Raw genomic sequence first — 60948 nt, forward strand, 5'->3', positions numbered from 1 at the left:
GCTCTGTTCTAAGAGGTCACCAGTCAATGGGGTGTTTGGAATGAAAAGAATTTCCCCATAGGAAAAAAACTGAGAAACAGTGCTATGGTTCTCAGGCCCACCCACAAAGGCCTATTTAACCAACCATGGTGTTGGCATAACTGTCCTAAACCATGGAGTCCTCTAAGTCTTGAGAGGTCGATCCAGAAGGAATTAGGCCAGAGAGCAGAAACTCCTGGCAATTTAACAGTTCTGGGGAAATATGACGGAGGAAATTCCAGTGGCAGAGGAGGAAGAAAGAGATGGAACCGTACCTCAGTGGGCAACCAAGCAGAGGTGAAGGCTGCAGAGCTGAGGGCACCCCTGCCAAGGGAGTGCTCACAAAGTAGGGCCTATCACAGACTGGGCAGAACCCAGAGGGCGGGAATCAGAGCCAGCCCTCTAGGTCTTCCCTGAGCAGAACAACATTAGGGCCAGTCTCCCTTGTTGCTAAGTGCTTGCCCTCCAGCTGACTCTGTCTCTACTGCTGTTCCTATGAAGTTCCTGATTCTTCTCTGGTCCTTTGACCACCCACATTAGCCTGCTTACTATAGGGCCCCTGCTTGCTGTCTTTTCACATAGTGAGATTGATTCTCCTTGGTTTGTTTGCTTTTTGGTTGAAGGAGTCACTTGTTTAAACTGCCCCACCATCCATACATTTCCTGTCCTTACTTCCAGTAAGTGCACCATGAGTTCCTTTACAAAAATCGCCCTTTCCCATTGCACCCAGACTGGGGACTTTTGATCAAGGTGTCATGCGCTGTTCTAGCCAAACAAACTGCTAAAGCGATTACCTTCAATTCCTCTGGGTCTGGCTCACTCTTCAGACTTGCCCTCAATCTGCAAGTGCCCTCCTAGCCTTTCAGTAAATTGCTTTGTGCTTGAGTCTGCCAGTGATCTCTAATGTGTGCATAATATCAGAATGTTCTGTTCATTGCTTATTTTATACTTGCTAACATACTCCTTGTCTTGGCCCCAGTTCACTCCTGTACAGACTCTGGCAATTCTATACATACCCTGCTTGTCTGGTACCCCCAGATCACTGTTGCTTGTGACCCTGTTGCCTTTGCTCTTCCCCAAGAGGTTGGCCTGAACTATAAGCAAATATTCATAAGGTTGCCTTCTTAGTCTTTGTCATTTCTTCTCCTTCAAACAACACATCCCAGTCCTCTAGGTCCACATGTCTCACAATAACCTTTGTGACTGAATTAAAGGCATCTAGACTCCCAGGCCCCTTGCCCAGAATTCTGCTTCAGTAGGCCTGGGGTGTAGGGGAGGAATCAGCATCTCTACAAACTCCCAGGTGATGACAAGGCCCCTTGTCTGGGAAATGACACAGGCAGCGTGGCAACTCCTGTCATCCCACATACTTGTCAGCTTCACCATTCACGGGGGCCGGTAGCCTCGCACAATCCTTGGGCCATGAGATCAATCACAAGGTTTTTAGTACAAATTTCTTTCACTTTTCATGGACAGAGAGGGACCCAAATAGAGAACTGGGTACAGGAATAATGTTTCATTCCAATGAATCAATTGGCTAATTTAAATGTACTATTTGCTAAGTGGAATCTTGGTTAACACAAATTGAGCGGTGAGGCAGGAGGAAACCTGCATATTGATAAGGTTGCAGGTATGCTGGTCACCATTTGACAATCGAAAATAAAAACCCCTGTGCACGATAAGCTAGTAGCCATCCCAACCTGCCTGATTGAAGGGAACAGAAATAAAACTCAGAGACTCGGATTCGTAAGCACTCAGTATGTTAAAACTGCCCCAGAAAAAGCTTTGTGCATCTGACTGAGGAAGAGCTCTGCATCAAAGACAGGAGGAAGGACCATTGCAGAACACAAAAGAATTTTCTAGCCCTTGTTTCTGTCCTTCTGTGCAATGAAAAATAGCAGCAATGTTGCCAGCCAGACAAAGCAAATGATTTTTCAGACTTTTGAAAAGTATTATATTACATGCAGTTCTAAATAATATCTAGCATTAATCTAAAACTAACACCACAGCCAACTCCACAGTGTGTTTCCTGATTATGAAATGATACAACATTCTCAATGCCTGGGAACAGACCTTTGCATGGGAGGTGGCCAGGATTGCCAGGGAAGAAGCTTGTTTTTCTTTGTTTTAACGTTTTCTTCTTTAACCGGCCTATCACTCCCTTCTTAAAAAAAAAATGTAGTAGCTGCTCTAGTTTCTGCCTTTAGAAATCTGCTCTATTTATTAACTACTCCTCCGGTGAAGAAATTCCTCTGAAATTCCTTCAGGGCCTGGCTGCCTTTCAGCTTCTCTTTGCACATTCCTGCCTCTATGTATGTCACCATCTTAAATAGCTGAGCCTTTTGTGTTTTAATAAGGTCTCTCTGTAATCTCTCTCTCTCTCTTTTTTTAAGAACACAGACCTAGTTTTGCTAAATTTCTGAATACCTCAGATTGCAAAACCCCCATAATACTCTAATTATTTTCTGTTTTACCTCATCTGTGTCCTCACTGGTTGGCTAAGAACATAAAGACTAGAACTTACCTCATTACAATAACTTCTTACATTTCTTACATTGTAATCAAAATAATTCTTCCAGGCTGGTATTTGAATTGCACGCCACCACACACTTGCACTCCCAGCCCCTTAGAAGTACCATGTTAAATATTTAGATGTGCATTGTTCATAAAATCCAGTTTTCTGGGTTCCAAATTTCTGGTACTGAATCTTTTAAAAGGCATTTTCCTCCCTAAGTTCATGACATGTCCAAGCATTGCTACATGTCTACATAAAAGAAAACTAAACATCGCAAAACATGGTTCTGATTACTATCAGCCAGAATTCACCAAGAAAGGGCAGGGGGTGGGGGTTAGGGAGGAGGAAGAAAATTGCAAAAATCTTACTGGTCTTTCTTATGACAAGGGCTTCTTTGAAAAGAAGATTTCAGAAGCTCTTAGGAAGAAAACCCCACCCTTAGGGTATAAGCTGTCAGCAAATATCTCATCCTGATTTTACCCAGATGGAGGCTTTCAAGGTGTAGTCCTATGAGAAAATCACAGAACTCTCCACAAAATCATTAAAGTGAAGTACTTCATAAATGTCTGTCCCACCAACCTTCCCCGCTCCAATGTCACTCTTTCTTAAATCACCTCCAGACACTTATTGTTAACTGTAGGAAAACTCAGTAATGGAGCACCGAATTCACTGGCTCTTTGTGCTGATTCCTGAGCAAGATGAAAAGTCAAGGTGAAAAGTAACTCTGTCACTAACTGAAACACCTTCAGTTTCTACTCAAGTGGCCTTCTGATGTCTCCTAGGGAGGGAAGTTCAGTACACTTTCCACGTACTGGGCTCTATCTACATCAGCTATATATGTCACCATCCTAAACAGTAACTTACCCAGTGCGAACTTGAGGCTCCACATGGCCCTCCCCTAGCTCCTTCAGCATTCTCCCTCCCGGAATGAGATCTTCTTGTACTTGCACAGAAAACACCCACTGTCAGCGATTTTTAATTTATGGGTTTGCATAGTCATAAAGCCCTAGATGGTTTAGGCAGCTCTGCGATTTCCTTGCTGAATCGTGTTCTACTGTTTACATTCAGCACACATCGTACCTTTAAATTGTGTCACACAAATGAAAACTGACTGTTAGGGAGAGAATTATTTAGACATTTTATTGGAGGCAAAGTTATATTTGAGGATCTCCCTACTAAACTTGCAGTGGCAGCTACACTTTTTGTCACATAGCCTGATTCCCCACCCCCTTTGGAACACAGCCCTCTTTCCTTTGGGGGGCTCCTATGCTCCCAGTGAACCTAACAGCAAAGCCCCACCACCACCCCGGAAACCCCTGGGGAAGTACACAGGGGCTGCACAGATCACAGGGCTTTGTTGACCCCGAACTATGCGAATTACAACGTTTCCCTGAGAGTGACACTCATGTGCTGGATGAAAGAAGCCCCCTTGATTCTGGGGTTGGGTAAAATAGATGATGTGGACTGGGGGCTCCTGATGGTCCTCTTCTCCACTACATGGAGATGGCCGATTAGCAAAATGCGGTCCAGCAGAGGCAAGCATTGAGAGGTTAGTACCAAAATTACTGTTATCATCCCAGCTCAGCTGGAAACACTGGAGTGCAACTCAGCTATGAGGTAAGAGAGCAGACTAGATTTTAAAATTCTTTCCCAGAAAGAGCTTCTTATGGCACATGTGTTAAGAGACAGAGCTAGGAAGCATCAGACCCATCTTTGCATGGCCGAGCCCCCCCTGCCTCAGCACACATCATACACCTCTCACCCGACCTCATTTTCAGGTTTTCTAACAGCAGGGTCTTTGTTTCAAAGGAAATTCGAAATTCAGTTCCCTTCCAATTAGAAAAATAATAAGTATTCTTTTATTCTCCTCAGCATCCAATGTATTTCCAGGCTGTGTTTGGTTGGTTGTTGATTATTTTTCTATTTGTGGGTTTTGAATAACCAATGAATAGTCAATGAAAACTAATGAAAAACAAAACAAAGCAAAAAAAAAAAAAAAAAAAAAAACACTCCAGATTACCAGAAACACCTATTGCATATGGTACTTTTTTCTTTAAAAAAAAGTGGTTCAGCTTGAATTCTTTGAAAATTCTTTAAGCAAGAGAAGTTTTATGCTGAAATTTGCACCAAAAAAGGTACATACTTAAGAATGTTATTTTTATCAAGAATTTCAGTTAAAACATATTTTAAATAAATTCTAATTCAATATTTAAGTCCTCTCAATTCACCACTGTAATATTGTGGTAGGCAAAATTCTAACATGGTCTCCAAGATTTCCATCCCATGCTGTACTTACTCACTCTATAGGATTTCATTCCCTTTCTTGTGGGAAGGACCTGTAAGGGGATTGCAGTCTCGTAATTAGTTTAAATTGTGTGGCAAAGATGAAGGGATTTTGATTTTTTTTATTTTTCAACTACAATTTATATACAGTATTATGTTTCAGGAGTACACCATTGTGCTCAGACATTTATACAACTTACAAAGTGATCACTCCCACATAAGGTGAATGGATTTCAGTCAATTTTGAGTTACTCAAAAGGTTACTATCACATTGTAAGGTAGATAAATGTTGAATCACTGTGTTGTAACTTGAAACTAATATAATATTGTATGTCAGCTCTACTCTAATAAAAAAGTTACCTTGTGTAAGTTTGACCTATTCAGGTGAGCCCCTAAAAGAGACTCAAAGCAGCAACAGCTACTCTCCACTGGCCTTGAAGAGCTAAGTGACACGTTGGGAAAGGGGCACATGGCTAGGACCTAACAGAAGTGTCTGGAAGCTGAGAGTGATACCCAGTCCACAAACAGAAAAAAAGAGGCATATCAATCTTCAAAATAATAAAAATACTGAATTCTGGCAGAAAGAAAGAAGAAAGAAGAAAGAGAGGGAGGGAGGGAGGGGGGGAGGAGAGGGAGGGAGGGATGGAAGGGGAGGGATGGATGGAGGGAAAGAAACATTGCACTTGGAAAAGAATTCCAATCACAGTCCCAGACAACATTATTTCAGCCTCCAAAGACCCTCAGCAGAGGACCCATTAACCTGTACTGGATTCCTGACCACATTCCATACCTGGATTCCAGAAACCGTGAAATAATAAATGCAGGTTATTCTAAGCCACCCAGGTTATGTTAATTTATTATTTAGAAATTAAAAATTAATACAAACTCCATAGAACTCATATGCATTAAATACTGGAGGATACCTACCTAGCAGTCAGGAGATTCTAAGAGACTTTCCTGAAGTTGGTATGAGTGTTATCAGGTGGGCTGGGAGGGAGCCACTGTTCACAAGGAATACTATGCAGCAGAAAGAAAGAAGGAGCTCCCTCCCTTCGAGACAGCATGGATGGATCTGGAGAATATTATGCTAAGTGAAATAAGCCAGGCAATGAAAGACAAACACCATATGATCTCACCTATAAGTTAAACCTAATCAACAAAACAAACAAGCAAGCAAAATATAACCAGAGACATTGAAATTAAGAACAAACTGACAGTATCCAGAGGGGAGGTGAAAGGGAATAATGAGGGGAAGGGGGTAAGTGTTGTCAGGAACATGTATAAAGGACACATGGACAAAGACAACAGGGTGGGAGAATTGAAAGTGGAAGATAGGGGTGGGTAGGGCAGAGGAGAGTAATGGTGGGGAAAGGGGGCAACTGTAATTGAACAACAAAAAAACTTAATAAAAATATTTTTTAAAAGCCACTGTTCAGAAAGGAGAAATAAAAAATTTGTCAAAACTAGCTGTGATGCCCTGGCTGGCGTAGCTCAGTGGATTGGGCGCGGGCTGGGAACCAAAGTGTCCCAGGTTCGATTCCCAGTCAGGGTACATTCCTGGGTTGCAGGCCATAACCCCCAGCAACCGCACATTGATGTCTCTCTCTCTCTCTCTCTATCTCTATCTCCCTCCCTTCCCTCCCTAAAAATAAATAAAGTCTTAAAAAAAAAAAAAAAACTAGCTGTGAAAAGGAAACCTGAGAACACACAGCAGTGTTTGTCACCCATGGAAGACATAAGTGGCTAGGAACCTAGCAGAGGTATCAAAAATTCCTGCTGTGAGAACATGAGAGGGGAAAATGGGTATAAAACATAAAAGAGGACTGCAAGCTTATAAATAATATTTCCTTCAAATCTGATTATTAAAATAATGCAACTCACTGAAGAAAATTTAGAAACAAATAGCAAAAAAGGTATAAAAGAAAATACATATTTGTCACATAGTTGTAAGCATACATATTTGCATCCTGCTTTTTAAAAAGCTTAATCAACCAGTATTATCCAAGATTTATGTCATCTGCAAACTGGCCACTTTATCATTTTAAAGGCTGCAGACTAGTCCATCTCATAGTATGTACTATGACTGTGATTTACCACATTTTGCTGTGCATAATGCATACTTATTTGCCCAAAATTTTTGAAGGAGAAATAAAGATCTGCATTGTACATGAGTATAATGATGCATTCCATGGTATAATAATAGGCATAATAATCCTATGTATAATGCACACAAATGTGTGTGTGCATTATTCAAAGCAAAATACAGTATTCAACCATTTCCCTATTGTTGGAAGTTAAAGCTGTTTTTCATTCTAAATTTGGGAAAAACCTTCAAGCATCAAAATCTGTAGAAAATAGTATTTGTTCATAGACTTTATTGCCCTAGCATTCCCCCACTTTAAAAGTCTAGAATCAACCTAATAGAGGTTCCTGCTCTATACAATCCTATTTTACTCTTAGTTTCCTCTGTCCTTCGGTATTCTTTTTGTTCAAACATGCTATGGCTTGATCTAGATTACTTGTTCTCATTGCAATTTCCTCCCCTGGGAAATCTGTTCTTTCCTGGCCTCTCATACTCTGTCTCTTTTGTAAATATTAGGGTATGATATGAGATTTGTTCTAAGTAATGTTTACTTTCTTCTTTAGTAGAAGGCATATTCCATCTCTAAGAAACCTTTATTGTCATTGTCACTAATAGCTCATTCCCTGTGCACATGCAAAATAATCTCTACCAGTCTCTGGGCAATCTTCCCACCCTCCGATCCTCTGGCTTCCATCTGTCAGATTTTTCTTGCAGTCTCTTCAATTTACTTTGTGACCTCTCCAGCTTGCCTTTGTGCATGCTGTTATATGTTTACACTTAGTGCAGGGAAGCCACAGAACTAGTGGATAGTGGCTTGGTCAGGAAGGCAGGTTTCGAGGTCTGGTCCACCTTTGATGGGTGACTGGCACCCCAAATGGGAAAGAAGCCTCATGAGGGAGATGCTGTGCACCGTATCTCTGGGAGGTAATGTAACACGGGTTTTACAAGGTCTGTATGTCAGGGTCAGACCTAAGGTGAGGTGTCTAGGTCTGGGCAGTAATACTTTTAAATTTTCCCAGGTGATGCTAATGAACAGCCAGGACTGAGAACCATTACACCAGTTTTCTGTTGTGAGGAGGCAAGAAAAGGAAATTGACAAGGGATGAAGGCCTCTTATGCTGCTGTGAGGACCCACTTCCAACTAAACCTCCCCTCCTCAGCTCTCATATCAACCTTTGACTACACCCTTGTTGCTGGGGTTCCCCCAAGTAGGGTCCTCTTTCCTGGTGGGTCCTCTCTCCTAAGTGGAGCAATAGCCTAAGGACTCCAACTTAATGACACTTGTGTGCCACTCCTTGGTACACTCAGGTCAAACTATGGCAGTGCAGGCTCCCCTGTTGCATATTCTGTCTTGTCCTGTCATTTCTGTCCCATTCTTTTTTTGCTTGGGCAGAAGATGAGTAAATCAACATGTCCTCTGCCTAAGCAGACATTCAACTGGGATCTTCCTACAAGATCAAGATGTCTACATACAATATTTGAGTCCCATCAACATACTTAGCTTGGCAGAGGCCGGGTCACCTTTTGGTCATGGTGAGGAATAACCTCAGATGATGAACACTGAAATCCTGGGTACTCCTGCTCTCATTGCTCTCTCTTTCACAGTACTCTGCCTGTATGACCTGATTTGGGGTTGGTGATAAGGCTGTTTCATGGCCTTGGAGTAAGTCCTGAGACAGCTTTTGTACCACTTTTTAGAAGCTCTTTTTAGAGTCCAGCTGAACATCAGATTCATCTACAGCATAAAACAGACAACCAACCAAACAAAACCTATGTCCCCAAGTTCAAGCCCTAGAGATTTGGGGGGTGGGGGCAGGTCTGAGGGAAATATCAGATTTTTGTGAATTGTTTTCCTTTTTCAGCTTTTTGGGGGGTTATGAAATTTTTTTGAGATAATTCTACAATCTGCATGTAATTATAAGAAATAAGAAAGAGATCCTATATACCCTTTACCTGGTCCACCCCAGTGGTAACATCTTGCAAAACTAGGCACAATGCCACACCAGGGTATTGACAATGACAACAGTTCAAGATGCAGAACATTTTCATCAACACAAGTTGCACAAGTTAAAACCACTGATCTGTTTGTGTATGTAATGTCTGTCATTCCAACAACGTTTATAAATGGAATCATGCAGCATGTAACATTTGAAGTTTATCATTCAGCATAATTCTCTGGGGATTCATGTGGGTTGTTTCATATATCATATATCAAAAATGTGTTCCCATTTCCGCTCTCCGGGGATCCAAAGAGAATTCCTACAAACCAAGATGCGAGGGAGGACTTCTGGTGAGACTGCCAGCCCTGCCACCATGAGTGTCCAGTCCTAACTTAGTATATAGGCAGTTAGGCTTTTCGTTGCAAGCCCGGTGGTAGGGGATTGGCGCTCGGGGTCAGCTCGCCACTTGCAGCAGGCCACAAGCTTCCCCTTTCTAGTGAGCATTTTTGCACAAGACGCACGTAGACCTCATTCCACCAGATGGTGCAGGTTGGATCGAGTGCTCGGACGCTAGGCTGGAGCAGCGCGAAAGCCGCATGGAACCGTCCCAACAAGGACTCAGCGCAGACTTGGCTGTGGCAGCGGTGTGATGTAGCTGGCGTGGAAGGGGCGCACAGGGGGCACCGGAAGAGGCACGCAGGGCTCTCCTGGCAGGTGAGTGCGCTCAGCACACCGTTCGATGCTCAATTTCCAGGCCTCACCCCACAGGGCTTGCGTGGAGACCCGATGAAGGCCACCGTTAAGCAACATCTGTCAGATGCCAGCCCCAAAGCAGTCTTACAAGGGATCTCTGTGGCAGGATGGAATTGGCTGGATTTCTGTGTCCCCACCTGATTAGGACTTGCCATCCAGTGAGCTGGCCGTGCAGAACAACCATTACTGTCACACACAGCAGAATCCTGGCAGTCACTGTGACACCAAGAAGGAGCAGGCCTGTCGCCAGCTCTCTGTGGCCTCTGCCACCTGCCTGGTGTTCGTGACTGGGGAAGTCATTGGTGGGTACCTAGCACATAGCCTGGTGCTCAGGACAGATGCAGCCCATCCACTCTGCCAGCACGCTCATCAGCCTTTGAGTCTCCTCCCCTCTCTGGATGTGTCTCCCCACCACCGCCACCAACCATCAAGATGGTGAACTTCAGCTGGCAGTGAGCTGAGATCCTGAGAGCCCTGCTCTCTGTACTGTCCATCTGGGTTATGACTGGGGTATTAGTATACCTAGCAGTGAAGTGGCTGACCTTGGGGATTATGAGATGGAAGGGAGGACCATGCTGGCAATGGTCAGCTTCGCTGTGGCCATGGACATCAAAATGGGTTTGACCCTTCACCATTCTGGCCAGGGGCACAGCCATGGCCATGAGCATAGCCATGAAGCCAGCCAGCAGCAGGAGAACCTCAGTGTCTGAGTGGCCTTGTGATAGGAGGCTTGCTACAAGGCTTGGATGTCCTCATGGCGGTCTATATTTTATACTTCAAACCAGTGTACAAGTATGTAGACCCCATCTGTACCTTATTCTTCATCCTGGTCCTGGGGACAAGCAATCTTGACCATCCTCAGAGATATGATCTTGGTGCTGACGGAAGGGGTCCCAAAAGGCATGGGCGCCCGGCTGTTCAGGATCTGCTGCTTTCAGTGGAGTGGATGGAAGCCTTGTACAGGCCACTGCCATCACTCAGAACACAGACTCCCTGGCTGTGCTGAAGGCAGCCAGCACCTGGCTACAGGGAAGGTCTACTTCCACACCATGACCATCCAGACCTAGAACTACTCTAAGGACATGAAGGACTATCAGGCATGCCAGGGCCCCTTGAACTGACTGCCTGGCCAGGTGCCAGATAGGGCACAGGCAGGACCAGCAGATGGCTGAGTGTGCCCCAGGCCCAACCAGGACTCCATTTACCTTGGTTGTGTTACAAACCAGATTTCCTCTCCTGCCCTTAGCTCCATGTTCAGTGTGGAGGAGCCTTGCCCACTCCAGGAATGAGGCTCTGTCCCTGCCTCCCCCATGTGACTATAGCCAGCTCTAGGACTCAGCCGGGGACTCAGCCACTGCAAAGCTGGTATGACCTGACTCCTCCTGCTTTTGGGTCAGTTCCCAGAGGGGCTGAGTTTGGAACTAATCCTCAGTCAGTGCTATCTTACCACCAGCCTAAGGGAAAGGCAATGAGGCACAATGAGGGTCCTGGAGGGGAGCCTGGCCTCAACGTCTCTTGCCTACCTGCCTCTTTTTCTTTTCTCTGTATGTCTGGTCTTTGCCTTATGAATCTATAAAGAGTCCTGGGGACAGAGCCCCCTCCCCTCTGCCTCTAGCAACTATCTGATTTAAGGAGGTCATGGGGTTTGGGAAGATATAAGTAAGACAGGCTAGTAGGCCAGGACAGTGGAATAGGGAAACTGAGACAGATAAATGGCCAAGTCATTTACAGCCATCTAGTAAGTCAAAAAATCCTATCTTCCTTAACCAAGGATTCTTAAGAATAAATGGTTTACACTTTTCACCAATCAGAGAGTAAATAGCTTAAATCACCCTACTCCAGGAGATAGTAAAAATCCAATTAGTGCCATTTGTGCCAACCACACTTGAGGACAGATGAAGTCAAGGGAAACTATCTGATTTTGGTGCATGAGCATAAAGCTGATTGGTATCCTATTGAGATGTTCCCCTAAGAACTCCCCTAAACTTTCAGCTTCTAAAGCCTTAAAGATGCCCCTGGCTGCTGGGTGGCTCATCCCACCTAGGTGGTTGGAGCATCATCTAGTACACCAAATGGGGGTTCCACCCTTGGTAGGGGTGTGTATGGGAGGCAACCAATCAACATTTCTTTCTTACATAGATGTTTCCCTCTCTCTCTCTCTCATATATCTCTCTCAAATTGATAAACATGTTTAAAAAACGTTTTTAACCCTCAAGATAAAGGACCCAGTACACCTGTGCCTTTCTTTTCTCCTTCTCCCTCCTCCCAGGTATGTTACCTCTGTCTTTCTCTCCTAAGCTCCAAGGGCCCTTCTACTACCTCTGTAACTTTCTAAATAAACTTTCTCTTATAATTTGAAAAAAAATAAGGAATTTCTTCCTTTTTACTCTTGAGTAGCATTTCTTGTATGGGTGTACTACTGTTTGTTTAACCATTCATCTGCTAAAGAAATTCTATATTGTTTACAGTTTTGGCTATTATGAATAAAATGGTTATGAACATTTATGGACAGATGTTTATGTGAACCTAAGTTTTAATTTCTCTGGGATTAAAGCCCAAGAGTACAATTGCTCAGTTGTACGGTAGTTACATATTCAGTTTTATAAGAAAACACATTGCTTCATGGTCCAAGACAGTTCTTTGAATACCAGTGATCATTTCCTGAATTCCAGGTAACAGAGAGGAGGAAGGGCAGGAGAGAAAAGGAATCCTCTCCAGTTATATCACTTCTCTTTATGTAGTCTTCTCAGAAGTTACAGACAGCACTTCCTTTAATGTCTTATAGCAGTATCTAACAATACCAGGCTGCAAAAGAGTCTGAGAAATCATATCTCATCTGAGTACACTGCCACTCAAAATAAAACCAGAGGCTCATCTATTAGAAAAAACTAGATTATACTGCAACAACAATCTCAAAGTCCCAGAGGCTTAACACAAAAAAGGCTTATTTTCTTCTCACATTATATGACCATCCTGGAGGGTTAGGGCTCTTATCTGTGGTGTCTTCACTCTGAAACTCAGAACCACCATCAGAAACATTGCAGTCATCATAGCAAAGAGAGAAAAAGAACATGAAACTCACTCTGGTTCTTAAGGTTCACATTATTGGCCAAAGCAAGTCACATGGCCACATCTAACTACAAGGAGGGAGGAAAGTGTAATTCTACCATTTCTTAAAAGGAAAAATAAAGAAATATTTGGTAAATATGACAAATGACTTACCACAGTTAAGGGAAAATAGTTGTTGGGATAGGAAACAGCCTCTGCCACACTGTCAATCCTGGATGTGCTTACAACTGGCTTTTGCAAACTATTTATAAACAGCTTTTTCAATCTCTCTTACATATTGATGATCTTAGGGTTTTCATTGTCATTACCAAAATAAAGTAGCATATGCTATGCTACTTCATACTTACGTATATTAATAGAATTTAGTACATATATTAATGGAATTTGCTCTCTTTGGAATGTCCTTCCTCCATGTAACACCAATGTTCTCAATGGAATACTATGCAGCAGAAAGAAAGAAGGAGCTGCTACCCTTTGCAACAGCATGGATGGATCTAAAGAGCATCATACCAAGTGAAATAAGCCAGGCAGTGAAAGACAAATACCATATGATCTCACCTATAAGTGGAACCTAATCAACAAAACAAACAAGCAAGCAAAATATAACCAGAGACATTGAGATAAAGAACAAACTTACAGTAACCAGAGAGGAGGGAAGAGGGGATAAAGGAAAAAAAGGGGGAAGGGCTATCAAAGACCATGTATAAAGGACATATGGACAAAGCCAAATGGGGGTAACATTGAGGGTGGGAGGTGGGGATGGGTTGGGCGGTGGGGAGAGGTGGGTGGAAAATGTAGACAACTGTTCTTGAACAACAATAAAAAATAAATAAAATGAGAAAAGAAAAGATTAGGTCAGTCTTTCTGAAGCCCCACGGCCTGTTCCATTGCACCTTATCTGTGCTTACCTATTAGGATTAGGTACAGCTGTAACAGTTGCACAGTCTTGACCTAGTACGGCAGCTCTGTTCCACAAAGTCATTGGAGACCCAGGGTCCTTCTACTTTGCATTCTGTCATTCTTTGCATGTCACCTCATGTCAAATTGACTGCTTGACTATAAACCATCACGTCTTTACTCCAGCCAACAGGAAGCATGAGAGGTGAAAGAATCTCACAGACTTCCTTCCAAAGATCTTTCTCATAGTTGCAAATAATAGCTCTACTCACATCTCATTAACCAGAATTTAGATGCAGAGCTATACTCTGCTTCAAAGGAGTCTGGGAATCTGTAGTCTTTTTCTAGTCAGACATGTGTTGGTGGTGTCAAATTTGAGGTTCTATTATTAATAAAGAAGAGATAAAATTGAAAGAGATTGAGAGATGAACAGCAGTCTGTACTGCAAAGGTGAACACACTCGTCCATTTTTTTGTTTTCCTCTTTTAGTCTTTATTCAATCAAAACTTATCTTTTGAGTTACTACTGCCTAGCAGTAAGCAAGACAAGCATGGTTTCTACATTTATGGAGCTTTCAAACATTAAACAAATAGCTACCCAGATGAAAATATGATTACAAATTTTAAATAGTGCAATAAAGGAAAAGTTTGCTAAGAGAGAAACTAAAGGGGATAGGGGCTAATTCAGATGGATGGAGGGATCAGGAAAAAAAGTCAGAGGGTTTGGGGAAGAAGTATGGCTCAGGGGAGACTGGCATAAGAGTCAGCTGGCAATAGATTGGGACCATTCCAGGAAGAAGGGGAAATTTCTGCAAAGCCCTTGAGGCAAGAAGGAGTTTGATGTATTTGAAACAAGGAAGGAAGGTCAGTGTGGTTGGAACCTGGTGACGGGGAGGAAGAGAGGTGTGAGTCGCAGCTGGAAATGTGGACAGAGGCCAGATCCCAGGACTTTGCAGGTCATGTTAAGGACTTTGGGTTTTATTCCAAATACATTAGGAAGGCATTGGGGGATTTTTAGGAAGAAGAGTGACATTATTAGTAGATACTAAGCAAATAAGGAAGTTAGGGAACAGTGGTTTCTTATTTTTCATGGGTTACATTTTCTCTGACATTATGCTGCTATTTTTATCATTCTTTGTATAATCATTTTTCTTTGAACATTTTTCCCTCTCCTATCCAAATTCTGTAGTATTTGCATTCTTCTAAATTAGCCTTGTTAAAATTCATCATTGGTTTATTTTTATTCTTTTTTAGGTTCCTGTTTTTCATTTGCCTATGCTCTTAAAAAGGCAAAAAAATATTGATTCATTCAAGGAGGGAAAAAAAAGATTGTTTAGTGTATTGCAATTTAAGACCAACCCTCAGTCTTCCTTTGCCTACAACTATTGTCAGCCCTATTTTGTGAATTCACAGGGCTGGTATGAACAGTAAATTTCTAGACTCATCATTGGTCTACATAGGCCAAAGATGAGTTGTAAGGAAGAGCATGGTGGAATTCCCATGGCTACTTTTCTAGGCTTTGGCCCTGCTGTGGTTCCCACGTTCTGATTTGGATCTTGGCCCTTGACTTTTGGCAGTGACATATTCTGGCCCAATGATTTCTGTGACCTCATCAGACTTTTGTCCTCAGGCTTTCTCTATAAGCCTAAGCAATGGACCCTAAGGATCTGTGCTTCAAGCCTTGAGTCTTGGCTTTTTGGATATGTTTTTATATTTTAAATGTCTTTCTATGTAGCCATCACAGATCTAGGGAATAAAGGCAAATTTTGCTGAGAGAGAGATTAATGAGGATGGGGCTAATTCAGATGGAAGGAAGGACCAGGGACAACATTTGAGGGTTAGAGAGAGAAGTGTGGCTGGCTACACTTTCTTCAGGTAGGGGACAGTTACTGATCACCTACTGAGTCAGCACTGTGCTAGGCACTGCAATTCAAGGATATACTGTCTGAGAGACTCAGGGAAAGATTCACATAAACACGGCTTTTAAGCTGAGCCTCGAGGCATGAGGAGAGATAACCAGATGAGAACAATGTGGAGGGACACTCAAGTGAAGAGGCACGACATGACACAAGTGTGTAGATAAGAAAACATACTGAGCATACAGCCTACTGAGAGGAATTGTAACATGTGGAGGCCAATGTAGAGGGTGCAAGAAGTAGAGAATCAAGATGTGAGACTGGAGAGCCAAACAGCATCTTTATATGGAAAGCTTTGTATGCTGTGGGTGATGGAGAACAATTAAATATTTTTCTTTCACCATTCTGTATTTTTAAAATTTATTTTTTCAGCCCTAGCCAGTGTGGCTCAGTTGGTTGGCATGTATTCCCATAGAGCAAACAGCCGCAAGTTCGATCCCTGGTCAGGGCACATACCCAGGTTGTAGGCAATGATGAAAAAATAATTAAATTTATTTTTCAATTACACTTGACATACAATATTATATTATGTTTAGGTGTAAAACATAGTGATTAGATAGTTATACAACTTATGAAGTTACTTATTACCCCAATAAGTCCAATACCCACCTGATACTATGTATAGTTATTACAATATTATTGACTATGTTCCCTATGCTGTACCTTAAATCCCATGACTGCCTTTGTAGTTGGCAATTTGTACTTTCATGATCCCTTCACCTTGTTCACCCGTCCATCTGGCAATCATCAATTTGCCCTCTGTATCTAGAGTTTGTTTCTATTTTGTTTGTTCATTTATTTTGTTTTTAAGATTCCACATGTATGCACAATCATATGGTACTTGTTTTTCTCTGTCTGAATTACTTCACTTAGCATAATACCCCTCAGGTCCATTCATGTTATCACAAGTGGTAAGATAGATTTTAAGCAGGAGACTGAGATGAGAAAATCTTCATATGAACAAACTTCCTAAAAATAATTTGAAAGAGGGCATGAGCCTGGAAGCAAGAAGGCTAGTTTTTGAAGGAGTCTATGTGAAAGTTGATGAAAACTGAACCTGAGTAACAGTAACACAATTTGAGTCATTGAGGAAGACACAGCCAGGGAAGCAGAAGGAACACACCTTAGGGAATAATTAGATAAGGGATATGAGTGACAGTCAGGGGTCAAAGATGAATCCTCAGTTGGTGATTGGTGTTATTGAATGATGCTAATCACTAAGTTAAGCAATAAAAGGAGAAAAGCAAGTTTGGTGAGAAAGGTGATGACTTCATTTCTAGACAAGTTGAGTCAACTGATATGAATGAGGAGAAAGCAAGTTGACTTTAGTGCCAACCCATTTCTATTTCTTTGTTTCTTTAAAGAAGATTAGAAAAAAAGGAAAGAGATCAGTGAAAGAAGAACTAGGCTATAACAGCAAGCAGTCACTTTGCCATAAAATTTATGGCTGGCCATTTATTTCACAAATATTTACAAACATTTACAATCCCCAAGGTAGTGTTCTATGGAAAGTATAAAGATCACATATACATAAATCTTTAAAAGTAATAGAAATATAGTACTAACATTCAAGTAGTTATCACACAGAGCTACTTGAATTTTAAAAAAATGCAAAAGTAAAAAAAACCCCCATATAATAAACTACTTAAATGGTCTAGCCATAATCTTATCTAAGTATAAACATTTTATCATTCATATTGGGACATCCTGTCATGTTGCTTCTTGGTGTGACATAATATGAAATAAAGATACATCTATGAATCAATTTGGCCAAAACTTTTACCAGAGTTTAATTAAGACTTTACACTAACTTCCAGATTATAAGTAATATAGGGAGTTTAGAAATAAGTCCAGCAGCAACAAGAGGGAGAAAATCAGAAAAATTTAGAATGTGGAACATTAAAAGACAAATAATCTGGTATTCTTAAAAATTCAGTGTCCTGAGGAAAAAATGGTGGAATTGTTCCAGATTAAGTCAAACTAAAAGACACTGCAATTAAATGAAATGAGTGAACTTAGGTTAGTTTTAGTTTGAGGAAAACTACTGTGAAAGTATTTTGGGGACATGCGAGGAAATATTAATATGGACTAGGGTATTAGATGATATTAGAGAGTTATTAGTAATTTCTTAAATGATAATCTTATTGAGGTTGGTAGAAGAATGTCCTTACTTTTTTTTAAGATTTTATTTATTTATTTTTAGAGAGGGAAGGGAGGGAGATAGAGAGAGAGAGAGAAACATCAATGTGCAGTTGCTGGGGGTTATGGCCTGCAACCCAGGCATATACCCTGGATGGGAATTGAACCTGCGACACTTTGGTTCACAGCCCACACTCAATCCACTGAGCTATGCCAGCCAGAGCTTGAATGTCCTTACTTTTAAAAGAAGCATGTAGAAGAATTTTAAAACCCAGTTACTCAGGATCAGGAAAACAACTCCCTCTCTCTCCCTCTCCCTCTCACACATACACACACACACACACACACAAGAAAAGACTTCAGAAGAGATTCAATACCAGGAACTGTTTTTAAAAGGTGTTAGAGTTGAAAAGGCAAAAAAGGACAAAAATCCACCCAGAGATTAACAAACACAAAAAGCCATTGCCACCCCTTTGGGCAGGAGGAACAACGGGAGGAGGTGGTTTTACCAGAGCCTGGAGCCAGGGCTGTCCATTAGGAGTTGTCAGGGCCTCCCCAGTGGAAGACTGGACTATGGGGAAAGGGACTATTTGACAAAAAGACGTTGACAAGGACACTTCTCAGAGCACAGCAAGGGCAAGAGAAATCCTGTCTTCTCTCTTAACAACCAGTTTCCAAAGATTTCTTCCCATTGGCTAAAACTTAAACAGAAGTTAGTTTCAAGGGAGTCTGGGGATTGTAATTTGCAGATACCAGCTCCCTGAGATACAGAGCAATGCAGAAGAACAGGAAGTGAATCAAGTGGGTAAATGACTGTTCCAGGAGAAAGTTTTCATGATGCTTGTAACTTATTTTCAAATAGTTCAGATAACAAAATGCATACATATAAGTACAGATAAAGTAAACATGATAAAGTGTTGAATCTAGGTGGCTATGTAACGTTCATTATATTATGCTTCCCATTTTTCTATTGACAAATGTTTGAAATTTTTCAGAATAAAAAATTGGTGAAAAATCCATTCCAATAACCCATGGAGGAAACAATAAGAACCTGATGTAAGGTCATGACCATGGGAAGGAAGAAAGGAAATACACAAAATAAATTTGGCAAAGTTTCTCAATAAAAATTTGTACCAAGGTGCAAAAATGTGGGCCAGAGTAACATTCATTATTTTTTCCATCAGACATTTGAGAGTTGAGTTTTCTACTTGCCGTGCTCCCAAGGACACATGCAATATTATTCCTATGTCAGCTATAACCCCTACCTTATTTATCACACTCAAAAAAATTGATAAAACTGAAGTGAATGAGTGACTTTAATTTGGTGGTAATCTCTAATCTGCCCTGTATTTCAAGAAACAAATTAGTTATGAAACACCTTACAGTTGCTTGCAATACACCAATATGTTGTGACATTAGAGTTGAGAAACCTTCAGCTAGAAAAATAGTATAATTATAAAGCCACATACATGACTGAGCATTTCTATACAAAGTTGTTGATTAATGGATAGATGTCAGCCTAGAGGGTGACTCCACATGATGTCCCAGAGGGTCTAACTTAGTTTGGCTCTGTTCAATTTTACATTTTTATCAATATCTTGGATGAGATTTAGAAAACAGTATATGATTATAATTGCTGATGACATGAAATAGAATGAGAGTGAATGTATCAAACACCACATCAAGATGCACAGGATCTGGGTCAGTCAGAATGATGAACCAATAAAACCTTATATCTAATAGAAATACGCTACCAGTCTTTTACCTGAGTCCAGAAAAGCTAACTAATTATGAGTGTCTCATATATACTACTAGAGAGCTTGAGTTCATTCTCTGGTTCTGCCACTAATGACCTGTATAAACTTCATTATCTCCCCTTAACTGCCTCAGTTTCCACATGAGTAAATGGGAATAATAATAATACCTAACTGATAGTAGCTTGAGTTAATATATGTAAAGCAATGGAATAGTCCCTGGTACAGAGGGAGAGAAAAGATGTTGATTGCTGTTAGTGATGTGTGTGGGGTAATGATGAAGATTTAATAATTGATATTACATTTACAATAATAGATTTAAGTTGTGGGACAGAGTTGTCAAAGGAGCCCATGTCATTTAATATTTTATTTAATTAAAACCCTGCTGCTTGGAATGAGGCTGATGAAGTCATGATTTGCTCTGCTCAGGCTACTACTAGAGCAAGGGGTTCAGATTGTGTGCCATAGTAACAAGCTATCATAAACAAATTGGAGTCTGCTTAACAGAGTGCTGTAATGCAGTAACTGCTGACAGAATTGGAGGTGTCAGTGTGTCTTTAGAAATTTAATGAACTGTGGAATAGAATTTTGAACTAGTTTTGTGGGACCACCATTGATTTCTCCAGAACCAATGAGTAAAAATTAGCATGACACAGATTCTGAGCCAACAAAATGAAAAGCTTCCTGGTGATCAGAGTTAGGAAGAACTGCTTTGGAGTGTGCCAAGTGCCCTATTCCCACAATGATTAGGCATTACACATCAGGGTGACCATTTGACAAGGGTATAATGGGATTCAAACTCAAGATGGGTAATTGAATTAGGTGTCTTGTGAGAAGGACCCCTAGAAACCCTGACATTTTTATCCAATGCTATCTGAAGATTCCAAGTTTGTTTTTAATTACATACTTAATTGCTCCCCAAATTGTTGCCTCTTAAGCTTTTATTGGGTTTTTTTAGGCTCTGGGCCAAAGGTCTGTACCTTTTATTTTTTCCCACCACCAAATAGGTTAAAGTACTCAGTGTGTTCATTTTTTAGAACATGAAGTTGAAATGACTAAACAGGAAATATGCACTTAGCTCCTAATGTTAACTGCCTCAAGACAAAATCAATTCCATTTCAAATGGAATGCTATTGGAGAGCTATTTAGAAATCTGTTGATAGAAAAGAAATATTGAAGGTGAATACAGCAGGGACAGGAAATGAGAAACTTAGATCTTTAAAGCTAAAAGGTACTCTGTCTTTCCTGTTTTCAGAACCTTGAAGAAATCTTTTAAATGTTCTGCTCATTTGAAGCATCAATATGTTGGCTAAAAGCCAAGGACACCTGGATAAAGAACCAAGGTTTTCTCTACTAGATCCTTTACAGAAATTCAGAAATTTGAATTCTGAAGATGCCCAAATTAGTCTCCAGACTTGACTCCATTAACACACATGCAATGGGAGAAGAAAAAAAGAAAAACTAAAAATCCTACTAGTTCTGGAAACTTTACATTAATAAGCTGATTGCTCAAGTCCTACACGGCCTCAGTTTGCAATCAATAAGCATTCATTATAAGCCTGAGAAGTAGCATTCACCTATTATATGGAGCAGTGCCTCATTTCCTTCTCAATAACTGGCTCTGCTGCTTGGTCAAGGGAACATTCTCCAACTCTGTCAAGAGGTTTATACCAGACATTATGAGTTTTCAAGTTGGAACCACACAAATGCACCTAGGTTTGTGGGTTTTATTAAGTAACCAAAAAGTATATTCAGAATCAGTGACTTCCAATCAAAGATGAAGATGGAAACATGAAATCTAAGTTGAATATGTTATCTCTTGACTCGGTATTAGGTTTTCATGTTTTACCTATAGGAGAAAAATCAAATATACATTTCAAAGGCTTATCTTGATGGGCAGGGATTTTTTTTAAAAAAATTTAAGTGTAATCAGACCATTCTTTTCAAGTTTAAGAACATATCAATTTAGCACAGCTTCCAGGGGCCAGCAAAAAATGAAACTGAAAACCAGTAAAATTTTTCTTGTAATAGGTTAAAAATGGATGTTCTCACATGAGAAATTGGATTCTTTGTTTTCCAGCACTCATATTTTTCACCTTAGATCCAAAATTCTAGTTCACCACATCCTGTACCAGATGTCCCAGATTCCTGATTGGAAAGCATCTATGCCTTTAGGTCCAGAAATTGAGAATTACTCCTCTATTGTCATATTAAAGATATAGAAATGTTTTGTTTTGTTTTACTAGGAATTCCATCAGAAGTAAAATAGAAACAGTCAAGAATACAGCAGTATTAAATAGAAATAAGCTAGTGTATATTATCAAATAGATCTATTTTTTAGAATTTGTTTTTCTGAATAGGATTCATAGACAATCTTAAGAAGTATTGTCCAGGATTTATTATAGCAAATAATTTCTCTGTGACATTAATTTAAGTAGGAAAAATTTTGAAAAGAGATTAGTAAACACAAACAAAGAAATTCATCAAAATATTTTACCAACTATATGTAGTAACATTGGAAATGTTATAGGCCACCTTGAAAACTCTTACTACCTCTTTGAAACTCAGCTTACACCTTAAGGTGATAACATTGAGAAAAAAAGATTTCTATAATTCTGAAATGGGTGGTTAACATCTTTAGCCTTTTCTTTGTGGATTAGTACATCAGCAGTTTTCTTTGACAGCAAATATGGATATGGACAAAGTACAGGGGAAAATGAAGAAAAAGCCCTCCCAGATAAGAACATTTTCCTACCCCCAGAAAACCCTGCTGGTAAAGTGCTAGTGAAACTTGTGCTTACTGCTTAACTTACCCTAGTTTTACCTATCAATATCACTTAAGTTATCTGTTTAATATTTAATAAAGAACAACTTATAATTCCCAAAGATGATCAGCCATAGATTTAAAACTGCCTACTTTTCTAGAGAAAATTAGGGTCCCTTACTTACCTCAGTCCTATGTGATTTGCAATTGAGCAGACACTCAATAAGTGTTTATGGGATAAATCAATGGGAAAAAAATGAATGAAAAGGATATGTGGGAGAAAAGTAGAAAAACCACATTTTGAGATGCTAAAAAATACCCAAGAATTTTCAAAATGTAGAATTTTGTAGATGATTATAATGATTAATAAAGACAAAGAGCTACCATAATTCCATATCATTTTGTTTGGTGGGGTTTCTGATTATCCTTTAAGTACATGCCTACCAAGCAAATACTTAAAAGTTGCATAACCTTACACAAGAAACTTCACCTCTCAGAGACTCAATTTCCTCATCTACAAAATGGAAATGACTAGTGTAGTGAAATTAAATGATTCATAATCATAAAGCACTTAGAGCCTGGCATACATTAAATACAATAATTACTTGTTCAAATTGTGATTATCATCTTTATCCTCAGCAGATTCATTTAATGGAAAGAAAGTTATGATAAATTCCTTTAAAAATATTTTTTTTTGCAATCAGATCACTTTGTCAAAGTGGTTTTGTGTTCAACTCAAGTACATAATAATGGAAATGGGAAGCAAAATGGTCTTATCCTTAAGGGCCAGATCTGTGCAACATTTAGCTTTTTACCTCTCATTGCATCATGTGAACCTTCTTGCAGTCCCAGGTCTGTGATAGTCAAGATCTGTTTAAGAAATGTATAAAAGAACCAATAGAACAAATTAATCATAGCACAAACTCTCCCCACAACTGGAGTTGACCCCACCAAAATTTTGTTCATGTGGCTTTACTTCTATATACCTTTTTTAGCAACTTCAAGAATTTCTGTTCCATGTAAGAGAATACTGAGTCAGTCTTGTCGACAGTAATGGAAAAAGGGGAACCCACAAGCTAGAAATAGAAGAGGAAGGTAAAGTACATGACAGAACCGGAGTAGAGAATTTTGCAATAAAGGCTTTTTGAAAAAAAAAAAAAAAGGAAAGAATGTGGAGATAAAGTAGACCCTATGCTTGGAGCTACACTTGTGTGTCTGTAAGAAGGCAAGAATACGATACTAGGAGAAGGCTACAGTCATTCAGAGCTTTGGCATGAATGAGGACTGTTACCAACACTCATTGAGACTTTCCATACACCACATAGATCAAATCATTTAACCCATGGTCACAGCAATGCTACTGAAGAGACACTGTTAGCCCCACTCTGTAGATGAAGGCACAAGCCATAGAAAGTTTTAAAATGTGCCTGTAGTCAGAGCTGGCAAATGGCAAGCACAGGATAGAATCTGAGCAGTCTGACTCCAGAGACTGTGCAGGCTTAAACACTGTATGACACTGTATGAGAAAATCTATATTATTCTCTGTATTGGGGCAGGAATTAGATATACTTATTTGACTATGCCAAAAAGGTTAAATAAAAGCTAAATAAAGGTTTTTGTACACCAATATTGCTAGTTATTCTCCATCTCTGGGCCTAGGATGAGAAGAAATTCAAAATTGAGTCAAAAATTAGAAAGACATCGATTATTTAAGAAAAGACAAGGAGTAGAAAGAGAAACAAAAGAAAAGGAAGCCTCTTTGTGTAAAGGTTATCCACAGCAACAGCAACAAACCTAATAAGCATCTTACTGAAACTCTGAAAGGGGAAAATTCAGAAGATTTCCTTAAAATATCTTAAGGCAGTAAATGGAAATCAATTGCACATCCTACTCAATTTACACACTGTAGTTGTTTTCATCTGTCCATGATCTATACTTGTCTTCTGAAAAGAGCCCCCTGGTTTTCCTTTGAGAAATCACTCTCCACCTCAGGGCAAATTCTCATGGAAGTGACTCCATTTACAACCTGGACCTATGACCCAGCCTGGCCCTTAGAAGATCTACATCCCTCTGATCAATATGTGTGAGAAGTCTTTCAGCCATGCCATTTTCATTAGAATTACTAGGAAAGAGAAGGATTCCATTCAAGGATTGCCAACTGTGCTCTGGGCAGGACTCAATAGTGGCCATCTTTCTGCATTATTGGGAGAAGGCTGTCTGAAATGAAGACAATGCAGTGGACGCCAGGGAAGACAAAATGGGAAGGACAGAGTTCTGAGGGTGTCGTGTGTGCACCTGGACCTCACTGAGTGAACCAGCTTGACTTTCCAATGATGCATGCCAATTTTCAAAAAAAGTTTTAAGTCAGTTTGATTTGGCTTTCTGCCATTATAGCAGACAGAATCCAAACTAAAACACTAATATGACATTTATAATACCCAATGATAGTCTCATTAATCCAGAAGATATCTTTATAATTTTAATTTTGGGTTCACAGAAAGAAAAGTATAAAATAATAGTTTCATATAAGACTTAATCCTTCAACCTCTTTATTCCTTTAAGTTCTAACATTTTTTGACTGTGAATTCTTCTTTTATGGAGTTTTTAAGGAATAAAGCCTCACAAATTGGGTGGATTATCATATAGCACATTATATGTTTATTCATACAACTGTTTTTACTAAGGTGTTATTAATAGGTGAAAGAGGCCAAAGACATTGTAAAGAACTTATTATAGAATTCCTTAAGCACTGCACTAGATTATTGAGATGATTTCTTTTTTAAAAATTAACATATCAAATGGAAATATGAAATTAATGAATGTAAGTAGAACAGTGGACCTCAAATTTCAATGTGCATAAGAATCACTTAGGAAACTTGATGAATTGAAGATTCCAGGGTCCCATCCTCAGAAATACCAATGGTATGTTTGGGACTGAAGTACAAGTCTTCACTAAGCTTTTGAAGTGATTCTGATATAAACAGCTTCAACCTTGAGGTAGCCTTGAAGTTCTCACTGAACATCAGCAAAGATGTTTGAGTTTGTAAATTATGGATCTGTGTCTCCAGCCAGTCAATGATCCCTAAAGATAAACCTGAACATTTTCCTAGTTTTATTTTCTTGAAGTTTTGTCAAAATTAAATCACATAATGCATATATATAAGACTTCATAGAGACAAATACCATATCATTTCATTTATATGTGGAATCTAAAGAAAAAAGTAAAAAAAAAAAAACAAAATAGGAAGAGACTCATAGATACAGGGAACAAACTCAGGATTGCCCAACAGGAGAGGCATTGGAGGGGCTGGGTGAAAAAGGTGAAGGAACTAAAAAGGGACTACTTAGTAGTTATCAAATAGTCACAGGGAGGTAAAATACAGCATAGGAAATATAGTCAATAATATTGTAATGACTGTATATGGTACCAGATAGGTTACTAGAATTATTGAGGAGATGACTTTGTAAGTTATATAATTGTCTAACCACTGTACTGTACACTTGGAACTAATACAAAATAATACTGAATGTCAACTGTAATTGAAAAATAATATATGATAAAAAGACTTCATAGAGTTGGCATGTACAGAGAGCAGTTCTTTTTACCATGTTTATTATAATAAACCTAAACGACAACAACCTTAATTTTCTTGGTGTTTAAAGTCCACCTCTCTTCTGTCTCTAAAGTGTTTTAAGGTTCAAGAAGGTTAAATACAGTAGTTCCCCATTGCCTATGGTTTTACTTTCCATGGTTTCAGTTACCCTAGGTCATCAATGATCCAAAAATATTAAATGAAAAATTCCAAAAATAAAACATTCATAAGTTTTAAATTGCATGCCATTCTGATAATAGTGATGAAACTTTGTGCTGTCCTACTCTGTCCTGCCCAGGACATGAATCATTCCGTTGTCCAGTGTCTGCACACTATATACATTCCCTGCCAGTTAGTCACTTAGTAGCTGCCTTTGTTATCAGACCTACTGTGGTTGTATCACACTGCTTGTGTTCAAGTAATTCTTATTTTATTTAGCAGAAGGTCCCAAATCACAAGAGTAGTGATGTTGGCAATTTGGATATTCCAAAGTGAAGCCATAAAGTGCTACCTTTAATTGAAAAGATAAGTGTGATAAGTAAGATATTTTGAGAGAGAGACCATATTCACATGACTTTTACTGCAGCATATTATTATAATTGTTCCACTTTATTATTAGTTATTGTTGTCAATCTCTTATTATGATTTACAAGTTAAAGGTTATCATTGATATTATGTACAGAAAACATACATAGTAGGTATAGAGTTTGATACTATTGGTAATTTCAGGTATCGACTGGGGAACATATCCCACAAAGATAAGGGCTGACTACTGTATTGTGCCAGTTTTGGTTGTTTTTTTTGTTTTGGGGAGGTTTTTTTTGTTTGTTTGTTTTTTAGCTTTTGTCTCTCAGTACCAAACCTGTGAGTCTCTGGAATCAAAGGAAAATATGTACCACATTTGTGGGTGCTTCTCTCTGACCCATTTACAAAAAAAAATTTTGTAAGGCTTCAAATTTTGAGTGGGCTTAGAGTAAGAAAAGATGCTGTAGCACATCCATTCTGCATTACAAGCTGCTCTGTCTCTTGGACTTTACAAGAAAAGGCTAGTAGAAGTAGACTCATTTCACCCAAGACCATTAGAATAAGACTCTCCAGATGCCAAAAACCTCTAGTTAGCTCACTTTGTATATTTTTGGTTTTTAGCTCTTGATTAATGTCTTCTTTCTTAGTTTGGGTTAAGGTTCTAATAGCTCACAGTCATTCCTGGTCTTTAATCAGAGTACTCCTAAGACGCTCACCCATGACAGTCACTAGATACAAGGCTGATTATCCAGACACTGGCGAAGTTGAGCAACCCATATCCAAATTAAGGGAAAAGGCCACTTGATTGATTATCTAAGGAAGAAGGAGACAGATTATAAGACAAGTCTTCATGGCTTAGATTTGTAAGTCTCATGTTTTGATTTTGAAGTGACATGCAAACTTTAATATTCCTTTTCTTAGTATGTTTGTGTTGCAGAAGCCAAATGTGTGATCTTCAGTCTTAAGCATTGCTGTATAGCTGCACGACAAATGATCATCCAACAAAGAAAGCAAGAAGCCCTGACAAGTAAGAGATGAAAACAACTTCCTAATCCCTTTAAACTTCCTGAATTCACCCGTTGTGACACACCCCATGGTTCCCCAGTGTGTACATTCTTTGCTGCAGCAACAAGTTAATAAACTTAATTAAATGTATGATCCCAGTGATCTATGACTGGTGGGATATAACCAAGTACCCCATCACCCAGAAATGGTAGGTCTGATAGAGCAATAGAATGACCTACTGAAGATTCAGTTACAACACCAGTTATGAGACAATATCCTGAAAGGTCTGGAGTGTCCCTTACAGGCTACAGGATTAAAGCTTGTACAGGCTACAAGCTTTAATTCAGTGACAACTATGGTACAATTCCTCCCATAGCCAGAATAGAAAGATGCAGGAATCATCAAGAGTTAGAAGCAGGAATGGCTCCTTTCAATTTTACACCCACTCGAAGATAATTTGATTTCTATTCTCCCAACTTTGAATTCACCATGTCTAGAGGACTCAGAGGAATGCTTCTACCAGGAGATACACAATGATTCCACTGAACTGGAAGTGTGAGACTACTACCTGGCTATTTTGAGTTCCTAATGCTCCTGTACCAACAGGCAATAAAGCGGCCATTTACTAACTGGAGTGATTGATCCTATCACCAAACTGGGTAGGAAGGACAATGGGTAGAACCCAGGTATTCTTTCTGGTACCCCCTAGTACTTCCATTTTCAGCAACAAAAGTTGTTGGAAAACTATAATAACTGAAAAAAGACAGGATCACTAAAGATCCAGACACACTGATAATGAAGATTTGGATCACCCCACCAAGTAAAGGATTTAGGACAATTGAAGTGCTAGCTGAGGGCAAAGAAAACAAAACGTTTAGTTGAAGCAGGAGATTATTTACATCACTACGACCTTGTAAAACTAGGATACAACTATGTATATTTTCTTCCTTGCATGTTACATAAGTATAAATAAATATATACTATATGACATATTATTATAATGTTCTTTTATTATATTGTGTATTATGTATTATATAAGATATTTTGTATGATAATATTCATATACTTGCACATATTAACAAATTTCTTTTTTCCTTATTTTGAAAAGATCATTGATAGTGATTAACTTTATAATTTAGTCATTAGTTTACAAAATATTTGTATGAAACTGGGAATGAATTTAAAGAGTAATTAATATCACTTAGAGATGGACATCATGATCATCCCGGCATTGAATATTAGACATGTTAAGATATTATTTAATTTGACTCTTGTGACTTCATATCTCTCCTTTTTGAGGAGAAGGTAAAAACAACTTCTTTCATATGGGCAGCAGTTGCATATATTTGCTGTTATTTCTGTATGGAAACTCAAATTTCCTGAAAAGGGTGTGTATGGATGCCAAGCAGCCAAAATTTGGACTGTCCCCATTTCTCAGCTATTGTCTCTCAGCTGCAAACCCATCCTTCTCTACTCTGCTTTAGAATCCTGTCGATAAAGATCTGCAAACTGTATTCCTCCTGGGCATCTAGCTCTTTGACAGGCTCCATTAATACAGGGCACTAGAAGGGGACAGGAAGGATACAGCAGGGAGAAAGGACTTGTTTCCTCTTTCTTGCATGCTGTTCCTGTCTGTTCGCCCTGACAACTGGTCCGGCAGCAGTTATTTTCTGGTGCTGCCAAGATCAACTTCATTATGTTCCCTCAAACATACCAGCTTCCAGCAGGTAGTGCCACCTCTTACAAGCTAGAATTTCAAACCCTCGGGCTCTGTCTAATTTCCTAGGTACTAATAATTCAAAACTCTTCCCTTTACCCTTCCAGCCTGAGTAGTAACTGTTCCTACCGTTATTTCCTGTCTAAATGCAGTGTTTTCCTTTCTGCGCTCTGATTCCCTAACAACTGTTCAACTAAGGTCTTAGATTAAATTCCCTCAGAAAAAAAATGACCTGTGTGGGTTTTTTTTTTCCTGATTGGACAGTAAAGGATGAAAATATAAACAGCACTGTTGATATAAGATGATATTTAGCAAACAAGGTTCACCTATTTAATTAAGCAGAGAATTCCAGTCCTAATAACATTCTACTTTTATAACACAGGTCAATGATCCTTTATTCAAAGTTTTAAAAGCCATAAGTATTTCAGATTTGTAAAAGGTAATAGTGTATATATTCAATACATTAAATTGTGCAATGGCTCCGATGGGATATGGAGCAGACAATATCTCATAATGAAACACCTGAGGGAATAAATAGTTCCCCAGATCAGTTCAGGTAAGTTTTTGCAACCAAATGGGTCACACACACACACACAAAAAACTTGTGGTTTTCAGAGCTCTTTCATTTGGAACTGTAGATAACACATTTTGAACTTCTGTTTTAAAAAACTACCAAAGGGCTAATCAAAAGACCTATATTTTTTTAATGTAAGAGTGCATTAAAGTGTTCTCAGGAAAATTCTGAGTAAATCTAGATAGGGAAGTGATGTCTGACTTAAACATAAGAGAAATGAGAGAGAAACAGACAAATCTTTGAACAGACTACACTGATAATCTCCAGCAAAAATTGGCCCCAGTTACCTGAGAGTCAATGAATAAGCTCTGTGATAGAGGGAAAAAATCTACTCTGACAATAATCCATACAGAGGCCGTATTTGAGCGTAAGTTAATGAAGCTGCATGTGAAGTTCAGACAGTGCCACTCTATCCAAGGAGTGGTGACAGCATGCCATGGAACACGTCCTAACATGCCTATTTGTTACTTTGCTTTTTGATGTAATGCAAAATTATCCAGAAAAATATATACTTAAAAATAAATACATTCCTGATTATTTACATATATCAAGCTAACTGCCAGAAGACCTCAAAAGAGAAGCAAGTAAAAATGATTGCTGCGGGGAAGTGGAGTTGAGTCACGTACATACGGGAAGGGGCAGAGGGGATATCATTTAGACTTTTCTGTCTTACTTGATTTGTAATACACGACTATATCACTTTAATAAAAGATTCTTAATTACTGTCTAAAGTGTATAGACTGAAATGAAATGTCTCTGAGCTATGGAGGATAGGAGCTTATATAGAAAATAAATACACAGTTTTCTACTTTCTGAAGAGCAATCTAAAACTTGATTTAGTAAAATCGATTTAAGTTGGATTGATTCAACTTCTAGTTCTAGGTGGCCCAGCACAGACATTTCTACCCCTGCTGTTCTCTCTGAAACCACCCCAAACAACAAGAAAAATGATAGAAACAGAGACAAGGACTTGATCTCCAGTGAAGCTGTAGAATAACCACAACCTCAGACCACAAACTGTGCAAACCAGTTGCCACAAGACAGCAGATTCCAGACCAGATTTAAAGAGGCCAGGAGAAGATACCAGATTGACAGTCTTGTAGAGGAGGGCAAGTCCCCCAAAAGCAGCAGGTGGCCCTGACAGGCTCAATCAGTGATCCTTCAGCAGAACAGCAGGTTTGCCCAGGAGTGTGTTTGATGCCTGCTCTGACCTGCTAGCAGTAGGGCACGTGAGAGGGTGAGAAACACTGACTCATGACATTATTTTTTATCCTCACCTGAGAACATGCTGATTAATTTCAGAGAGAGGGGAAGGGAGGGACACAGAAAGAAAAGGAGAGAAAAATCAATGTGAGAGAGCAACACTGATTGGATACCTCTCGAGCGCACCCTGACTGGGGACCAAGCCTGCAACCTAGGCATGTTCCCTGACTGGGAATTGAACCCACAACCTTTCAGTTTATAGGATGATGCTCCAACTAACTGAGCCACACTGGCCAGGGCCTGACTCATGACACTTATACAAAAAGTCTGCCTATGTGACAAAAAGGAGAAGAGGTGATAAGAAATATTCAGATTTTGTAGCAGGTGATCACAAAAAGTTCTATTTATTTTTATAAACATTTAGTTCTTACTATTAGCCAGAAACTAAGGTATGTTACAAATTTTAACTCAATCCTGATAGCCCTATGAGCTAGGTATCATTATCATCACCATCACTCAGCCGGGAGGCTGAGGCACTGAGAGGTTAAATGATCAGCACAGGGCCACAGCTCGTAAGTGGCAGAGCCTGAAATCAGACTGAGCAGAGTGCCTCCAGAGTTCATGCTCATAACCACGGAGGTATCATACCTCTTTGAAGAGAAATAAGAATGAGTGAATAAAAAGACAAAAGAAGGAATGAAAGAAAGAAACATTATCACACAAAAACCTTTGTCGGTATTAGGAAGAAAACCAACCTGCCCAACTGAGGAGGCTCCACAGAATACTGAAACTACTGAGAAGAGACATGTTCACAGGCAGAGCCCTTCACAGAGAGGGCTGCAAAGTGTTCTGAGATTTTCAGAGCTTCCACAAACTCTCACACTTCTCAAATTACTGTTACCTGGGCTTAATCTCCTAAATTGAAACTGCCTGCTGCTTCAACTCACCCCTTGGGTCCCTTTCCTTCAAATTATTGAGGTCATACTCTTTATGACCAGATGATCCCCCTCCAAAGATGAGTAATAATCAAAAATGGAACCCTGGGACCAATAAGGAAGAATAGAACAAAACAAAGACGATTGATTAGACAGCAGAAAGACAAGTAAGGTGAACTGCTGAAAGAAAATAAAACAAATAAAGAAAATAAGCAGGAGAAAAACATACTTAGTCATGCTTAAAACAGTCAAAGATATGAAGGAAAAGAAAATCTAAATCACACACGTACACATGCAAACACACACCTGCACATATCCTGTATCATACAGGACTTCATTGTGAGCCAGGGAGAAATCACACTATCTTACAATCAGCTAATACTCACAGGAAAGTTTCCAAAGACGAAGATTTCTCAAATTACTGTGACTTCAGCTTAGACCTCTGGCTCCCCACCTACATGTCTCCTAAAAATAGTTTATTCAGAAAGAATTTCCTTTATTTAGAAATCAGTGATCTAAAAAAAAAAAAGAATCAGTTTAGAATCTATAAAAAATATTCAAGGAAAAGAGATAACAAAAAAAACAGATAAAGAACACACATGCACACATTTTTACCATAAAATAAGCTAAAAAGTTCTCTATTAAATAAGGGAACTTAGGAAAAACAGTGGTCTTTAGGCAGTAGGCACTCAGAGTAGATAGCTAACATTTACTGAGTGATTATCAAGTTCCAGGCACCACTGTAAGTAAGCTATTTAAACTTAAGGATTAAAATGATATCCCTGTGAGAGTCAAAGCAATAATAATAAAATCACCTACAAGGGTTTAAAAAAATGTTTAAAAGATAGCTTCAGACTTTTCATAGCAGTACTTTTAAATCTAGAAAACAATGGAAGAATGTCTACAAAGGCCATAAGAAAACCCTGACAAGTGTGGCTCAGTTGGTTGGTGGTATGGTTGGTGGTACATACCACTAGTGCGGTACAGTTGAGCTGTACCACAAAGAAAAAGGGCATAAATTAGCTTTCTGGTCAGGGCACATGCCTGGGCTGCAGGCAGGGTCAATGGTGGAGGGCATGTGAGAGGCAACCACACATTGATATTTGTCTCCCTTTCTCACTCTCTTCCCCTCTGTCTAAAAATAAATAAATAAATAATCTTAAAAAAAGAAAAAGGGTATGATCAATTACATTGTTTGAAAACCAATGAAGTTTATAGCTAATATTGTACTTAGTGATGAAAGATTGAATGCTTTCCCCCTAAGACTGAGAACCAAACAAGGAAGTCCACTTTCACCACTCCTATGCCATATTGCTGTGTTGTTCTAACCAGAGCAATACAGCAAGGGAAAGAAATATAATGCATGCAGATTCAAAAGAAGGAAGTAAAGCTATTTTTATCTGCAGTCTATATTATCCCAACCCCATAATGGGCAAAAAGCTAAAAATTGTGAAACATTGATGAAGAAAATCAAAGATGTAATAAATGATTAGATATGTTATGTTCATTGATCGGCAGATTCAATATCATTATGAGGTCATTTCTACCCAAATTCATCTGTAGATTCAACACAATTACCAATCAAAATCACAGAATACATTTTCATAGAAATCAGCAAGTTAATTCTAAATTTATATGAAAAAAATCAGAAGTTCCAGAATAGGTAGTTACAGAATAGCTATGGGGATATAAAGTACAGTATAGAAAATGGAGCAGCCAAAGAATTTACAAGCATGACCCATGGACATGAACAATGGTGTGAGTATTGCCTGGGGAACTGGGGGGTGCTGGGTGGAGGGAGAAAAAGGGGAGAAATTTGGGATGATGGTAATAGCATAATCAATAAAATATAATTTAAAAATCAAATAATAAAATAAAATGATTTTGAAATAGAAAAACAAAATTGAAGGACTCATACTGTCTGACTCCAAGACATCTTATAAAGCTATTATAAACCACAAAGTGTGGTATCGGAAAAATGATAGACATACATATAATAAGACCGAGCAGAAAGTCCTGAAAATAGGTCCATGTGTTTTGTTAAATTTTGTCAAGTGTATGAAGGTAATTCAATGGAAAAATTTTTTTCAATAAATGGTGCTGAAATGATTGGACATCCATATGTTTATATGAACACTCTCAAAATGCAATAATAAGAAAAACAACCCAGTTTGTTTAAATGAGAAGATTTAAATAGACACTTTGCCAAAGGAAGAATCAAATGGCAAGTAAATACATGAGCATATATTCAACATCATCAGTCATGAAGAAGGTTCAAATTAAAGCCTCAATCATATACCACCACACAGCTATAAGAATGGTTAAAATTTTAAAAGATGACAGTGCCAAGTGTTGAGAATGAAGCAAAGCAATGGATCTCTCCTACATTTCTGTTGGAAATGTAAAATAATATAACTGATTTGGACAACAAATAGTTTCTTAGACGGTTAAACATACACTCAGCTATCCACTACTAAGTATTTATCCAAGAGAAATGAAAACATATGTCCTCACGAACACCTGTGTGCAAATGTTTAAAGCAGCTTTACTCATAATCCCTAAAAACTAGAAACAACCCAAATGTCTACTGACCTGGGAATGAATAAACAAGTTGTGACATTTCCATACTTAGCAATATAAAATAAGAAATGACTGATGCATGCAACAACATGAATGAATCTCAAAATTGTATGTCAAGTGAAATAAGGCAGACACTAAAGACAACATAATGGATTACTCAATTTATATGACATTCCTGAAAAGCAAAACTCTAGAGATAAAAATCAGATCACTGGTTGCCAGAGGCTGAAATGGTGTCACTCAGGGGTTAACTACAAAAGCCTACAAAGGGGGCTTTATGGTGTGACGGAGTGATTACTATTTGTTGATTGTGGTGGTGGTTATACTATAGTATGCATTTGTCATTACTCCAAGAACTATACACTGAAAAAGTGTAACTTTTGCTGTATGTAAATTATACCTCAATAAATCTGATATTCATAAAGAAACTAACTTATATAGTCATGTAAATTATAATAATAAAGAAAATTATAATAACGGGTGAAAGAAGGGAAAGAGTCATAAAGGAACATGTATAAAGGACCCATGGACAAAGCCAAAAAGGGGAAGGATGAAGGGTGGGAGGTGGGGTTGGGTGGGGTGGGGGAAAGTGGTGGTAGGAAAATGGAGACAACTGTGTTCAAACAACAATTAAAAATGATAAAAATTTTAAAAATTAATATAATTAAAATTACGAGTTGGATGAGAGGTGTGTGGAAGTGGATGTAAATTAATTTTCCTATCATAGTAAATAGGTGCTAGGTCATGTCAAAAGTCCATAAATCAAAAAATGCAAACTGAAGTGTATAATGAAAAGTCATGGAGTTAACTACTGCAGGGTTTAAAACACAGTAAAAATCTTCTGAATTATCAGAAGAAAAATAGATATTTAATTTTTTAAATATTATGTAATTTAGCAAAATAGCAAATAAAGCAATAACAGCAGAAATTGTAAAAGATAAGAGAACTAAGACCAAATTATTTGCATATCAATATAGGTCCGTAAATGGGATAAAGCCACCTATTAAAAGAAAAAATTTTCAGGTAGATTTAGAAAATCAAACTCTACTATTTGCTGCATGCAAGAGATACACTTAAACCAGGGTTAAATACTGGGTATATATCAGGCAATTACCAAAAAAAAAAAAGGCTAATAGAGTTATTAAGATCAAACCAAGTTGAATTCATAGCACAGGAAAAACCATTAAATAAGTTCCCTTTATAATGATAAAAGTTAATCTACATGAATATCTGTCATAGATCATTAATGTCAAAAATGGTAGCATGAAAATTCCTAAGGCAAAAACTGCATAAGATATAAAGAGGAGTAGAAATTCAGAAATAAGGAGGGAAGTTCACTCATTTACTTGATCCATGATAGATCAGGTAAACAGTAAAAAAGTAAAGATATAAGATCAAATTCTATATTCCATAAAGTCTATAGAATTTTAATCTCTTTAAAATGTACCACATCTTTTACCCTAAAAACAAAGAATATGCCATCTCTAAGGGCCCAGAGAACACTCACAAAAATTTAGTTTATGCTGGACCACAAAATACTCTCAGTATATTACAAGTGAAAATAGTACAGATCATATTCTCAAATTACAATGTAAAGAAAGTAGAATTTGTTTTTTAATAGAAAAATAATCCCGGCCCTGGCTGGCGTAGCTCAGTGGATTGAGCGCGGGCTGGGAACCAAAGTGTCCCAGGTTCGATTCCCAGCCAGGGTACATTCTTGGGTTGCAGGCCATAACCCCCAGCAACCGCACATTGATGTTTCTCTCTCTGTCTCTCTCTCTGTCTCTCTCTCTCTCTGTCTCTCTCTCTCTCTCCCTCCCTTCCCTCTCTAAAAATAAATAAATAAAAATATTTAAAAAAAGAAAAGAAAAGTAATCCCCAACAACTTAAAAATTAAAACTTTTAAAAAGTTGACTTAATGGTAATAGAAACTAAAATTATAGGATATTTAAAAAATAATATTAATGAAAGCACTACACATCAGAATACATGTGTTATGGCTAAAAACAATGCTTTAAGGAACAATTCAGACCCTTAACCAAATTATCAAACAGAGAAAAAATAATGAATGAGTTTATATTTAAAGCAAAAGGCAAGAAAATGAATAAGAAAATACATTTAAGGAAAGCAGAAAAAAATTAGACAAAATCATACACTAATAATTTTAAAACAAAAAATATGAAAATAAACACAAGAACTAATTACTTCAAAAATTTCAACAGCTCTCAAACAATAATAAAATATTTAACTTAAAAAAATTTTAACACCTGCTGGCTCCTACTGTTAGAGAGACAGTCATGTCTTCCTTGTACAGCACCCACCACAACTCTGTGACAACATAGTGAAGGTCAGAGTGAATGGATTTGGCCATACTGGATGCTTGGTCACCAGTGCTGCTTCTTTGACAAAATGGATATTGTTGGCATCAATGACCTCTTCATTGACCTAATGGTCTACATGTTCTAGTATGATTCGATTATACTCATGGCAAATTCAAAGGCACAGTCAAGGCTGAGAATGGGAAGCTCCATCTCAATGGGAAGTCCATCTCCATCTTCCAGGAGGGAGATCCCACCAACAATGAATGGAGTGATGCTAGTGTTGAATATGTTGTGAAGTCCACTTGTGTCTTCAATACCTTGGAGAAGGCTGGGGCTCACTTAAAGAGTGGAGCCCAGAAGGTCGTCATCTCTGTCCCTTCTGCAGATATCCTCAAGTTTGCGATGGGTGCGAAACATGACAAGCATGACAACTCCCTCAAAATTGTCAGCAATGCCTCCTGCACCACAAAGTGCTTAGTCCCCTGGTCAAGGTCATCCATGACAACTTTGGCAAGTGGAGGTACTCATGACCCAGAAGACCATGGGATGTTCCCTGTGGGAAGCTGTGGAGTGATGGACAAGGGGCTTCCCAGAACATCATCCTTGTTTCTACTGGCACTGCCCATGCTGTGGGCAAGGTCATCCTGGAGCTTAATGGGAAGCTCACTGGCAGGGCCTTCCATGTCTCTCCCTCCAGTGTGTCACTTTTGGATCTGACCTGCTGCCTGGAAAAAGCTGACGAATATGATCACATTAAAAAGGCAGTGAGGCAGGCAGCAGAAGGCCGCATTAAGGGCATCCTGGGCTTTACTGAGGAGCAGGTTGTCTCCTGCTACTTTATCAGTGACACCCACTACTCCATCTTCTATGACAGGGCTGACATTGCCTTCAATGACCGCTTTATCAAGCTCGTTTTGTGGTACCAACAATAAATTTGGCTACAGCAATAGGGTGGTGGATTTTACGGTCTACATGGTCTCCAAGAAATAAGAGTCCCCTGGACCACCAGCTCCAGCAAGAGGAAGAGAGGCCCTCAGCTTCTGGGGAATATGAGTATGGAAAGTATAAACATAGACTGAATCTTGTGGTATTAAATTGGAAGTGGAGCTTTTTGAAGTCAGGGAGATACACATATGTATAAAGACTTGTCTGTATAGTTCTTGCTGTTCCCATTGAGAGGATCTGGGAGCAGTGACACCTCAATTACCAATAACACATGTTGCACCCAAATCCTAGTTTCCAAAGAGCACTCGCCACTAAAAAGAACAGGACTTCTTGGAGAAATGGATTCCTCCAGGAGTGTGCAGAGAAGGTACAAGATGAGCCTAGAATATACTGTTACACCAGAAAGTAAGAAAATGCTCAAAAGTAATGGGATGTGTCAAAGGACAGAGAAGGCAGCCAGAGGGGCCTTCTGATATTCGAATATGGTACAATTCAAGAATCAAAGTAAATAGACAGTGACTGAGTACAAGCTACTGAAGAAAATAGGAATCCCTGAGTCCACACTGGCAAAAATGAGCAAATAAATAAACAGGAAGGAGAGAAAGAGCTCTCTTTTCATAGAAAATATTAAAAATGTAGATGAAATGAAAGATTAAGAAAATCATTTGGCAATAGAGTAAAAATTCAAAGAAGAAATATCCATGGGTGCTGAAACCAGTAGGAGAAAATAAAATGAAAACGGGTATATTTACATACTCTCAAGAGTCTCTCTCACAGAATACTAATGACAAAGGGAACAAAAAGTAACATTGTAATAAAAATATCTAGCAAATACCTCTTAATTACACAAAATTAAGATCATGAATAACGGGACAAGTGAACTTCATGTAACACCAGATAGAATGCAGGGAGGAAAACACAGCAGCTCTTCTGTGATATTCCTGCAAAAGATGCATAACCTGGGTCCTGCCTGAAAAAACATTGGACAAACCTAGACTGGGGTATGTTCTGAAACAGGAATGACTTATACTCTTAAAAATGTCAACAGCATGGAAGTCAAGGATAAACAGAAAAAGTGTTCCAGATTAAGGGAGACTAGAAAAATGTGACAACTGGGAGCAGCACACAATCCTGGAACAGACCCTCTTGCTGAAAAAGACATTGTCTGAACTTGTTTAAGTTAACTTGGTTAAGGGTTAACAACTAGATTCACTTATTGTAAAAGCAGTTATATTTTTCCCTTAGCAATTAGCAATAACAGCCTATTTAGGCACTATAAGATAGTCCCTCTCCGAAACTACCTTTCACCTAATGGTTTTAACCTTTAACATCCATAGATCATCCTGGCAAAAATCAATTATTTCGTTGAGAATTACAAAATGACGGTTTTTTAATTCTCTCATTTCTTCTACATTTATTAGCTCACATTCTCCCACAAAGAAGAGCTTCCCCTTATCATCTTCTAAAAAAGACATGGTAAGTGATTATTCTTTCTCTTTAATTATAGATTTTCAGAGTGAGCATTTGAAAAGTCACCTTCAGTGTGACAGAGGAGGCATGTGCTCTCTCTTCTCTCTCTCACTATGAATTTATGAATAGAATCAGTTACATCTGATACTCTGTTTAATGCTAAAATTGTCTCAGATTTGGCCTGTGGGAGACTCTTCAATCTGGTTCTTACATACTTTTGTCACATGCCCACTGGTCTTTGAGTACTTCCTTGTTTTCTGTGACTACAAGACATCCCAGGCTCACTTTGTACTTTTCTTGTCAATGTGCCTGAGAATCACCCATTTTCCAAGGTATTTAATAACCAAGATGATGATGTTAAGTATAACTGTTGCTACTGGAGTGTCATTGATTCTAAACGATTTCAGTGGGTAAGGTTTATATGAAACCAAAAGTTTTATACTGATATGTTTAATTCAGATTTAAATACCAGAGGGGTTTTCCCCTTTAACTTCCCTAATTTTCTATTTTTATCTCCATCGCTTACATTTAAAAGTTTGATTCCTAATAACATTAACAAATTCATTTATTTGCTTTATCCTAGTATACATAAGTTTTGAAATGATAATAAAATATTACTATTAACAGTACACTACTGAGTTAAATTTAAATTTTCTTTGCAGTTCTATTTGTCTTGAGAATATCCCACCAAAAATATCCTCAGGAAAATGGGAATCAAAAGTACAACGAACACCACTTCATATCCACTAGAATGACTGTAATCAAAAGGACAAATAAAAAATATTGACTAAAATATGGAAAAATTTGAATGCTTATATACTGCTGGTAGAAATATTAAATGTCTCAGCCTCTGGAAAACAGCCTCACAGTTTTGAAAATGTTTAATGTACATTTACCAAATGACTTAGCAATTCTACTCCTAGATATATACCCAAGAGAAAAAAAATATGTACACACACAAACTTGTATATAGCAGCATTATTTATAATAGCCAAAAAGTGGAAACAATCCACTGAACAGTGAATAAATAAAATGTACCACAAGGAAACATTTAATAATGTTAATTATTATTATTATCATTTTTCAGCAATGAAAAGGAGTGAAGTGCCATTACATGCTACAACTTAGATGAACTTTAAAAACATGCTAAATGAATGAAATCAGTCACAAAAGACCATCCACACTGAATGATTGCATTTATGTGAAATGTCCAAAATAGGTAAACTTATAAAGTCCAAAAGTAGGTCAGTAGTTGCCATTGGAAGGGCTGGGGAGCAGAAGAATGGACAGCAACTGCTAATGGGTACAGAGATCTTTTTAGGGTAGTGAAAATGTTCTAAACTTAGATTGAGATGGCAGCTATACCTGTGATTTTACAGTATAGGAATTGTATATCAGTATGGACTTTTTTAATGAAAGAGAACTTTCCAAACCTGATAAAAAGATATCTACAGAACCTCAGATAACTTCATATTTAATAAGAAAAGACTAATTGCTTTTCCCTATGATCAGGGAAAAAAAGATGTCTGTTCAACCACTTCTTTTCGATATTATACTGGAGGTCCTAGCCAGTGTCATAAAACAAGCAAGCAAACAAACTAAACTAAACTAAAACAAAATAAAATAAAATATTGAAAGGCAATAAGTAAAAGGACATGATCCTAAAAATCTTACAAAGGAGCTACTGAAACTAATAGATGAATTTAACAAGGTTGCTAAATACAAAGCAAATATATAAAAATCAAATGTTTCAACATATAATCAATAGCATTTGGAAAACAAAATTACAAGAACAATTTCATTTAAATAGAATCTAAAACCATGAAATACCTAGAGATACATTTTATAAAAATATATGTAAGATCTGTGCATTGAAAAATGTAAAAAGAAAGTCAAGATATCTAAATGAATGGAGAGATAGACCATGTTTCTGGAATGAAAGACTCAGTGTGGTTAGGATGTCATTTCTACTCAAATCAATCTATGGATTCAGTGCAATATGACTCAAAATACCAGCAAGCTTTCTGTGTTGAAATTGCAAATATCTAGAATAGAAAAAATAATTTTGGAAAACCCATTCTTTGAAGAATAGAGTTGGAGAACTTACATATCTGATCTCAAGACTTATCATAAAGCTGAAGTAATTAAGTCTTATAAAGCAAAAGACAGTGTGGTGTTGGCATAGGAAGAAAGGTCTAAAAAATGGCACAGAACAGATAGTCTAGAAATAGACCCACACATTTAGGGTGAGTAAATTTTTGACAAAAGTGCCAAGGTAACTGAAAATGAAAAGCATTGTCTTTTCAACAAATGATGCTGGAACCACTGGATATCCATATAAAGAAAAATCTGTCTTGATATTTCTTTACACGTATACATGCACAGAGCTCTAAATGGAGTATAGACCTACATGAAAGTTAAAATTATAAAACTTTCAGATAAAAACATAGGAGAAAATCTTGCAACAGTGTGGTAAGCAAAAAGATTTCTTGGGTAGGACACAAAAATCATAAAACATAAGAGAAAAACTTGAAAAACTGAACTTTATCAAAATTGAAATTTTACTCTTCAAAAATGCTATTAAGAAATAAGAAGTCAAAATTGGGAGAAAATATTTCTTGAATCTCAAATACACAAAGAAATCTTATGGCTCAATACTAAAAAAGTAATCTATTTTTTAAAGGATGGATGGAAGATTTGAACAGCTACTTACAAAAGCAGGAATTTAAATAAGCATTAAGCACATGAATAGATCATCAACATCACCAGTTCTAAGGAAAACAAAATGAGAACCACAATAAGATTGTATAGCACATCCATATTAAAATGGTTGAAATTAAAGATTGAAAATACTGTGTGTTAGTATGTAATTCTCATATTTTTCTGGTGGAAATGCAAAAAGCTATAGAGCCTCTTTGCAAACAGTTGGACAATTTCTTAAGAGTTAAACATACACTTACCATATGACCCAACTGTTTTATACTTCTGGATATTTCTTAGCACTGAGTTACATCAATTTTGGGTAGAAGTGACCCAAGTTTGGAATACATATGACTCAGAGGTAATGGCAAATGGCCTAGCTTTTTGGCCAGAGGCCAAAAAATAGTCAATGTTCAGCACCTGGAAAGCAAGGCATTGGAAGATTAAGTACAATGAAGTCTAAGATAGAGGTATGTGGATAGACATATGGAAGTAGGTGCAAAGTATGAAGATCTATGTTTCACATGTCAGCACCCACTAGACAGCATCTACCAGAGAAGAGACACTAACCAACCAAGTAGACAAAATGACTTGTACAGCTCACATCAGCAACCTGTCATTTACTATATGAGCCATTTCATTCTAGAAGGACCAGAGATTTGTCCTGCCAAGAATAAACAAATACCCCAGATTCGGGTTGGCCTTTCCTGCCTGCGGGACTCCAGCCAAAACCACCATCTGAGGGCTAACAGAGGTCCACTAACATAGGATCCCACACAGATCATGGAATCTGCTTTACAGCAGAGAATTTACCAGTCTTCTAAGGCTATATCCACTATCTGTATCACATCTTGCATCACGCACAAACAGCTGGCTTACTGGAGGATTTTCTGCACAGTTGTCTTTCAAGGTCACTCCTGACTTCTTGGTTTGTAACCCCAAATTGGGCAGATCTACCTATAAGTCAAGTTCAGATGATTTCTTCTTTCAGCAGCTGGCTGTAATGAATTCCATATGGCTGTAGGTGTCAGCTAAGGTGCTTCTCCAGACATGTGGTCTGGGCTTTCTGTTCTCACAGCTTGCTTGTGAGCTCTGGCCCTGCTTGTGCTCAAGCCCAGATGTATCACTGCCATCACATGTTGGCTGGCTACTGGGCCTGCCTGACCTTCTGATTTGGACTGACGAAACTCAAACCCACAAGCATGGGCTCCTGGTCGGACACTCCATCTGTACCCAGCTCAATTTTACCTTTATTTTCAATTATTTCTATTTTTTCATAAAGCAGTTGTATCATGCAACCTCCTGTTTCTGTTTGTCCACAATCCTGAAACAACATACGCAAAAGCAAAAGTTAAACAAAAGACATACTTTTTAAAGGGTGCTGGCTCTCAGAAACCAAAAGAGATAAAAATCCTAATTTTACTTCATGTTTGAATCATAATCTTGTGCCTTCTTCTTGTTCATTATTGTTCTTGAAATTGAAAATAAAGGTTAAGCTCAGCTATGACCCAATGTTTTCACTGTTTTGCCTTATGGTTTGTATTTTTGTCTCCATTTTCTTAAGCATATGAAAGGCCTCATGATTAATATTAACACTTCTACTTTTCATTAAAATTGTGGCAAAGATAAAAATAAAATGGTCAACTAATTGTCCAATTCAACTAATAGACTAAAGCACCCAGCATTCTCCATGTACTTATCAGTGAATGTACAAAAATCTCAATTCAATATAAGGGTTTAGACATTTACAAATTGTATAGACATTTGTATATACAAGTAAAGATTGTCCAAAAAGTCAAACACAATAGCCTAATACAACCTATACTAAATTTAATTTAAAATTTTAATGTAGTACAGCCCTAACAAAAATGGCATTAGACAGGCCATGTGGAGCCTACACAGGAAAAGATATTGTGGACTTGTATCAAAGAACACATGAGTATGGAGAACTGAACAGATACTTTAAAGGCAGAAGGTATTGGTTGCAATTCGAGGTTCATTCATGATAAAATTAACAACCTTGGTGCACGTAAAAAATCTGAATTTCCACAGAGTTGAAGATGTTTTGTGCCTCTTGTCATCTTTTTGCTCACTAGTGTGCTTCTGTTTCTGTTGCCATAAATGACTCTGTTTCCAAGTATTTCACACTGGAACTTCCCAGGAGAGGATTGTTTGGGTTCATCAGTCTATTCCAGTGATTTTTAACTGGTGTGCCATGAGAATTTTTTTTTAAACATGCAACACATGACTAGGTAGTCAGGGGCACTGACCACTTCTCCCTAAGATTGTCAAATAAAAAATGACAGCAGCCAACACAACAATAGCCATCCAGTGGGAATGAATCAAAATTATTTTTAAAAATTTTATATAAATTTCAAAGAGATTACTCAAATGTTATCATGTTCCTGAAAAATTTATTCTATACCTTAAATTCCAAAGGTTTGATAATGTAGGTTAATTCTGGTACTTTGTCAATTACCCAAATGCCTTAAGCCACAAGTGTTCATATTTTGGGTTTTAAAAGTACAATCTCCCTCTCCCTCTTACAGTTTGCTCCTTTCTACATTTCTGTGTTAGTAAAAATGTTCTTCAAAATATCAGCATTTTGCATCTGGTTAGAGGAGGTATAACTTACATCTTCCTCTGAGTCATAGCCCAAGTCATAACTAAAAACACACTTCTGCAGTTTGAGACTGAAAAGAGATTTTCAGGTTGTACTAATGTTAATGATGTTTCTTAAAATGATTCAGAAGGACAGGCAGACTCTTTTATAGCTTTTTAAGCCTGATATAGATAACAATAAGCATTAGAACTTTTAAGAATGTTTGTAGCTATTATCTTGGGTTCTCCATACTGGAACGCAGGACATAAGGACAGTAGGTATTATAATCTTACACAAGGATGAGGAAACAGGGATACTAAGTGTTTGGTTAATGTCAACAAGGTTCAGACGGTAAGGGCTGTTGGTAAGGGCTAGGACCTCAGTCTCCTGGCCTGGTACTCTTTGTCGTCCACCACTGTGAGACCAAGTTTTCCCTAGTCTATGATTTGGAAGTTGGAGTCCTTGAAGGCAGGGGTCACATCTTCCAATTTAATAGCTTAAAACAGTGTGATACACATGGAACACCCCCAATGTACATTTACGTATGATCATTTAAAATGTTTCTAATAGGCCCCAAATATGTTTTTTAAAAGTCTTTGAATAAGAAATAATCCTTGAAACTCACATCGGTATTGAAAGAGACTGGTTTTCATTTTTTTAAGTGAAAAATTCTCTCAAGATCAGTTTCTCTCTTCATATCTCAATCTAATACTTTCTTTAAAAAACCAGAAAAGCAATTTTAAAAATGAAACAAGTCTTTTAAAATTTCTAACTAATTCGGGCAGCATTGTATCCCACTTTGTCTGACAAATGCTGCTAGACTAGTGAAGACAGTAGTGAATAGAAGTATTTTCAAAGTTCTGTTAAAGAATTGTGCAACACAATCTACTGTGACTTCCTAAGCTAGAGCCTATGTGTTCTATTTGGAACATAAACTTGAAGTTTTCTTTTTATATATTTAAATATAAGGCATTTTGCTTTTATACCCATTAAACACTGGAGAAGTAGAATGATTTTCTACCACCATTTCCTTTTAAGGAATAAGTCTGTGATGAATCGGAGTACAAGGCCTCCCTATTCCTGTACCATCATACTTAACTCAGGACAGAGACTTCTGGCTGACCTGTGAGTTAGATGACCTTTATTTCTAGCTAACGGCATGGGAGCTTAGGAATCTCATAATTATACCCTGTGGACCAGCTCCAAAACGAGCTTCCAAGGAGGTCACTGGCGAGTCATTTCAGTGACAGGGTAGCTGGAATCAGTGCTTCCTTATACAACAGCTGAATCTTCTCATTGCTCTTAGAGGCTTATTGGCGGGTGCCAATCTGATGTTTAGTCTCCAGATTCTTCAATATTTACTGCTGAGATGCCAGTATTTAAATTGTATTTCAAAAGCCCAAAGCACTCATCTGGTGAAATCCAAAATTATTTTCGTCTTAAATCTAGTCTGTGTGTCTTTCTAGGCAGAGTTTCTCACCCTGTCTTCACCAGGTGAAGACTCCTTGCCCTTCCTCACCAAGGTCACCTTTAAAGCCCCTGTGGGAATTTTTGAATGTGTTTTGGTTTTAGGCTGTCAAAGCATATTCCTTGGATCACAAATCATTCTTCTTTCCATCTCCTGCACAATTCCTAGAGCTCAGAACAAGCTGCATTTTGAGCTGAGAATTTTTGAATTAACATTGATTTTTAATATGGGCTTAGGATCCTGATAACCAAGAAGAAATTCATTTGTGAGGGTTATCAGAAATGTCAGACAATATTGTTTTTTTGAAAAAGGCTAATGATAGCATATTTGATGTGAATCTGATTCATAAAATTCTGAACTTATTGCCACGTGTATAGTGGCTTTACTTGAACATTAATATTCTGGGCTGAACAAATGAAATCTAAGGAATATATCCTGGATAACTTAACCAATGGCTGTGGTTCAATTGCAGACACACAAAAGAGATCAATAAATGAATGCGCAAATAATTATATAATTCAGAGAAGTCACTTAACCCCACTACCCATTAAGTCCACTATATACTATGATAAGCATTTATATAATAATATAGTTAAACTTTAAGATACAATTAACAATAGTACCTACAGTGGGCATTGGTCATCTCTGTCTCTTGGGTATCCATCCCTCCTTCCTATCTGCCTTATTTTTCTAAAGATACTCCCTATGATCAAGATCCCTTCCCCCTTTCCATCACAGCCAGTAGACAGGCATGTGACTAGCCTCTCCTTGGACTTTGAATGCAGAGTTGGTATACAATTATTTTGAGAGGGTACAAGATTATCTGAAGAGCAGAAGCATGTGAACCAGATCATTCCTTCAACATGACCTTAATTGTGGCTTCTGTTGCCTAGTTCTCAGATGACTCCTGCCCACCTTTTAAGCCTGTTTTTTGAGTTTCCCATTAACTCTCTTCACCCTGATATGCTTCCAACCCCACCCCTTCTTCCTCTTTCACCTCCTCCTTCCTTTTAAAGAACTGTGTTGTTTTCTGTTGCTTATAATAAAGAGCCTGGACTTAAACTGCACTGATCAGTCAGGATCCCAGGAGAAAAGAGAATTCCATCTAGATGATTAATGGGAAGAGATTTTAATGAAATGACAGTTTACAGAGGTGTGGGAAGGACTAAAAGGACCTATAAGGGATGTTGGGGAACCCAGAGATTAGCACCATTACCACCTCTAAACCTGAAGAGGAAAGGTTAGGAAATGGTATTACTGGAGGCCAAGAAGGAAGTGGTTGCTCAGTGCAGAACAGGGCAGTAATACTCCAGCTTTTTTTTCCTCTTCCCCCAGACTCTCCTCTCATTGGCTTAAGCTCTTCCAGAAGCCTGTTGATAAGGAAGAGTAGGTGAAACAGTGTACATGGGGTAATCCTCCCAGGGCACAGTCAGGACAGAGAAGAACGGAATATGAATCTGAGAGGAGTGTCAGAAAACAAACAGAATAAGCAGCCCAATAATAATGGAGGAAGCTTGCTCTCTTTAAATTTTTCTATTTCACCTAATAATTAACCACAGACATACAATCCCCTAACATTGTCATCATACTTCTCATTACTATTTGTAATTTTTATTTTATTATATGACAACCAATTTTTTAAATCTTGTTTCCATATTTATTTTCCATTCCAAACTTGTATTTTTAGATCATATTGTATGAAATTATATAAACTTTATAAAATAATTTTGAAAATATAAAATAGGTAGACTATATAATGTAACTTGATTTTTAAAGACAAAATTAAATTACTAATATTGACTTATCTCAGTAGATTTTTAATAAAGCTAAATTTATATGGCATAGACAAGTGATGAAGTCATATATATCAAAAAGAAAATAGTAATTACAATATTAATATTTGTGGTAAAATACACACTGAATGGGACAATTGCATAATAACACAAAGACATTTTATATTAATGAAAAAATTAACAGTTATGAAACTATATGTTTCAACTAAAATATATAAAGTAAAAAGGTAAATAAACAACACAATAAAGGTAGATGACCTAAATATCTGTCTTCTTCATATATTAATCAAAAAATTATGAAACTGACATGATAAATAATGTAATTAAGTTGATTTAGTAACTATGAATTGAACTCAATACTCAACAAGAAAGTATTTTCTATTTTAAAAACCCATGGAAACTTTAAGAATGTTCATGCATTAAGTTCTAAAGAAAATCTCAGTGCCCTGGGCCATGCAGCTCAGTTTGGTTGGGTATTGTCCCACAAAGCAACATGTTGCTGGTTTGATTTCCATCAGGTCATGTGCCTGGGTTGTGGGTTCAGCCCCAGCGGCACATACGAAAGGCAAGTGATACATGTTTCTCTCCACCTTTCTCCCTCCTTTACTCTCTAAATAAATAAGTAAATAAATATTTTTTAAAAAAACAAAACACCAGTGAATTCCAACAAAATAGGAATCATGCAATACAGTTTTTGACCACAAATCTTTATAACTAGAAATTAATTTCAAAAATATAAACTGAAAGACAAACATTTTGAGATGAAAAAAGAAACCACTAAGAAGTAGCTCTTGGGACAAGAGCAATAATGAGAACATGACATAACAATATTGATGGGACATGGGTAAAGCATTTATTTATCTGAGGCACATTAAGAACACAAGGAAAAAATGAACTATTTAATTCAAAAAACCAGGAGAGAGGTAACAAAACAAATATCAGGAAAGCAGGAAGACTGAAATAATTTTAAAAGAAATGAAAATGACCTAAAAAATGAAAAAGAGTAAATAGACAAACTCAAGGGCACCTTCTCTTTGAGGAAAACATACAATAAAAGCCCTGGCTGGTGTGGCTCAGTGGATTGAGTGCTGGCCTGCAAACCAAAGGGTCTCTAGTTCGATTCCCAGTCAGGGCACATGCCTGGGTTGGGGGCCATGTTCCCGGTAGGAGGCACACGAGAGGCAACCACACATTGATGTTTCTCTCCCTCTCTTTCTCTCACACCCTTGCCCCATTTTAAAATAAACAAAATCTTAAAGAAAAAAGAAAAAATACAGTAAAATAGACACCCCATTATTTGGTATAATACATAAAAAACAGACAAAATACAAATAATAGTAAGAGCATATATACAACTCAAAACAAGGCATTTTAAAATCTCAAATAAATAAATTACTTTCTAGAAAATTACAAATAACCAACATTGACTCAGGAAGAGACAAATACCTGAAATGGCCACTAACATTAAGGATATATGAAAAGCTATCAAAACCTTATCTACAAGAAAAGTAGAGGGTCCAGACAGTCACATGAGCAAGTTTTTTGAGCCTTGAGAAACATACAATTTTTATGCTACCTGAACCAATTTTGAGCATAAATAATATGGACATTTTCCAAATCCAAATTCTGAAATCTAAACTTTACAATTGGACTGGGGAATGAATGGATAGATGGTTGGACAGATGGATGGATGGACTGAAGGGCAGGCAGGTGGGTGGATGAATAGATAGCTCTCATTCTTTAATACAGATGCAAAAATTATGCATGATCAGACCACTTCTTATCACTTCTGCAGTTACTACCTGTCTCTTCGATTACTGAATAATCTCTTAACTGGTCTCTCTGCTTCTGCCTTGCACTCTGTGGCTCATTCTCCACACAGCTACCACGGAAATCTTTTCAAAACATAAATTACAGTATGTCTTTCTTCTGCTCAGATCTCTGCAATAACTTGCTGTTGTTGTAGAATAAAAACCAAGGATCTTAACTCATCTGTGTTTGCATGATCTGCCCCCATACATGTATCTGCACACACCTCTCTGACCCATTCTTCTGATACTCTCCTTACTTGCTCAATTCCAGCCACCCTGGCCTCCATACAGTTTGGCAGACATGACAGGCACACAGCCATCTCAGGATCTTTGCACTTACTAGTACCTCTTCCTGGAAGTTTTTACTTAACATTAAAGTCTTACTCTCTGACATCCTTCAGATGTCTATTCAAATGTCACCTTCTTGGTAGGTCTTCAAAGAACCCTACTATAGACATATTTATCTTCACCTGCTTTATTATTCTCCATAGCACTTATCACCATCTGACCGACCATATATTTTATTCATATTTTTAATTTATTATCTATCTGCTCCCCATTAAAATATAAGCTCCAGAAGGGCAAGGTTGACACCTTGTTTATTCTTGTACCTCTGACACTGAGAACAGTGCCTGGCACATCATAGGTTTTCCATAAAAATTGAGCAAAAGTTGAAAAATTTTCAGGAAAAAAAGAATGAACAATCCCCACAGAAATTAATAATTTGCTAAAAAAGAAAAGAAAAAATACAGATATCCAATAAATATATGAAAAAACTAAACTTACTAGCAACATTTTAGATGTAAAATCAACAATGAGATTGCATCTATCACCTATTAAATTACAAAAAAAATTAAATAATAACAAAGTGTTGAGAAAAAAGAGGAGCAAAGCATATCATCAAATATTGCTGCTTGTGCTTAAATTGACAATCAGTCCAGAGGGCAGTTTGGTAGTGTGTATGAAGAGCCTTTCAAAGGTTTTCTTGCTTCTTTTGTCTCAACTTCTTGATATTTGTTCTAAGGAAATTAGTTAAAAATATTCACAAAGATTTGGCTAAACAGACAGTTACCACTGCCAACTTTTAATAACATCAAGTATACAGAGATAAATATCAGCACATGTGTCCCCACCGTTGTCCTGCCTGTGTGGGAGAACTCTGTCTCTGTCACCTGGCGCTGGTCCTTAGAGTCACGGAATCTGTAGAGTGGGTAGAAACAGAACTGGAGGAGGAAACATGGTAATTTCAAAGAGGAAAAAAAAAAAGACTGGCTGATTTGTCTTTTTTGTGATTTTTTTAAATCTTCTAATTTATCTACAATATACTGGATTTTTGTTAACAACAAAATCAGTCTTTCAAAGAAGCAAATTAAAGGCACCACTATTGTGAAAAAATGGAACAGAAAGTTGCTGGTGAATTTAATGCAATATTTTCAATTTAGGAATTAACCCAGAATTCAGATTACAAGAACTTTTTTAAAAATGGGGTTTTTGCAAAACAACAAAAAAAACCTAGCAAAATATAACCAAAGACACTGAAATAGGGGATAGTCTGACAGTGACCAGAGGGGAGAGAAGAGGTAATTTCAGGGGGGAATGGGTAGGGTTTACAGGAACAAATTTGGAGGACACATGGACAAAAACTAGGGGTTGGGGGTAATGGGGGGGAAGGGGGGAGGGTTGGGTGGGTGGGCTGGAATGGGAGTAGGGGGGAGAAAACTGTACTTGAACAATGATTAAAATAAAAATAAAATAAAATAAAAAAATGGGGCTTTTGGTTCAAAATGGTAACTGAGCGTGTGTTTTTTTACAACTCGCTCTCCTGAGGTGAAGTTATAATAAGAATGTTTTTTTTAAATAAATTTTAAATAATCCCTCAAGAAGGAAGAGGAAAAGTAGAGGGGGAAGATTTTAGCCTGCAACAAAATGTTACACATTTCTAGAAGATGGAAAGATAATGGAAAGGTGTGTATTGGTGAAGAGAGAAAAAGGAAGCCCCACCTCAGAACACACATGGATGGAAGTGTACCCAAGGAGCCCAGGAGAGGTTCAACCAGACAGGACTGAGGGTGGAGGATGAGGAATGTGATGAAAGTTGGGGAATCATTTTTAAATGAATATGCTTAACAATTAACCCATCCCACATCTTTCCCCCCTGTGGAAGAGCTTGCAGTCAGGCACTTAATACAAAGCAAAGTAATTTGAGGACTCTTCTCTACAGAAATTGGGCTGATTATCTAGGAAGAACTAGAGTGCCATTTACAAAGAATGATTATCAGATGTATCAGAATTCTCATCAGCAACTCAAAGATTGGAAGATTGCTTTACTATTTTAAAAGAATTTTTTCTCATAAAGATGAGAGAGACAGATGTACATGGGTGGATCCCCAAAACCTGACATTTATCTATAAAAAAATTGTGCATCTATTTTTACATGTTTAAATTTCAGTCACCTTCAAAGTATTCTCCATTTGATGCAATACACCTATAGAGACATTTTTTCCACTGCTCAAAACAGTTTTTGAACTTGTTGATTTTGATGCCTTTTAGTGCTTCTGCCATTTTTTGCTTCACCTCTTCCACATTGGCACAACGTTTCTTTTTGAAGACTTGAGATCAGGCCAATAAAGAGGATGGGGCACGGGGATCACACTGTTTTTGGTCAAAAACTGCTGAATACTCAGCGCAGCGTGGGCAGGTATGCTTATAAATCACCAATCATGAAATGGGTAAATGAGTTGAAAAAAGTCTTCAAAATATGTCACTGAACTGGCATGCATCCTCTCACAACAATGCCAGTTGGCACACTGATACAGATGAGTTCCTAGAACACTCACCTAGCTGGGGAAGCCTGCACTACAAGGCCTGCTCTCCAGAAGAGAATTCTGGTTTTTTGGCACATGTAATTGTGGGGAATGGCAAGTCTGAAATTTGTAGGGCAGGCCAGCAAGCTGGATAAATCAGGCAAGAGTTGATGCTTCAGCTTTAAAGCAAAATTTCTTTTTTTCCTCGTAAGATCATTCACTGATTGGATGAGGCCTATCCACATTATCAAAAGTAATCTCCTTTACTTAAAGTCAATCAACTGTAAATGTTAAGGATATCTACAAAATACCTACCAAATGCCTTCACAGCAATACATAGATTAGTTTTTGATTAAATAACTGGATACTATACTCTAGCCAAGCTGACAAAACTAACAAGCACAGGAGTCTTATTTAGCTTCCTCTGCCAACTTATTTTTTCATTGAGGTAAAATACATGTAACATTAAGTTTACCACAGTAATACTTGAGGGTAAAAATTTCTCCACATTTTAGCCAACACCTGTTATTTTCCACTCCATTCCCAATGATCATCTTAGTGATTGTGAAGTGGTATCTCACTGTAGTTTTGATTTTGATCTTCATTTCCCTAATGACTGATGACATTGGTCATCTTTTTATGTAGGGTGTTTTTTTTTTTGGCCACTAGTATATCATCTTTGGAAAAAATGACTATTCAAGTCCTTTACCCACTTTTAAATTAGATTTTTATCTTTTTGTTGTTGAGTATGAGTTCTTTATATGTTGTGAGTACTAGATCTTTATTATACATGTGTGTACTTTGCAAATATTTTTCCCATTTTGTGGATTGTCTTTTCATTCTCTTAATGGTGTTCAATGCATAAAAGTTTTTAATTGTAATGAAATAGAATTTATCTATTTTTTCTTTCGTTACTTGAGACTTTGATGTGATATCTAAGAAAGTCATTGCCAAATCTGAGGTTATAAAGATTTACCCCTAAGTTTTCTTCTAAGACTTTTATAGTTTTGGCTCTTAATTCACATCTTTATTTTGAGTTCATTTTTGTATATAAAGTGAGGTAAGAGTCCAACTTCATTCTTTTGCAAATGGTTATCTAGTTGTCCCGCACCATTTGTTGAAGAAACTATTCTTTCTCATTGAATAGCCTGGGCACCTTTGTCAACATCAATTGACCACAGATTTGCAGATTTGTTTCTAGACTCACAATCCCTTTCCACTGATCTATATGTCATCCCTATGCCAGTATGACATGGTTTTGATTCCTGTAGTTTGTAATAAATTTTTAAACTAAGGAGTGTGAAATCTTCAACTTTGTTTTTCTTTTTCAATATTGTTTTGGCTATTTGGGGCCCTTTGCAATTCCACATGAATTTGATGGTTGGCTTTTCCATTTCTGGAAAGAAAAAAAAGGTTATTGGTCTTTTGATAGGCATTGTATTAAATTTGTAGATTACTTTAGGTTGTATTGCCATTTTAGCAATATTAAGTTTCCAGTCCAAGAATATGTTATCTCTTCCCACTCATTTAATGTCTTCTTTAATTTCTTTCAGCAATGTTTTGCAGTTTTTAGTGTGCAAGTCTTTTACCCTCTTAGTTAAATTTACTCTTAAGTATTTTATTCTTTTGGATGCTATCATAAATGGAATTGTAGTACTGATTATTTTTGTATTATACATTGCTAGTGTATGAAAATAAAACTGAATTTTGTGTGTTGATCTTGTATCTTGCAAATTTTTTGACTTCATTTATTAGTACTAATAGTTCTGAAGAATTCTTTAGGATTTTCTATGTAAAAGATAAGCTCTCCCTGACTGGGTGTCTCAATTGGTTGGAGTGTCATCCTATACAGCAAAATGTTGTGGATTCGATCCCCAGTCCAGGCACATATCTAGGTTGCAGGTTTGATCCTGTTCGGGATGCATAAGAAAGCAGCCATTTGATGTTTCTCTCTCAAATCAATGTTTCTCTCTCTTTCTCTCTCTCTAGAATCAATAAACATACCCCAGGTGAGGATTTAAAACAAAGTAAAAAAAAAATCATGTCATCTACAAATAGTTTTACTTTCTCCCCTTTGCCTTCTGAACGCCTTTTATTTCTTCTTCTTGCCTAAATTCTCTAGGTAACACTTCCGGTACAAAGTTGAATAAAAATGTCAAAAACACACAACGTCGTCTCATTCCTGGTGTTAGGGAGAATGCGTTCAGTTTTTCACCACTGAGTATATGCTAGCTGTGGGATTTTCATAAATTTATCATGTTGTGGAAGTTTTAAGGAAATTTTTTTCAGCTTCAAATTCAACACTTAGCCAAGCTCTCAATCAGAAGTGAGAGCAGAATACATTTTCAAACTTGTAATGTCTCAGAACATTTGCACTGCATTAATCTTTCCATAGGCAGTTGCTTGGAAATGTACTACAGCAAAACAAGTTACAAAGTAATCAAAAGGAGGAGGTAGGATACAAAAATAGTAGCTCCATCCAATCCAGGAGCACAATAAAAGAGATTTCTAGAATGACATCATGTCTAGACAGCAACTATCCAAATTTTAATACTATTAAAAGGATTCTAAGAGAGAGCTCTATGGTAAGAGTTGGGAGTGGGATAAGTATAAAGTATTGGTCCACAAATGATAAAACTAGTCAAATTAAAACCTAAGTCAGGAGCCTTAAGGAAGAATAAAATTGATTCTAAGTAATAAAGACCAAGAAAGAGACTATTTAGATAGACAGTGGGGAAAAGCAACATTAGAAGACTGACTGGGTTTAAAAGGTGAAGTGGTTAAGCAAGTAAAAACAAACAAGGAAACAAAAACACCCTCATACACACATTCACACACAGAGAACTGCCTCAACTAGGTATTATGAAACAAACTAACCATGGAATGATTTTAAGTAATTGGTGGGATAAGTAATTGGTCACTTGAACTTAACACAACAAACTGTCCTCGGAATGGCACCAAAATCATGAAACTGCACGATTGGAAAGCCTTTAAGTGATGAGTATTTGCATATACATAATAATTTTAAAGCTGTTGATTGCTTTTCACTGTTCTTAAAAGAATTCAAAGGAAGTGTTAATTATAATTATAAAATGGAATGAAAATGTAATCCACAGTCTGATGGGAAGACAGAAAAAATTTTGGATCATCTCTTGGGTAAGAATGTTTTTTCCCAATTGTCTCTTAGGTTGAGTTCTTTATGGGAAGGGACTCTGCCAACAGGCTTTCCCAAATGTGTAGGAGAGGATAGCAGATATTCAAGGCAATGTGCGGATTGGTGGCATGAAGTTGTAAAAAAGATATGACGGAAACTTTTCAAAAGCAGTGGTTAAAAAAGGGGGGATATTTTGTCATCCTTTAGGGAAGGAAGATTGAAGTGGTGATAATTAGTATAATTGAGGTGGGAGCAAAGAAAGTTCCAGGACAATTCGTCAGATTACTCTGAAAGTTCCACCTCTATTTAACTAGTTTCTAACTTTTGCCTGAAAACCAAAGATGATGAATCACATTCAGTTCATTTTAAGCATAAATCTCTATCCATGGATAAAGCTCTTTTGTGACACCACGCTCTTTTTCCATCTTCTAGTTCTGTTCAATTTTATGCCATCAGACAATTGTGCCATTCTGATCATGGAAACCATTCTGCGTGTCCTTCGCATTAACTTTAGTCCTCTTGGTATCTGTCACTCCTACTAGTATGAACAGGCATGGTATCAGTATCACAGGGTCATTTCATTTGGCATAGACCATAAGATATGCTCATAATGAATTATTTTCTGTGCATCTAATATAAACAACTCAAAGCATACACTGAAAATAAACAGTTCTTGAACATATCAAGTCCTTTTTGAAAAGCAATGCTGTGTTTTTATGCGTATTGATTCTTTCCAGTCACTTTGGACATATTACATGTGATTTCACCAAAAAAGGAGAGTGGAAAGTTAAGCAATTATCCAGTGAATGTATTTAATGAAGACAGTCAGCCTAGACCAGATAAATAATAAAACATTTTCTCAGAACCCCTTTTTGAAATTTGAATTATCAATAGAAGTACCTCAATCCCTGAGTTATCTGTGTATATTCTGCCAATTACTAGGAATGAGGATATTAAATGGCAATATTTTGCCTGTTTTCAGTGAAAGAAGAAGAAAATGACCTTGTTTAAATAAATTTTAAGGTGTTTAAAATAGACATTGGCAAGTTTAATTTTTTCAATGTGGTAAGTGATGTATTATAAGCTCCAGCTGAATTATAAAGATTGTTGCTCTTCCCGTGGGCACCCTTCAAGCACAACTCTTTCTAACACACTAGAAGTGGGGGAGGAAGGAGAACAGAGTCTTCCCCTAGAGATTTCAGCCACTTATTTTAAATGGTCTTTTACATACTTATATACTTATACCTAAGAACCCTGGGGCTGAGATTACATATGTGTAAAATACATAAATTATCACCTTGAGTCAAAAGCCAAGACCTGTTTTTTAACAAGCATTGAAATATGGATAAGCAGCCCCTCCTACTCTTCCACCTGTTTAACGTGATCCCGCAGGAAGGGGAAGGGAAGAATATCTCATTTTTCACTCTCTCCAAACCTCCTGTCTGTCCTAGACACAGGCAGCTCATTGGAGTTATCCCAGCAGGCAGGAGAATGAGGGGGAAGCTGCTGAGAACTGGGCTTTGATAGCTCCTTGTTTTCCAGAGCAAGGCATGGGTGTTCTATGGACACTGAGATGATACCAATTCTGAAAGATAATATAGAAACTCACTAAGAGTTACGAGACAAGGCCAAGCAAATATTCATCTGGATAGAGATCAACCACCTCTTTTTAGGACTGATTGGCAAAAACAATGTAGTTGAGAAATCTCTGCCATAATGTATGGATCTCTAAAGCAGTCTTCCTTGTTTCCTGGGGACTTTGGTCTTTCTCAGTATGTGTGAGCATCTTCATGTACTACCCCCTTTGTAATATTTAGCCTACAGTCTCTTAATCAATGAATTTGCTATTTCTCCCATCTATTCTCACTCTGATACTCAGGAGAACACCATGTACTTCAACCTCCAAAATTCTCTACCTCGAGAACTTCCACTCTAAAATTTTCCGGACAGAAGAGCTTCCCATTGGATATCTTCACATCCATCAACTCCATGTGCATTTGGTTATCACTGAAACTGAAACACCTGAGCCACCACATTTTCAGTTTTCTCTCTTACTCTCTGGTCCATCTTTAGTCATTTAAAATCTCCCACTTAATGGCTTCTAGAGAGAGATAGCCAAGGTTGAAAGATTGTTTTTTTTTTAAATCATTTACTGTAGATGATGAAGAGGTAAGCTTTGCCCTCTTCGAGTCTATCCCTTTCAAATACTTGCATTCAAAAAGTGATTTTGTTTCCCATTTCTCTATCTTGTCCCCATTAAAACAGAAGCAGGAATGTATGTCTCACTCCTCAATACATGTAAAATTTGTACAGAAATATCTTCTATGAAAATTATTTGTAATCTGTAGACTTAATACCAGGGAGATCTCTTGAGATGTGAATCCCATGTTTTGGGTTGTGGGATTTTTTGTTTTCTCCAAATAAATCTGGTCTTTAAAGTTAAAGTAAATAAATAAACTTTGTCACTTAAAAAAATCTTTTCTTTTTTCTCCTTACAGAATTAAAACATGCTCATGAACACCTCACTCTTTAGCTGCATGCTATCCCATAGCATGGATATACCTGCAAAATGACCATGTCAACAGTGTGTCCATCTGGAATCCCTTAAATATTCGCTGACTTGCCAACCACTATCTTCTCTCAGTAGGTTGTGTTCTGTTTTCTCCCTTTCCTACTTCCAAGTTGATAAGTATTATTAGAGTAAGTCACAAAAACCTGTTGATGAAACCCATTTATAATTCATTCTCTCTAAGCTCCCCTGGATCCTTCTTGATTTTTGGCGATATTTTAATGCTTTTTTTGCCAACTCATCACTTGAATCTCAACAATCACTATTCCTCACCTGTTTCACTTTCCTTAACTCCCAACTCTGACCTTCATTTTTCTCTTTTTGGGAAGATGATTTAAGATCACATTTTACTGAAAAAATTAGATCATGTGATTTGACATATCCCTCAGAGTTCCTTGTGGTCTTGGCTCCTGTTATTCCTTAATAAATGCAAATTCGAGTTTTTCACCAGGATCATGCCTCATTGCTTCCCTGGCAACCATGCATTGCTTTCTTACCTGCTCTTTCACAGAGAAGTTAAATAACTTCCCCATATTCATATAGCTTATAAGTGGCGTAGCTCTGCTTCAAACCCAAATGGTCTGGCTGCAGACTCTTCTGCTAAACTACTATGCAAACTTGTCTCTCACTTAGACTACTTACTGTCTTCTCTCTTCTTCCCTGCTATCCCAATTTTCTGAAAGAGTGATCTTTGCACTTGATTAAATCCTTACCATTCACTCTTTAATTCTTTGCAGTTTCCCTATGATACAGCTGGTGCCCTGAAAATACTCTTTCCAGGATGCCCTCATAGAAAGCCTTTTTCTTGTATCCTTCTGAAGTTTTCTAAAGGATTCAAAAATATTGGTAAGAAGAAAGGATATGAGAAGAGAATTCATATTTACTATTAGGTACAGATGTTTTTCAATTATCTAGTCTAATTTTTATAAAAATTCTACAGTATAGTAATATTTCTTTCCCATAGCTGAGAAAAAATATTTGCAAAACACATTCACTAAAGCATTTATTTAAATCAAAACTTATTTTAAAATGAAAAATAACCTTTTAGGTCTCAATAATAAGAACCCCCCAAAACCCCAGTTTTTTAAAAGAGCAAAAGATTTGAACAGACACTTCACCAAAAAGTAATAAGTGGATAATGAAAAGATGTTTAACATTATTAATCATTAGGGAACTGCAAATTTAAAAGATACCACCTACACACACATTCAAACAGACAAAATTAAAAAGACTGACAATGCAAAGTGTTGACAAAAATATGAAGTAATTATACACATTGCTGGTGAGAAAGTAAAGCCACTTTCAAAATAGTTTGATAGTTTCTTATAAAGGTAAACCTACATCTACCCAACAACTGACTAATCCCACAAAGAGGCATTTACCCACGGAAAATGAAGATGCGTGTTCACACAAAGACTTGGGCTCATGTATTTTGTCAGCTGTATTCATAATTGCCCAAGACTGGAAACAATTCAAACGTCCATTTGATTGATGAACAGCATATTATGGCACATTCAATAAATAGACAACTACTCAACAATAAACAAGAATGAGATAGGATACCTACAACAGCATGGACAAATCTGAAAAGCATTATGCTAAGTGAAATATGCCAGATACAAAAGAGTACACATATATGAAATGCTGGAAAAGCCACAACTAAGATAAAAAGCAGATCAGTACAGAGCCCAGCAATGAGAGGAGAGGACTGAGTGTAAAAGGGTATGAGGGACTCTGAGCAGTGACAGAGTGTTCTATATTGTGGCTGTGGTCACAGCTTCACAGCTATGAACATTTATCAAAAATCATCAACAATTCCCATAAAGTTCGTGAATTTATAATGTTACTCTATATTATAATAAAAATATAATAAAATAATTAAAATAAAATAATAGCCCTGGCTGGTGTGGCTCAGTTGGGGTGCCTACCTGCTAATGGAAAGGTCGCCACTTTGGCTCCCAGTCAGGACACATGCCTGGGCTGCAGGTCAGGTCCCCAGCTAGGGGCATCTGATCCATGTCTCTATCACACATTGATGTTTCTCTCCCTCTTTCTCCTTTCCTTCCCTTCTGTCTCTAAAAATAAATAAATAAAATCTCTTACAAATAACATTTAAAATATATTTTAAATAAAACAAATAAGAAATAGAAGAGGTGAGAAAATTTGACAATAATTGGCAATTGGAAGAGCTACATTGACCTTAACTATGTTCTTTTTTCTGGCCCTCATGATTTCTTTTCTTCTTGTCCTTCCATATTACCCTATAGTCTTTTTCCCACACCTCAAATTTTTATTTCTGCAACAAGTGATTACCTTTACAAATTGTCTGATAATTTGTAATGATAGAATGTGACTGTTACATGAAGGGGAAAGGAAGACAGCCTTATGGAATCATGCAGTGCGAAGCTTCTCGTGAGTACATATGCTAAGCTCTGTTCGAGTGAGAGTGGACATAACTATGTTATCGTAAGTGAGGACTGCTGGGAAGGAAGAACCAAACTTGGTGCCCGGTCACATTAACTCTATTAGCCCTTGAGGTTGACATATTTGCTTCTTCTTTCCACGGTCCTGACTTTCTATTTCAACTTCATCATCCTTATAACACATCTCTCCTTCTTCACGAGCCACCTACATTTCTTTTAAGAAAAAAAAATATAAAGAAGGCAAGTAAAGTTATAATAATAATGATGATGTGTGTGATAATGGATTATTCCTATATATGGAAAGAACTATGGTGGTTTGTAATCTACTTATAGTTCTTTTCCCAAAACACAAAAGTAATTAGCATCTCCCATTACCAGTGTGTAATGGGCTGGAATTACAGAAAAAAAATGTTCTCATTTGTGTTTTATGTATAGAAAAAGTGGAATTTCCACTGCATTTATAAAAGCAACCTCATTTGAACCTATAACCTAAGAAAATCTTTGTTCCTTCTCAGGAATGGTAATGCCCTGATGTATGGGATATTTTCTGTTTGCCCCTCCAGATCCACTCTCCACCCTTCTCCATTATGGACTGCATCATTGGGCATCTTTTCTTCTGGCATTCA

At 37.6% G+C, this 60948-nt stretch overlaps 2 pseudogenes; both read left to right on the top strand.

Moving 5' to 3' along the window:
• The first annotated feature begins 9625 nt into the window (after positions 1 to 9625).
• On the top strand, positions 9626 to 10713 carry LOC114493810 (annotated as a pseudogene).
• Positions 10714 to 35615: 24902 nt separating this feature from the next.
• On the top strand, positions 35616 to 37573 carry LOC114494849 (annotated as a pseudogene).
• The last annotated feature ends 23375 nt before the right edge of the window (positions 37574 to 60948 follow it).

Source organism: Phyllostomus discolor, chromosome 4, assembly GCF_004126475.2.
Source record: "Phyllostomus discolor isolate MPI-MPIP mPhyDis1 chromosome 4, mPhyDis1.pri.v3, whole genome shotgun sequence".
In the NCBI taxonomy this organism is placed as follows: domain Eukaryota; kingdom Metazoa; phylum Chordata; class Mammalia; order Chiroptera; family Phyllostomidae; genus Phyllostomus; species Phyllostomus discolor.